The 71,908-nt window shown below is 42.0% G+C and overlaps 2 protein-coding genes and 1 long non-coding RNA gene across 7 annotated transcripts in view; 1 reads left to right on the top strand and 2 right to left on the bottom strand.

The window, feature by feature from the left end:
- LOC139153063 (uncharacterized) overlaps positions 1-5,756 on the bottom strand; it is a 15,806-nt gene extending 10,050 nt beyond the window's left edge. Inside the window, exons 1-2 of one of the 2 annotated variants that reach the window (XR_011556754.1) lie at positions 5,227-5,756; positions 3,401-3,502 (exon numbers count right to left, since the gene is read on the bottom strand). This is a non-coding gene — a long non-coding RNA (uncharacterized lncRNA). The remainder of the gene's footprint in view (positions 1-3,400; positions 3,503-5,226) is intronic. The other variant, XR_011556755.1, reaches the window with a different exon arrangement.
- Positions 5,757-29,967: 24,211 nt separating this feature from the next.
- On the top strand, positions 29,968-34,231 carry ATF5 (activating transcription factor 5). The gene is made up of 3 exons (XM_070726610.1): positions 29,968-30,174; positions 32,234-32,518; positions 33,138-34,231. The coding sequence occupies exons 2-3, from the start codon at positions 32,347-32,349 to the stop codon at positions 33,782-33,784; spliced, it is 819 nt and encodes a 272-aa protein (XP_070582711.1). The 5' UTR covers positions 29,968-30,174; positions 32,234-32,346; the 3' UTR covers positions 33,785-34,231.
- A 51-nt stretch (positions 34,232-34,282) lies between these two features.
- On the bottom strand, positions 34,283-71,160 carry LIG1 (DNA ligase 1). 4 transcript variants are annotated; one of them, XM_070726591.1, is made up of 27 exons: positions 71,013-71,160; positions 67,238-67,357; positions 65,581-65,667; positions 65,197-65,341; positions 64,764-64,875; positions 61,836-61,940; positions 61,026-61,175; positions 58,105-58,225; positions 56,575-56,673; positions 53,861-53,917; positions 53,594-53,766; positions 53,218-53,384; positions 52,773-52,849; positions 52,388-52,479; positions 51,457-51,556; positions 50,151-50,236; positions 49,640-49,755; positions 49,456-49,551; positions 49,164-49,274; positions 47,336-47,407; positions 47,016-47,160; positions 46,614-46,696; positions 46,175-46,327; positions 44,696-44,749; positions 38,098-38,241; positions 36,066-36,158; positions 34,283-34,582 (listed from the first exon to the last, which is right to left on the bottom strand). In XM_070726591.1, the coding sequence occupies exons 2-27, from the start codon at positions 67,252-67,254 to the stop codon at positions 34,508-34,510; spliced, it is 2,730 nt and encodes a 909-aa protein (XP_070582692.1). In that variant the 5' UTR covers positions 67,255-67,357; positions 71,013-71,160; the 3' UTR covers positions 34,283-34,507. The 4 variants fall into 4 exon arrangements, with proteins under 4 accessions (XP_070582692.1, XP_070582691.1, XP_070582694.1 ...); XM_070726590.1 differs by lacking the exon at positions 71,013-71,160 and adding an exon at positions 70,384-70,517; XM_070726593.1 differs by lacking the exon at positions 71,013-71,160 and adding an exon at positions 70,388-70,459.
- Positions 71,161-71,908: the final 748 nt, after the last annotated feature.

Raw genomic sequence — 71,908 nt, 5'->3', positions numbered from 1 at the left:
TTGCTCTTCATTTAAGAACAAAAGATCTTTGCTTACTCAAGGAATGCTGATGGCTTTTGGGTGGCTGGTGGCTACCAGTTATTAAAGAAAATGGGGGAAAGGATGCTGAAAGACTGAACAGCCACAAAAACGAATGAATGAGTCTGTATGTGCAAGTGAGTGTAGGCGGACAGCTATGGGAAAATTTATAGGTAGGACATTTTACAACTTTTTTCCCTGCATCCTTTCAGTTTCCCCTTTTTGTACTGAATACACTACACTTCATTGTCTAGCAGCTAAAGGATGTAGTCAGGCAGCCTTGAATGCAGCTGCAAAGGGGGAAGTTGAGTAGCTGCTTCCAAGAATGAGTAGGATGAGGGAAAAGACTCCAAGGGATTGGCATTTATTTGTAGGAGGGGGGCAGCTGATGTTTTAGAACTAGCTTGCTCACCCACTCCTTGTTCAGTATATCCAAACATATTCTGTATACTGTCAAAAGTCACTAAAAAAGCTCCTTGCTTTGAAACTATTTTTTTTAAATAACTGGATTTAAGTGGGAAGCATGGAGCAATATCCTTGATCCTTCCCAGCTGTGCAAAGCTCTGTTTCAAAGCAGTGGTTTAATTTTTAACTCATTCTAGAGGCTCGTCAAGGAAACAATAGTTTGCTTTGTGTTCCTTGTAATGTATACCCTTCATTTCCTGGCACTCCAATATCTATAGCTCCGGGAAGATTACAGTTTCAGCCCACCACATGCTTCCTACCCATTCTCACCCCCTCACCAGACACGGTTGGCAGCAAAAAGGGTGTTTCTCATCGCACTCCACCTCATGGCTGAACAGCTCCCAGGCCTGCGTGAAAACCCTGGCACAGATGGCATCCTGGAATGGCTTCTCATCTACAAGAACTTGTTGAGCCTCGAATTCCATCCCATCCCCACCACTGTCCTCTTCTGCAGATAGGAAAGAGCATTGCTTCTGTGGCAATGTTAGCTCTTTGAAGGTAGTCCAGATATGAAGCACACCAAGCAGTACAGGTAGTCCTCAGGTTATGACCACAATTGAGCCCAGAATTTCTGTTGCTAAATTAGACATTTGATAAGTGAATTTTGCCATTTTTTTACAACCATTCCTTCCACAGTTGTTAAGTGAATTACTGCTGTTGTTAATAACACCATTATTAAGTGAATCTAGTTTCCCCACTGAAGTTGCTGTTCAGGTGGTTACATAAGGTGATTACATGACCCTGGGACACTGCAACGGTCATCTAAATTTTGATCACATCACCACAGTGATGCTACAAGGGTCATGTATGAAAAAATGGTCATACGCCACCTTTTTCAGTACCATTATAACATCGAATAATAAGTTTAAGTTTATTAGATTTGTATGCCCTCCCTCTCCGAAGACTTGGGGCAGTAACTAAATAACTAAATGAATTGTTGTAGATTTAGGACTATCCGTACTACCTCTATCTTTTATTATAAAATTACAATTAACAACATTAGCAAATTTGAAAGTACATCTCCGTCTTGCACTTACAGTTCAAGAAACTAAGGAAGGTCCCTTCTGACATGTCTCCATTGTCCCATTCCTCTGATGGCTCAGCTGCCTCATATCTACATCTATATCTTTATGATCTACAAAGCCCTTCATGGCATCGGACCAGAATATCTCCGCGACCGCCTTCTGCCGCACGAATCCCAGCGACCAGTGAGGTCTCACAGAGTTGGCCTTCTCCGGGTCCCGTCAACTAAACAATGTTGTTTGGCGGGACCCACGGGAAGAGCCTTCTCTGTGGCGGCCCCGACCCTTTGGAACCAACTCCCCCCAGATATCTGAGTTGCCCCCATCCTCCTTGCCTTTCGTAAGCTCCTTAAAACCCACCTCTGTCATCAGGCATGGGGGAATTGAGACTTTCCCTTCCCCCTAGGCTTATAAAATTTATGCATGTCTGTATGTATGATTGGTTTCTTAAATTGGGGTTTTTAAATTAATTTAAATATTAGATTTGTTTACATTGTCTTATTATTGTTGCTAGCCGCCCCGAGTCTATGGAGAGGGGCGGCATACAAATCTGATAAATAAATAAGTAAGTAAGTAAATAAGTAAGTAAGTAAGTAAGTAAGTAAGTAAGTAAGTAAGTAAGTAAGTAAGTAAATAAATAAATAAATAAATAAATAAATAAAATCTGACCATTGCCTAATCCGCCACTGTTCTTCCTTCTTTATTTCCATATATTTTAGAGGCAGGCACTAGCTTGGCTCAGGAATATACCGGTACTCCTTGTTTATCAATTAGTTGCACAATATCATTTGAGTATGAAATGCCATGTGATTCTCTCACTATCTGCCCATTTTTCACTCTTCTTCTGAAGCTTTAGACATGTTTCAGGCAATGACCTTGCTTTATTCATATCAGTCAAGGATTGATCCCACTCCATCTCTTTGACCCCAGTTCCTTTTCACCACTGCTGGGGATTGTGACAGGAGACAGGTGAGCTGCAGCTATACTTTTTTTTCTGTGCAGGCTAGCAATGGTGACTTCCTTGTCTTAGGAAGGGACACGAAGACACTTGGGATATTTTCCATCTCTTAGGATATTTTCCATCTTAAATAATCTCCTTTTCATCACTATTATAGTCTTCTATTATAGCATGCCTTCTGTCCCGTCCTAATGTTTCTCTTTTACTAGTATCGTGTATATAAATATTGTTATATCTTTAAATATTACCAATATGTACTTGACAAAACAAATAAAATTTCTGACCCAAGTCAATCTCAGACATATAATGTGGTGAACCAACTAAGCCTATTTGTGGGTGAACATGAATATCTTTCATAACAGATACTTTACTGCTACTTTTGTGAGCAGTGTTAGTTACAACAAGACACTTATCTAGCTTTGAGCAAATTTTGAGACACCTATACAATATTTCAATAGGCACAACAATACTTTTTTCATTTTATTTGTACTGCAACAATGGCTGAGAGGTGATGGCTTATCTAAAACTATCTTGAGAAACTATGCTGTAGGTGAGATCTCAATTTGTAGTTCAGAAACCCTGTTCAGAGCAATATGGTTAGAATGACTCTGTTCCATTTCATCACTATGTTCCGATTCCCTATGATGCTTTGACATCCTATGTCAGTAGGTTCTAGACTTTACTTCAACGGTGGTTCCATGAGAAGTTATAGGGAACTAGTTGGTAATACAAGCATAACTACATTTTGGACAACTACAAACTCATTCCAAATTTAGATGAAATTAATACACATTAATAAAAAACATTTTAGTACAAAGAGAAATAAGCAAGACTCATGAATTGATATAAACAAAATAATGCATATGATTTTATTTCATGTTTGGTTTAGTAGTTAAGGTATCAGGCTAGAAATGAAGAGACTGAGAACAGGTCTCACCTTAACCATGAAAGCTGGCTAGATGATTTGGGATCTGTCACTCTTTCTTAGTCCATGACATCAGAAAACAAGCTGGTTGATCAATTCCTGTTGCAATCAAAACTAGGGGGGGAAAGTATATGTAGAAATATAAGCACTCTAAGCCCACAAATGCAAAACATATTCTTGTTATTCTTGTTATTTTATATGCAATTAATTGACTATTTCCAAATAAAATAGATGTTTTGTACAGATTTTTTTCATGTTGTAAACAAGCTTTAAATTTATATGAAATCTTGCCAATGAAACATCTACAATCAATGAATGTATGCACACATATCTATGCATATAGAAACACACAACTGCACATAGATTTACTGAAATATTGAATAGCTGCAAATAAATTTGTTGCCAATTGCATTTGTACACCATGGAATTACTCAAAAGAAAGTTAATTACACAGATCTTGAATCAAGGAAAATATTTTTATTTCTCTTTATTTTATGGTAATTTTTGTCTAGAAAAATCACTGGTACAGACTGGCCTGGAAACATATTTGTACATCTCAAATACACTGGAGTTCAACTACCACTATGCAAGATTTGAGAAATGAATGCACTTTACTCAGGCTTGCAGTGCCAAGCTCTGACATTTCCAATCGTTTTTTTTAATTCCCAAAAATGTCAGATAAAATGGCAGCCAATTAGGGTAGTATGGCACTGTTATCTCAGGAATCCATTACACTTAATCAAAATTGATAAAAGCCTGAAAGTCATAGTGTGACTGTATTTTACACCTACCTAAGTGTAGTACGTATTATATTTTGCACTTACCTAAGTAAAAATTCCAATTCAGCTATGCAAATATAGGCACAGCAATTCTTTCAAAACAAAGATTTTTATATGTCTTCCAAGCCCCCATTCAAACCAATACAACCATAAATATACAATACTGGATATAATAGTGTCTTCCAATATTTATAAAAGTAGAGCTGAACCTTCATGAACTTAATGAAATATTTTAAAAATACATGAAATGAACCAGTAGTCTGGATGACTTAGCATACTGTATTTTGTAATAGACTTCAGAGGCCACACAAACACATGTGATTTATGGCCTCTTCTGATAATCTCCTTCTGGCATGCAACTGACTTTAACATAACAGCATCCATAGCAGATTATGGTGATGCCAAAATGATGACACATGAGCTGGGATGTTAATTTACAATCCCTGAGTTTTCAGATTTGCTGACCAACATCTAACAAAACTATGCATGTTTCATTATATGTCCCTACTTATTGCTCCTACAGACATCCATTTTACAAAAATATACTATGTAGATTTTATTGCACGTTGCACAGAAAGTCCTCAATTTACAATCATTCATTTAGCAACTGTTCCAAATTAGAGCAAGTGGCATATATACACAATGACTGCAGATTTCCAGGGTCATGTGAATGCCACCTTTTAAAATCAGTTTCCAAGCAAAATCAATGCGGGGAGCTAGATTCGCTTAATGACAGAATCGATTTATTTCACAATTGCAATGATTCTCTTAACAAACTAGCCTGGTCCCTTAACCACCAGATCAAATTGGTAAAATACCTAATTTTATATCACGTAACAATCTTATTTATATTACGGTATAATTGATTATTTTTTAAATTTATTAAAAATATATATTATAATATATATTATAAAGGACAATTCTGTGGGGTCCCATTAGTTGTCATGGGTTGGACATGCCTCTTTACACAATTACCATAAAGAAGGAATATCCTGCATAATTTAAAGGAGTAACTGTAGTAGAAATTCTCCCATCAAACTGATAGCAATTATAGTTTACCTTCGAAATATAATTGTTTTTTTGCTTCTTTCTAATTCTTCTTTCTACTGGTTATTCAAGTCAATGTTCCACATAGTTATTGCGACCTAAGGAATGCACTTGAAACCCAACATATCTGAGGATACCAAGTAAGAGTTAAATAAGGGACGATGAGTTGTTTCAGATTACTTTTGGGAAGACAGATACCTTGAGGTAAAAGTAACAGAGGAAATCTGGTGGCCTTTCGCCAATATTCCTAAATTATTGGGTCAGCGAATTAAAAAGTGCAGTGGTTGTACACAAAACATTCATGGTAATCCCAGTTCTGCCTGCGGCAAATTAGCGCCACCACTTTCTTACCGAAGGGTGAGAAAGAGATTCATGATCCCTCCCCCCAAACTCCATTCAAGAGATAACAGACGTTGGGGTGGAGAAAACAGAAGAGCTGCTTGGAAATCCCCTTTAAAGGACAGCTCCACCCCGAGCATCAGGTGCTGGCAAGCGCACAATCCCCTTTTGCTTCCTGCGGGAGCTTTGGCGTCACTCGTCTCTCAGCCTCCATCTCCTCCTCTTGCTTTCTCCGCCTCTTTTTACGCTTGCGCCGCTTTACAACTCCCCCCTCCCTAACCAGAGAATGTATGCTGTCTACAATTTACAGTTCAGCCCTCTGTTCACTTCCGCAGAACTGGCATCTATTCGATCACTGTAGCCCCTCCCTGCCCCCGTAGCCTGCTCCCCCTCCCTCCTCTATTTTTCCACCTTCAAAACACTGTCACGGGTTCCCATCCTGGCCGGTCTGCTTGGATTCCATCCACTTTTTAGCCACTCCCCTACAGGTTTCTGTACTCCAGATAGTCTTTGTCCCCCTGCTGGTTAACCCGTAAAGTGGCATTAGGAAGGGTTAGATTGATTAGAATTATTATTAGAGTTGGAAGGGACCTTGTAGGTCATCTAGTCCAACCCCAACCCCACCACCCGCTCAACTAGGAATCCCTACATTATTTCGGACAGATGGCAATCTAATCTCCCTTTGAAAGTCTCAAGTGTTGGAGTTCTCACAACCTCCGCCGGCAAGCTGCTCCACTGGTTGATCGCTCGCTATCAAAAAGTTTCTCCTAATTTGCAGGTTGAATCTCTCCTTGGTCAGCTTCCATCTCATATTCCTCATCTGGCCTTCTGGTGCTTTGGAAAACAGCCTGACCTCCTCCTCTCTGTGGCAGCCGCTCAAGTATTGGAACACTGCAATCATGTCACCCCTGGTGCTTCTCTTTGCCAGTCTGGCCATGCCCAGTTCCTGCAACCTCTCTTCCTATAGGGAACTGAGATGGGGTGGGCAAAGGCCATCTGAATCTTTGATGGCACACGTGTCTCATTTCCTCTCCAAGCAGGAATTATATTTTGTAATGTTTCTAAATCTGTTGCTTCTCTCCTATATATTTTAAACAAACAGAAACTTATCAAGTGGGATCAAACCTTGTCCATATATGAGTCAATAGAATTCTTTATTGGCCAAATATGATTGTCCACGCAAGGAATTTGTCTTTGGTGCATATGCTCTTAGTGTACATAAAAGAAAACGATACATTTGTCAAGAATCATGATGTAGAACATTTAATGATTGTGATAGGGGTCAAATAAGAAATGAGGAAACAATATTAATAAAAGTCTTAAGGATACAAGCAACAAGTTAACAGTCATACAGTCATTAATGGGAGGAAATGGGTGAATAGGAATGATGGGGAAAAACTAGTAGTAATAGTAATGCAGACGTAGTAAATAGTTTGACAATGTTGAGGGAATTATTTGTTTAGCAGAGTGATAGCGTTCAGGGAAAAAACTTATATCTAGTTGTCTTGGTGTGCAGTGCTCTGTAGCAATGTTTTGAGGGTAGGAGTTGAAACAGTTTATGTTCAGAATGTGAGGGATGCTAAATATGTTAGTATGTTAAATGTGAGGAGATTTAAATTAGTCCTAATTCAAGTGACAGGGCAAAGAGCTATACTGTACCTCTAAACTAGATCTTTAGATCATTAGGATGGCCAGAGTCAACTTTGTAGAAAAGTCTTTCCTCGGTGATGCAGTGTCCAGGCAGAATGGACTACAACAGTGATGGCCAACCTTTTTGGCACAGAGCGCCCAAACTGGAACGCGCGCATGCACCAGATACTGGAAACCTGAATACTAGCTGACTGGTGCGCATGCGTACACTGGCCACCTGATCTTTGGGTTTCCAGTGCTCCGGTGGTGTGAAGACCAGATGGCTGGCACGCATATGTGTGCTGGAAACCAGAAGAGCAGTAAGCAAAGGTGTGCATGTCTGCAGAGAGGGCTCTGCATGCCACTTCTGACATGCATGCAGTGATGGGCAGGAACTGGAACGGTTGGAAACGCAGTTCTGCCAGCGGAAACAGAGTACGTAGGCTCGCTCTGTTGCCACCGGATGTGCACGCGTCGTGCAGGCACAACTGGCGTGATTCCGGTAAAAAATTGCTACCGCAAAAAAAAGGCAATTTTTGCCCAAATCTCGCTCCCAGAAAGACGTCCGCATGAGATTTCAGCTGCTGCACATGCACAGCAGCCGAATCTCGCTGCAGTGCCTAGATTGGTGGCTGGGGCCAGCAACAACATTGGCCTACCTGAACTCCGGACGCGTGGCTTGGTTTCTGCTCTCCTGTGCCGCAGGCAGGGCAGGTGGGGGGAGGTTACTTACCTGCTTTTCACTGTTTTCGGCTTTTTTGCTTCTGCTCAGCGCCATTCTAGTGGCACCAGGAATGGTAGCCCATCGCTTCACGCATGCCATAGGTTCGCCATTACGGGACTACACCTTGTGAATAAAGTTAAATCTTTATGTCTCAGGATAATATTGCAAAATCAAATCTGGGTCAGTCACCCGGAACAGATCCTAGTGACCCACCTCCCCTAGAATGTAGTTATAAGAGCAAAAAACCTGTAATCATGCATCCCCTATAGGAAAATGAAATATTTGGAGGGATATTAAAAGTGGCAGAGAGCAGCCTCAACAGCCTCCAACAGATGCCTGAAGTTTTTAGAAATGGATATTTTGTGCTCATTAAGAAATCCATGCCAGCCTACTTACAAACAAAACATTTTCAAGTCAAGATGATGGGATTAAGAATTTACATCCTCCCACCCAAATTTTAAGAACAGAACTTGACTTTAGGACATAATAATATTAACACCCCATCATCAGAATAGCAAAAGATACCAGGCACACTACATTGGACAACCCCCTGCAGCATCTCAGAACCCTATAAAAATCCATGTACACATCAAACCAATTTGTCAGCTGTCCCAAATACGTAGTATATTTTGGTTGGTTCTGCTCATCAACAAACTTCTTTTCAATCAGCTTCCATTTTATTTTCAGTGTCTTTCACCCGGCTTGGAGCCAGACTGGATTTTCCACAAACCCATCATAGAGGCAACCTAGCTAAAGAACGGAAGACATCTGAAAATCAATGAACAACCATGATTTAGATATTATTTAGATTAAATGAATGAATGAATAATAAAAGACATATAAATATAAACGTTTAAGGGATACCAATTACTGATTTTGTTATATAACAAGTTCATTTAAGAAACAGATGTATAATATTTTAGAAATTATTCAGAACGTTATCCAGGAAGGATATTGTTGTTGTTGTTGTTGTTGTTGTTGTTGTTGTTATTATTATTATTATTATTATTATTATTATTTATTAGATTTGTATGCCGCCCCTCTCCGCAAACTCAGGGCGGCTCACAGCAGTGATAAAACAATATACAGTAACAAATCTAATATTAAAAGTCTAAAATAACAAGTCTAACATTAAAAGTCTAAAAGCCCCATTATTTAAAAAGCATACACACAAACATATCATACATAAAACTACATAGGCAAAGGGAGATGTCTCAGTTCCCCCATACCTGACGGCAGAGGTGAGTTTTAAGGAGTTTATGAAAGGAAAGGAGGGTGGGGGCAATCCTAATCTCTGGGGGGAGCTGGTTCCAGAGGGTCGGGGCCGCCACAGAGAAGGCTAGTCGACAGGACCCAGAGAAGGCCAACTCTGTGGGATCTAACCAGTCGCTGGGATTCATGCGGCAGAAGGCGGTCTCGCAGATATTCTGGCCCGGTGCCATGAAGGGCTTTATAGGTCATAACCAACATTTTGAATTGTGACCAGAAACCAATGCAGACTGCAGAGTGTTGGTAAAGGTAAAGGTACAAGTGAATCCCAACTAATTTCTCTAATGTCTCTTTAATAACCCACAAATATATACACAGTAACGGGCAGCCAAAATTTTTACTGTCACACTGTAGGAGTGGCTTATTTTGTGCGTGTGGCTTGATGGTCATGTGACTGGGTAGGAGTGGCTTGCCAGCTATGTGATCAGGCAAGAATGGCTTAAACAATCATCATAGTTCAAGTGAACTGTTAAGTCCTCAACTTACAACCTCACCAGTATCGCTCGCTGGGGTGACAATTAGCTTCGTGTTTCCCGCGCTCTCCTTCCTGGGTCACTCCCTGCCCCAGGCTGGGTAGCTAGGTGAATGGATGCCAATCAGCCGTTGAGAAAAGAGGGGGGAGGAAATGGGCCCCCTGAAACTCCTGCCGGTGCTGGTCTCGCTGCCACTTTCCGAGGAGGAGGAAGAGGAGGGTGGGATGGTGGGATGGTCAGCTGGAACTGGGCACACAGCTTCATTTATGTTGTGAGCCACCCCAAGTCCTCAGAGAAGGGCAGCATACAAATACAATAAATAAATTTCCACTGGTGGAACTGCGTTCTACCCCATCCTGCCTTCTGCCCATCCCTGCACATACACATACTTTTATTCAAAGATCACTAACAAAACAGGAAACAAATAACATTGTTTTGTTCCTGTATGTGTAATAAAGTCAATATATTTTCCAAAGTACCAGAAGGCATGACAAGTAATAATACACAGAAACTAATTAGGAGAGAAATTTTCTAACAATAAGAACAATTAACAGTGGAACAAATTGCCTTTGGAAGTTATAGTGCTTCATCACCTGGGCCTTTTAAGAAGATTCTACACAGCCACTTGCCTTGAATGGTATACGGTCTCCTGCTTGAGCAGGGGTTGGACTTCCAAGGACCTTTCCAACTGTTATTCTGTTATGTTGTGATTTATAAATTCAATTAAGCTATAGCTTCATCTGCTGCTGAGTCTGTTGAGAGCTATTAAGTCAGCAAAATCTAAGCTACAAATTTTCCTCATGCATAATTTGCAAGAATTGGGGGAGGGGGAGGGAGTGAGGGAGAGATTTCTATAATATAAAGGGCAAGGACAAAGACAGATCTTAAAAAGTTAGCAGTGGGAGTTGTGTAGATATCATCTATAATAATTAATAACAGTAATGTATTGTTTGATTGTATTTGATAATGTGCATAGTTGTTGTATTTTTTTAACACAAAGGTTCTTTGTATGTTTTCCTTAATTCCTGCCATGGATGTTTTCCAGACTTTTTTGACTCAAAAAATCTGTGTAATTATAGGCTGGTCTCAAATATTCCATTTGGGAAAAGCAGACCAAGAATATTTATTTTATTTTATTTTATTTTATTTTATTTTATTATTATTATTATTATTATTATTATTATTATTATTATTTATTAGATTTGTATGTTTGTCAAGTACATATTGGTAATATACATAGATATAGCATTTTTTTATATACATAAGATGGGTTACTGATAAGAGGGAACATTAGGGCAGGGCAGGAATGGTAGGCATGCTGCTGCGCTTATGCACGCCCCTTACTGACCTCTTAGGAATTGGGTGAGGTCAACAGTGGACAGTCTAAGGGTAAAGTTTTGGGGGTTAAGTGACAAAACCACAGAGCCAGGTAGTGAGTTCTAGGCATTAACCACCCTGTTGCTAAAGTCATATTTTCTATAGTCAAGTTTGGATCGGTTCACTTTGAGTTTGTATCTGTTGTGTGCTCATGTATTGTTCTGTTTGAAGCTGAAAAAGTCGTTGACAGGAAGGACGTTGTACCAGATAATTTTATGAGCTATTCTTAGGTCGTGTTTAAGGCAATGAAGCTCCAAGCTTTCTAAGCCTAGGATTTCAAGTCTGGTTGCTTATGGTATTCTGTTGCGAGTAGAGGAGCGGAGGACTCTTCTCGTAAAGTATCTCTGGACAGTTTCTAATGTATTTATGTCTGAAATGTGGTGTGAGTTCCAGACAGATGAGCTGTATTCAAGCATTGGTCTGGCGAATGTTATATATATATTCTGGTTAGTAGTGTGATATTACCAGATAAGAAGCTATGTAAGATTAGTGAACAACTCTTGAAGCCTTTTTGGCAATGTTGCAGTGAGCTTTGGCACTTAGGCAGGGGGGGGGGCAGCACCCAGTGCGCCCAGGTGCGCGGCTCCAATAGATCAGTTGTGCCCATGAGCAGCTCCGATAGGTTGCCGGCTGTGCACACTCCACATGTATGGAAGCATAAAAATAGTTGAAAATTGCCCAAATATCACATGAGTGAGTGTCCTCGTGCAAGTGAGATTTGGGCAATTTTTGCCCTTTTTTTGCTTCCATGCATCTGCAAGTTATGCACATGCACTGCTGGTGACCTACTAGAGCTGTGCACCTGGGCACAGCCGACCTACCAACGTTGCGTACCTAGGTGAACCAGGTGCTGCCCACCCCTGCCTAATTTCCAAAGCTCTCTGCACCAACATCGCCAAAAATTGCAGCGAAAATTATCAAAATCCCACAAGAGGATACTCACATGCATGAGATTTGGGTGGTTTTTGCCTATTTTGGCATAGGCGAAAATCACCGAAATCTCACACAAGTGAGCATCCTTACGTGGGACGCCCAAATCTCATACACCTGGGCATTTGAGCTCACTGAAACAACACTGCCAAAAATTGAAGTGAACATTGCCAAAATCTCATGTGACAACGCTCGCGTACATGAGATTTAGGCATTTTTTGACAATTTTGGCATGCACAGAAGCAAAAAAAGGCAAAAATCGCCCAAATCTCACACACACAAGGATGCTCGCACAAGATTTTGGTTGCTGTGCATGTGCAGCACCAAATCTCATGCATGAGTGTGCATGGAGCGCACCATGAATACCGGTGACAGGTAGCCTTTCACTGCACTTTGGTCATTTGATATGAGTACTGTATTTGAATTTCTTTGACAGAGTGAGGGTCGTCTGTAAGGTCTTGTTTATTCAGCTGTATATTTGGTGTTCTGATTCTTTTTGCCAATATGTAGGACAGAGCATTTGTTGGTTGAGATTTGGAGTTGCCAGATTTTGACCATTATGACCCAAAGTCAAGTTCTTTTTGAAGGTCTTTTGTGATCATCATACGATAGCAGATGCAAATAGATGATACAAACAATCTGGAACCATTTTACTTAGGCTTCTAATCAGAACATGATACCAAAATTATTCTCGTTGTTTTGCTGGATGACCTTTACTGGCAACCGGTGGTGTGCTCCTACGGGAATGGTCAGGAACGCAGTTCCGGTAGCAAAATTTGGAGCTCCACCCCAGAGCACCCAATTTGCACTGAAAGATGTTGAAACAAAATGCATAAGCCACAGTGTGGTAGTAAAAATTTCGGTAGCCCATCACTGCTGGCAACTAAATGGAGGAACTGTGGACCTAGGAGTTTTCCTGGATATTTGGTGTCTTTCAGGATCACTGGGTAGGAGTCAGCCTTGGAAACATTATTGTTTTTGGCTACTTCTATTCTCTTGTATGCAGGAGGTGATTCTGAGTTATTGTTATTCAACACCATTCCATACCTAGGGTACTGATCTGTGAAATCCTACAGATCCATCTGGCTTCCAATATTGTTCAGCACAAAAGCACTGAAGGAAGTCATCCAGCATTCTCAAGTACTGTAATGTGTTACTAGCATGCTGATGATTATCTATGCTACTGCTCCTCACTATCCAATTCCAAAAGGAAGCTGTTGATATTTTGGAATTTCTACTAAGCTTGATAATGGGCTGGATGAGAAACACAAGCTGATTTTAGATCTAGATAAGGGAGAGGTACATTAGTAAATAGAAAACTGCAATATGAGAGTGAAGTTCAGCGAATATATTCTTGTGCTGGGATTGTGTCTTGATCAATGGTGAAATCCAAATATTTTTACTACTGATTCTGTGAATGTGGCTTGGTGGCTGTGGTGTAGCTTGGTGGGCATGGCAGTAGAAGGGTGCTGCAAAATCTCCATTCACACCCCAGTCTAGGGGAAGAATATTGCAAAAATCCCCATTCCCTCCCCACTTATGGGAGAAGAATATTGCAAAATCTCCATTCCCAGCCGACTCTGGGGCCAGCCAGAGATGGTATTTGCCAGTTCATCAAACAACTCAAAATTTCTGCATCTGGTTCTCCAGAATATGTTGAATTTTATACTTAGTCTTGACCCTCAATTATTGTCAAATTCACAGCTGGCAGAAGCAAGAAGCAACACTGGCAGTTTTAAAGATGATGTTGGATAACTATTTGTCTGGAGTGGTGTAAGGTTTCTTTCCTAAGCAGGGGGTTAGACTTGAAGACCTCCAAGGTCCCTTCCAATTGTATCATTCTATTCTAAAATTACGCACAGTGTCAATGGCAATTGTTTCCAGGTGTATAGGATTTGGTAGCAATTAACCACACCTTGAAAGGGGCATCTTTAAATAGGGTCTGGAAGCTGCAATTGCAATAAAATTATAACTGATGGAAGGTACTGGGATGATATGATATTTGTATAGATAAGAGTCACAGTGCTGTGTAATGGATGGCATTGATATCAATATTTAAACAGTATTAAGACTGACACCTACGGGGCAGCATCTCACATAACAAAAATGTGTTGGTTTAGGGAGCTGCAAGAGATGACTGTGGGAGAGAAAGATCTTTCTCCCATGTCACTTTCAGAATATGATATTCAGAACCCTTCTCACATTTACAGGGGTGGGTTACTGCCTGGATATGTGGGGGGGGAACGCAGTGGCTTAGCGAAAATGGAGCTCCACCCCAGAGCACCCAATTTACATTGAAAGATGTTAAAAGAAAATGCAGGTCTTCCTGCATAAGCCATGCCCACAGTGTGGTAGTAAAAAGTTTGGTAGCCCTTCACTGCACATACACCTAAGCAGAAGACAAACTTTCCCTGGCAATATTTTGTCATAACATTGCTGAAATTTCATTTTACCCTGTTCTGCTATTAGATTCTAGCTCCCTAAGGTGACAAAATCCAATGGCAATTTAAAGATTAACTAAATATTATATATTTTACTGCTCGTCTGTTGGGGATAAAATCTGATGATTTGTAGATACTTAGTTTAGCACTTACTGGACATTTCAAACTCATATGGGTACTCTGCTTTCCCTCTGGCCCCTGGGTTTGTTCCTCCAAATCCAATTTGTTTTGGGGAGTGGGAGAGCCTAGCCATTTCTAAATGGCTCTCCATTATACCCAGCACCTTCAGGAATCTGAAGATTAGCTGTTCCGGGTGAGATGCCAGATTTGGAATAGCTACACCAATGATGGCGAACCTATGGCATGGGTGCCACAGGTGGCACTCGGAGTCATATCTGATGGCACACAAACCGTTGTCCTAACTCAGCTCCAACGTGCATGTGTGTGCTGATTTTTGGCTCACACAGAGGCTCTGTGAAGGTGTTTCTGGCTTCTAGAGAGTCTCCAGGGGGACAGGGTGGGCATTTTTACCCTTCCTCAGCTCCAGCAAAGCCTTTGGAGCCTGGGAAGGGCGAAACATGAGCCTACCGGTCCCACCAGAAGTTGAGAAACAGGCCATTTCCAGACTCCAAAAGGTCTCCATGGAATGGGAAAGGCTGTTTTCACCTAGCCAAGCATTGAATTATGGGTGTGGGCACTTGCGCATCCACGAGAGCATGCGCACATGCTCTTTCGATACCCAAGGAAAAAAAGGTTTGCCATCACTGGGCTAGACCTTCTTGCTTTACTGGCAGGCTGGTGTAGGAAGTGGGGGGGGGAGCAGGAAGTGTTTGTGTTTGTGTGTGGGGGTTGTCTCAGCAAAAACTAAATGAACCTGACTTTTTTTAAAAAATGGCACCATTTAGAATTTGCTGGGCTGCTCTTTACAAACTCCATGTCTAACAAGACAGCTAAGCAGCCATAAAGCAGATTTGTATAAATATGTAGCTTTTGAAAGAGTGGTTACTCAGAGAAAGGGGGGGTGGAACAATTATTGAAAGAGTGATCAAGTTTATGTTTCCCCTTTTTGCCTGCAAGAGGTTGGTAATCAAGAACTCAGGCTTCAATGGGCAAAGAGAGGGTATAGGTTTAGCCATTCCTCAAAAGCACCCTCTTGTCACAGCTCTGATTTTGAGTTTGTTGGGATATGGTGAACAATAATCATGGCTAGGTTGGTGCTTCAATGTATTTTTCTCCATTGGATGGTAATCTGAAAGGTACTGTACATATGTTCAGTGTGAGGATCTTAAATAAGAAAAGCAAACAAGTAATGCACACTAGATTGGTTTGCCACTTTGTACCCAAAGAATGAGCTACTGAATGCTCCAGGGACTGACAGCAGCCAATTACAACCTGAGCATCTTCAGCCTACAGGGGAATGGTTGGGTTTAAACCTTGTGCTAAACAATAGATTATTTACTATTCTGTTGAACATAGCACAGTTGGCTTGTACAGCAAAACCCAAACAAATCCAGTTCAAGGTAAGTATGATGGGTGACCACTGCCAAAAAATTATTTTCAAATATGTCAAGTAAATCACATAAAGAAAAGTGAAGCCAATAAATTGTGTTACTCAATTATTATCTCAATAAAATTGAATGCACATATTTTTGTATCCTGTCTGTTTTGCTTTAAGCCATTTTGGGAGGGGGGAAAGTATCCAGAATGCTTTTTCAAAAGTTAGAACAGGAACGGATTGAAAATGAATACCATACGATAGGGACCGACCACTCTGGCTGCATTAAGTGATTAAGTTGTGATATGAGACTAGCTACTGCACTTTAACGTAGGGCAAATATGTTTTCCTCCAAAATCTCAATGGGAAAGCTGGTGCTGCCCGACATCCCCCAGGAGTGGCCCATTGTCATGGCAATGCCTGTGCCTTAAGCAAAGGGTGGATGGAACACTAACTCCTGCTATTCTTAAAGGAGTCTCTATGATAATGCCCCAGAGAGGGGGGGCGTGTCTTAGTAACCATAGAGATTTTATGCTTGTGATAAGCAAATGCTTATATACAATCCTCTAAGGGAGACCTCTACTCAGCAGAGAGAAATAAGAGAAGAGAACAGTACTTTTGCTTCAACCAAGTGGCAGTTTCAAACTGGATAACAGTCAGTCCAAACAGGAAAGAGCAAAATTATTCTTCTCTTTTCAAGTCAAGTGGCACACTTCAAAAGTGAATACAGATTTAACAAAGGACTCTTGTGTACTTCATCCTTTACTTGTCCCAGTTTAGCATCTCAGGTTTAATAAAACTTTCCTAATTTAAAAGCATATTCAGATTTCATAAGTTTGCTAGAATGCAGGTAGTCCTCAACTTACAACAGTTACCATTCAAAGTTACAATTGCATTTTTAAAAAAATGAATTATGACTGATTTTCATAGTTATAACCTTTGCATCACCCCAATGATCACATGATCAAAATCCAGATGTTTGGCAACCGTTGCAGTTTCCCAGGATCATGTGATCACTTTTTGCAACTTTCTGACAAGCAAAGTCAATGGGGAAATCAGATTCATTTAACAACTATATTGCTAGCTTAACTACTGCAGTGATTCACTTAACAATTGTGGCGTGAAATGTCATAACATGGAGCAAAACTCAAGGAATCCTGATTCACAAGAAATTTTGGGTTCAATTGTAGTCATAAGTCGAGGACTCCTGTATTTGATTTTGTTTTATGTATTTATTATTTTATTAGATTTAAGGCCACAATTTCAAAATGACCCTACATGGCTTACATTATAAAGGAACAAATAAAACAATAGAAACAATAGTAATGGACAAAACAGATCTGAAGACTGTATGATTCCAGAGGGCAGATAGGAGCAGTGCAACAAAAGCATAATCTGAAATAAAATGAAAGAAAGGTTACTATGTTTACTATAAATACATGCTGGTTGCCAAGCATCTGAATTTTAGTCACATGATCTCAGGGATGCTGCAATGGTCGTAAGTGTGAAAAATGGCCACGTCACTTTTTTCAACTTCAAACATAAATGAATGGTTGTAAATCAAGAACTACCTGTACAGTACCAGAGACATTTTAATTTATGTATTCATTCATTCATTCATTTTGTCAGGTATGTATTTGTAGTATACGAAGAAATAACACTATTTACATATATGATATTGGAACTAATAAGAGAGAAACTTAGGACAGGGATGGTAGGCACACTGGTGCACTTATGCATGCCCCTTACTGACCTCTTAAGAATTAGGTGAGGTCAACTTAGAGCAGTTTTTATCTGTTATGTGCTCGTGTATTATTGTAGTTGAAGCTGAAAAAGTTGTTGACAGGAAGGACGTAGCAGATGATTTTATGGGCTATACTTAGGTTGTGTTTAAGGCAATGAAGCTCCAAGCTTTCTAAGCCTAGGATTTTAAGTCTAGTTGTATATGGTATTCTGTTGCGAGTAGAGGAGTGGAGTACTCTTCTCATAAAATATCTCTGCATACTTTCTAATGGATTTACCATATTTTTCGGAATATAAAACGTACCTTTTTCCTCCCTAAAAGAGGCTGAAAATTCAGGTGTGTCTTATATTCTGAATGTAGCTTCCCCCCTCCCACTCTGTAGCTTTCCCCCTCCAGCCCTAACTAGGTGCTAACAATCTTCTCAGCTCTTACCTTGCAGGTTCTTTCATTGTTACTCTTTGCAAATAATGTTTTCCAATCCCTAAGTCTTTGCAGGTTTTTTTTCATTGCTCTAACTTACTGGACTATTGGTGGTCCATGAGAAAATTTTGGTGGTCCACAGAAAAATTATTTGCATTTTTTATATTGCACTGAATCAGGAGTCCTCAAATTACAGCCCCTGGGCTGGATACATGCATTGTTTGTGTTGCTGCAGAGAGTCTCATCCTTCAGTATCTTTTTGTGTGTGTTGGAGTGGGGGAGAAATTCTTACTTGGTGTCTGCGTCAGCCTCCTAGTGCAGGGCTTTGGGTGAAGACTGCAGGGAAGCACCACTGGTGATGAAGAGCTGGAGGGCCTTGTTCCAATGACCTGGAACTGGTTGACCATGATTGCATCATGGCCTGGAACTGGCTGACCATCTTAGTCTGCTGAACCTCCAGGCACTGGTACCTGGCCTTGCACTTCTGCAAGTTTTCACTCTGCTTGGAAAGTCTATGCTCATTGTCCTCAGTGAGGTGCTTCTGCTGAGTCTTTTTTTTGGTCGGACCCAATTTTAATTGCGGCAGCTGTTTTGCCAACTGTTTTTCATGGTGGCTGCTTAGCTCCAACAACTGCTTCCTGTTGGGGCCTTAAGGAGCTCAGGTAGGCGAGGAGTGTCTGGCGTGTAGAGGCTGCCAAGGTGCCCCTTGATGTAAGTGACATTGAGTGGCCATGCCCTCCCAGTCACATGACCACCTAGTCACACCCACCCAGTTGGTAATTAGGCAGATCATATTATTGGTCCAAGGGATTTAAAATTATGAATTTAGTAGCCCCTGAGGTCTGAAAGGTTGATGATCACTGCTCTAAAGTACCATGAATACTATAGAAAACAGAAGATTTCTCAGTATGTTATTATCAGTTTGATTTACATTCTGTCTTTTCATCAGATATCATAGAGAACAGTCCTTCAAAGCTTTCCCCAAAACAATATTTCAGGTAGGCTAGGTTAAGAGATAAAAGTCAATCAAAGAGCCTTGCCTTTTAGAAGTCTTTGGCATAGCTTTCATTGGTCCTGAAACAATCTAAGTTTATACATTCTTTATTATACAAATAAGGAATGTATATTTTATTTTTTTCTAGCGCTAAAAAGCAGAAGAGCTAGATGGTTGCTTCGTACATCTTGGTTTTCTTCTCTGCCTACTCCACATCCCAATGCATCACCTACATTGCAAATTTTAGTTTGGAGATACAGTGATACCTCGTCTTACGAACCCCTCTTCATACGAACTTTTCATGATACGAACCCAGTGTTTAAGATTTTTTTGCCTCTTCTTCCGAACTATTTTCACCTTACTGCCCCGAAGTGCTGGAATTTCCCTGGGAATCCACGCCTCCGAACTTCCCTTGCCAGCCAATGCGCCCCATTCTTGCATTGCTGGGATTTTCCTGAGGCTCATCTCCCTGGGATTTCCTTCATTTTGCCATTGCTGCTTTGAATCCTAGTGACAAACTCTCCCCTTTCAAACTGCATGGGGAAAATGAGCAGAGCGGGGTGGACAAAAATGGGAGGGAAAGACCCATGGAACTCAAGAGAGGAGAAAGATGTGGGGGAAATTAGCAGAGTGGGGTGAGCAAAAATGGGAGGGAAAGGCTCATGGAACACAAGAGAGGAGAAAGGTATGGGGGAAATGAGCAGAGTGGGGGGAACAAAACGGGAGGCAGGGACTCATGGAGCTCAAGAGAGGAGAAAGGTGTGGGGGAGATGAGCAGAGTGGGGGGGACAAAAATGGGAGGGAAAGACCCACAGAACACAAGAGAGGAGAAAGGTGTGGGGGAGATGAGCAGAGTGGGGGGGACAAAAATGGGAGGGAAAGACCCATGGAACTCAAGAGAGGAGAAAGGTGTGGGGGAGATGAGCAGAGTGGGGGGGACAAAAACAGGAAGGAAAGACTCATGGAACACAAGAGAGGAGAAAGGTATGGGGGAAATGAGCAGAGTGGGGGGAACAAAACGGGAGGCAGGGACTCATGGAGCTCAAGAGAGGAGAAAGGTGTGGGGGAGATGAGCAGAGTGGGGGGGACAAAAATGGGAGGGAAAGACCCACAGAACACAAGAGAGGAGAAAGGTGTGGGGGAGATGAGCAGAGTGGGGGGGACAAAAATGGGAGGGAAAGACCCATGGAACTCAAGAGAGGAGAAAGGTGTGGGGGAGATGAGCAGAGTGGGGGGGACAAAAACAGGAAGGAGAGACTCATGGAACACAAGAGAGGAGAAAGGTATGGGGGAAATGAGCAGAGTGGGGGGAACAAAACGGGAGGCAGGGACTCATGGAGCTCAAGAGAGGAGAAAGGTGTGGGGGAGATGAGCAGAGTGGGGGGGACAAAAATGGGAGGGAAAGACCCACAGAACACAAGAGAGGAGAAAGGTGTGGGGGAGATGAGCAGAGTGGGGGGGGGACAAAAATGGGAGGGAAAGACCCATGGAACTCAAGAGAGGAGAAAGGTGTGGGGGAGATGAGCAGAGTGGGGGGGACAAAAACAGGAAGGAAAGACTCATGGAACACAAGAGAGGAGAAAGGTATGGGGGAAATGAGCAGAGTGGGGGGAACAAAACGGGAGGCAGGGACTCATGGAGCTCAAGAGAGGAGAAAGGTGTGGGGGAGATGAGCAGAGTGGGGGGGACAAAAATGGGAGGGAAAGACCCACAGAACACAAGAGAGGAGAAAGGTGTGGGGGGAGATGAGCAGAGTGGGGGGGACAAAAATGGGAGGGAAAGACCCATGGAACTCAAGAGAGGAGAAAGGTGTGGGGGAGATTAGCAGAGTGGGGGGGACAAAAACAGGAAGGAAAGACTCATGGAACACAAGAGAGGAGAAAGGTGTGGGGGAAATGAGCAGAGTGGGGGGAACAAAACGGGAGGCAGGGACTCATGGAGCTCAAGAGAGGAGAAAAGTGTGGGGGAGATGAGCAGAGTGGGGGGGACAAAAATGGGAGGCAGGGACTCACAGAGCTCAATAGAGGCTCTTTTCGCCTTGCTTCGTTGGGACAGCCACCTCTTGCCACCTCTCGCTGTCCCTCCCTCCACTCCATTCGCCTCAGCTTCGTCTGCCCACCGCTTTAAAAAAAACAAAAGCCTTAATATTTTGGATTTTTCTAATGGGCTTGCACACGTTATTGGCTTTTCCATTGATTCCTATGGGAAACATTGTTTCATCTTACGAACTTTTCACCTTACGAACCTTGTCCCGGAACCAATTAAGTTCGTAAGACAAGGTATTACTGTACTTTGAACATAATTTTTGTTGTTGTTGCTCTTGCATGCAATGAAGACAATGCCAATATTCAATTAACAAAATTCATGGAAAAGGACAGTCCACAGACCCTATCTTTTCTACTCTGGTCTAGGCAAGAGTTTGCAATTTCCACGTGCTTTCTTTATGTCTGGCAAGAGAACAGAGAGGAATCACAACCTGAGTGTCAGAAGCCTTGTTCCTGCCATGTTGGTAACATGTGGCAACCTCTGCCCTGCCAGGGCTATTGACTTCTAGGAATGGACCTGGAACAGGGCAAGGATCATTTATTTGGTGAACAGAACCAAAGGCAACTGGGGGTGCGGGGTGACCTGTGGCCCAGTTCTTGATACTAAAGGTGAAGCAAACAATTCAGAATTACTGGCGTTATTCAATCAGATTTTCAAAAGGGACCATTTTGTATTCTTTTGAATTTGAGGCCATAAATATTATACATACTACTAATCAACGGATTTGGTAGTTGTATTAAGAGTTTGTTGCATTAAGAATTACCAGAATCACCATTCCAAGACTCTGATTGTCAATGATGAAAATAGTCTGAAAATACAAGTACAGTGGTACCTTTACCTAAGAACGCCTCTACTTAAGAACTTTTCTAGATAAGAACCAGGTGCTCAAGATTTTTTTGCCTCTTCTTAAGAACCATTTTCTACTTAAGAACCCGAGCCCGGAAAAATTTCCCAGGAAATTTGAGAACGGCACAAAGGTCTGGCCAGTTTCCTGCCATTCTCCTTTTAATCCTGGCCATCTTGGGCTTTTCTGGACTGCCAGAGGAGACTTTTGGTGGCACTTAAGGAGGCTTTGGCAGCCCAGAGTGAACGGAGGGAGACTCGTGCTCCTTCTCGCCATCTCAAGAGTCCCTCTTTTTTTTTAAGCCTTAAAGTTTTTGATTTTGTTGATTCCCCTCACCTCACCTCACGCAACTATCCTCATCCTCTTCTTCCTCCTCCTCCCACCCAAATTCTGAGCTTTTATTTCTTTCCTAATGGGTTTGCATGCATTATTTGCTTTTACATTGATTCCTATGGGAAAAATTGCTTCTACTAACAAACTTTTCTACTTAAGAACCTGGTCACAGAACGAATTAAGTTCTTAAGTAGAAGTACCACTGTAATGTCAATGTAGATGAAGATATCCAAATTGTTATTTTAGTGATTTTAATACTTCAAAAAAAGCTTTTTGGAATCCTTAAAATTGTTTAAATTAAATTAAATCTAGCAAAATTAATTTAGTAATTTCAAGGACAATTAAAGACATTATTTTTAGCCTTTGACTAGTATATTGAGAGTGCCCTGCAAACAATTAGTAGGGTCAGCATAAAAAGTGAATGGGGTCAAACAAAAGCAAACATTAAATTTTACTAACAGAAGAAATTCTATTCAGTAAGATAGATAGTATCAGCTAATACATTTAATGATTATCTTTTGTTGCATTAATAAAAAGTATACTGTATTTTGTACAGCACTGGGGATTGCATGCAAATTTTGGAGCTGCATTTGTCCCTTCAGCTGTGATTCACCTAATCTATTACTTCTTTCAGAAGTAGATAAATTCCCAATCACTGTAATATAGAAATTTCCAGAATGTATACACACATTATGTATACAGCTCTTGCTATATACAATAGTAATGCAATTATATAGACAAATGCTTCCTTGTGAAGAAAGAGAATGCAATCTTTATATTTAAAAAGATTAATATTGAAAAAGTTTATATTTAGAAATGGTAGGAAAAAATGACAGTATGATAGGCAGGAATATTCTATAGCAATTCAAATTAATTAAGAAAGCTTGTTCGAAGTAAAGGGAAAAGAACAGAGATTTTTCAGTTTCTCAGAAACTATATTAAAAATTAATAACAAGAGAATATTTGCTTAGGAAAAGAAAATTGTGTGTTTTTGTTGAGTTCTTCAAAATTATTTACAATTCTTTGACAGCAACTTTCTCTGTCTCTTCTCTGTGTTCAGGTTTGCCTAATGTCTTTTTCAGTTTTTAGCAGAATTAAGATAAAAGCCAGAGGGAAATAAATAATAGACAAAGCTAGAACAGCTGAGATACAGTAATAAATTCAGTGAATTTTGTGCTAGGACTTTCCCCTCCTGGAATGATAAGATTTTGCCATCAAGAATTCAGTATTAATTTCACCCACACTTCTTCTCTTTCCTCACCCAAAACAAACCCGGAATGTTTCAATCTGCAATTTTAAATGTCAGTTCAGAAGTATGGCCATGTGACAAATCTGAAGAGCCAGTCTCATTTCATCATAGGACAGATTGTAAACATTTTCCTTTCTTGAAAGCCCTTGTGGAATCTTTACCTAGTTTTTGTCATTCTTACCCTGATTAGCACTGAGGACAACAAATAGTAAGTTTATTTGATCTGGAAGAATTGCCCTGCATTAGGTACAATGACTGCCAGGTCAAACTAGGGGAGAAAAAAAAAGGGTTTTGGAATTTACCGGTGGAGAGATTGACGTTTCCTGAGACCAATATTAGGCTTGCACTCTCCTACCTTGTAGCCAATCAGAAGCAACCAAGCTGTGATCATTTACCAAGTACGCCCACAGCTGATGCAACTCTGGTGCAATTCATTGTATCTCCGTCTGGCTGAGCTCGTTCCGCTGTCTGCGCTGATAAAATAGTCCTCAAATCTCATTTTGTCTCTGCTAATGTCTAGTCCGCGTAGGCGGCAGAGAAATGAATCGCAAAGCCGAAGTTTTGATCTCAGTCGGAGTGGATTGTTAGACTTTCTGACTCTGTGCTGAAAGGCATGAGCCGCAATTGTGGATTTCCAATGTGTAGTGGCGATTATAAAAACCGATATATTTAACGTACATTTAATTACTACATTTATGGGGAACAGGAGGGAGGAGTGTAATCTTGTGAACCAATTCAGAGTGGGCGTTTAAAACTATCATTTATTTGATGTATTTTATCAGATTTTGCCCAGTGCTATGTAGGTTTTATTAGTATTATTTAACTTTCTTTAAAAGGACCTCAAGATACTGATCAATTAACCTCCATTTAACACCTGAAATGGGAAAGGGATAACTAACAAGAATAATTAGGAAGGTAAACAGTTGGGGGGGGGAGGGGACTCCAGATTTAGCTTTGCTTCTACAGTATTGGAAGATGATCCTGCTTGGCAACCACTGTTGTTTGTTTAACTCTGCGGATTACACATTTTCTCCTGATAAGGATTGCCAGAAAATGCCAAATATAAAGGATAATATTTGAAGACTTGTTGGAAATAATGGTTGCTGTGTGATGGTTTGGTTGTGGCAAGTCTATCACTTGCCTATAAATTCAGTGGTTGACAAAAGTAAGGGGGTACATACATTTAGGCACGGAAACACACAAATATAGTATAGGTCAGTTACGCACAAGTATAGTATAGGTCAGTGATGGTGAATCTTTTGGTTCGCGTGGCAAAAGGGTGTGTGTGGGTGTGTTAACATGTGCACGTGCCCAAACCACTTCCCTCCCCCTATCCATGTGTACCCTCCCACGCTGCCCCCACACATCCTTACAATCCCTTCCCATCCCCAAGCATGCTCAGAGGCCTCACTGAAGCCTGGGAAGTGAAAAAGTGGGCAAACCAGATGTTCAGAAAAATGGACTTCCAGTTTGCCTGTTATGCTGTTTTTTGCATTCCAGAGAGTTTAGGGAAGTTTCCTAAAGCCCCAGAGTGCAAAAAGAAACACAATGGCAAACCGGAAGTACATTTTCCAAACATCCGGTTTTCCATTGGGTGATTTATTTTGCTTCCCTGACCGACTGGAGGGCAAAACGGCCTTTCCCAAGCCCAAAAATCAGTTTGCTAGTGCATGCATGCACATTGGAGCTGACATAAGGCAGCGTACCCTCTGATATGGCTCTGCGTGCCACCTGTGACGTGTGCCATAGGTTTGCAATCACGAGTATAGCTGGAACTTGGCTCAATAGTAGCAACTGTGAGAGGAAACTTGGAGTCCTAGTGGACAATCACTTAAATATGAGCCAGCAGTGAGTTGTAGCTGCCCAAAAAAAAGCCAACACAGTTCTAGGCTGCATTAAAAGAGGGAGAGAATCAAGATCACACGAAGTGCTAATACCACTTTATAAATGCCTTGGAAAGGCCACACTTGGAATATTGCATTTAGTTTTGGTCACCACAATGTAAAAAAGACGTTGAGACTAGAAGGTGTGCAGAGAACAGCAACAAAGATAATTAGGGGCCTGGAGGCTAAAACATATAAAGAATCATTGCTGGAATTGGATATGTCTTGTTTAATAAAAAGAGGGGCTAAGTGTGACATGATAGCAGTGTTCCAATATTTGAGGAATTGCCATAAAGAAGAGGAAGTCAAGCTATTCTCCAAAGCACCTGAAAGCAGGACAAGAAGCAATGGATGGAAACTAATCAAGGAGAGAAGCAACAAAGAACTAAAAAGAAATTTCCCGACGGAACAACTAATCAGTGGGACAATTTTCCTCCAGAAGTAGTGAATGTTCCAACACTGGAAGTTTTAAAGAAGTGATTGGATGACTATTTATCTGAAATGGTATAGGGCAGTGATGGTGAACCTATGGCACAGGTGCCACAAATGGCAGGCGGAGCTATGTCTGAGGGTACGCAAGGCATTGCCCTATGTCAGCTCCAGTGCGCATGTGTGCCCAAGTCATCTGATTTTCAGCCTTCTTTTCAACCATTTTCACTCTGCCCAGGCTTCAGGAATGCCTCCTGAACCCTGGGGATGGCGAAAAACAGCCCAATGGACCTACTTTAAATCTGGAGGCTTCAATGAGCATGTGCAGAAGGGCCATGCCGGGAGCTGTGCCCATGCGTGGGGGGGCAGTGTGGGGGTTGTGTGCAGGGGAAGAGGATTGCATTACGGGTGTGGGCAAACACGCACACTCTATTGGGCATGCACATATCCTTTTGCCACTCCAGCCAAAAAAGGTTCGCCATCTCTGGTATAGGGTTTCCTGCCTCAGCAAGTATTTGGACTAGAAGATGTCCACTCTTACACACTACACTGCACTACATTACACTATACACTATACTACACTGTGACAAATAAATCTTCCTGTTAGGAAAAATAAAATGTTCATGCTGAAAGGACTTTTTTCTAAGGTGTGTCTTTTTCTTCTGTCTGTTAAGACCTGAAAGATTACACTTTTTTTTTTGAGGCTGGATTCAGGTATTATCTCAGGCTAAAAAATCTGAGGAGTTAAAAGGAACAATATTGTGAGCAGGCTGAAGACATGCTTGCCAAAACTGGTGCTGCAACAATTCATGGGGAAGGTTGTTGAGAAGGTGGCGGCGCTCCAGCTCCAGCGGTCCTTGGAAGAAGCCGATTATCTAGGCCCTCAACAGTCGGGTTTCAGGACCGGTTACAGCACGGAAATTGCTTTGGTCGTGTTGATGGATGATCTATGTCGGGCCCGGGACGGGTTTATCCTCTGTCCTGGTGCTTCTTGACCTCTCAGCGGCCTTTGATACCATCAATCATGGTATCCTTCTGCGCCGATTCAAGGGTTTGGGAGTGGGAGGCACTGTTCTTCAGTGGTTCTCCTCCTACCTCTCCGGAGGGTCGCAGTCGGTGTTAGTGGGGTGTCAGAGGTCAACCTCTAGGTTTCTCCCTTGTGGGGTGCCGCAGGTATGGGTCGGTCCTCTCCCCCTTGCTATTTAATATCTACATGAAACCGCTGGGTGAGATCATCCAGGGGCATGGAGTGAGGTATCATTAGTATGCTGATGATACCCAGTTGTACATCTCCACCCATTGTCCAGTCAACGAAGCAGTGGAAGTGATATGCCGGTGCCTGGAGGCTGTTAGGGTCTGGATGGGTGTCAACAGACTCAAACTCAACCCTGATAAGATGGAGTGGCTGTGGGTTTTGCCTCCCAAGGACAATTCCATCTGTCCGTCCATTACCTGGGGGGGGGAATTATTGACCCCCCCCCTCAGAGAGGGTCCGCAACTTGGACGTCCTCCTCGATCCACAGCTTACATTAGAGAACCATCTTTCAGCTCTGGCGAGGGGGGTGTTTTCCCAGGTTCGCCTGGTGCACCAGATACCTGGACCGGGAGTCACTGCTCAGTCACTCATGCTCTCACCACCTTGAGGTTTGACTACTGTAATGCTCTCTACATGGGGCTACCTTTGAAAAGTGTTCGGAAACTTCAGATCATGCAGAATGCAGCTGTGACAGCAATCATGGGCTTCCCCAGGTATGCCCATGTTACACCAACACTTCACAGTCTGCATTGGTTGCAGTTTCCGGTCACAATTCAAAGTGTTGGTTATGACCTATAAAGCCCTTCATGGCATCGGGCCAGAATATCTCCGGGATCGCCTTTTGCCGCACAAATCCCAGTGACCGGTTAGGTCCCACAGAGTTGGCCTTCTCCGGGTCCTGGCGACGAAACAATGTTGCCTTGCGGGACCCAGGTGAAGAGCCTTCTCTGTAGCGGCCCCGATCCTCTGGAATCAACTCCCCCTGGAGATCAGGATTGCCCCCACCCTCCTTGCCTTTCATAAACTCCTTAAAACCCACCTCTGTCGTCAGGCATTGGGAAATTGATTCCCCTGGGCGGTTTCCGTTTTATGTATGGTTTGTATGAGATGGATGGTTGCTTTTTATATTAAGCATTTTAAATTGTTTTAATCATTTGATTTGTACTGTTTTCTGTTGTGAGCCACTCCGAGTCCTCAGAGAGGGGCGGCATACAAATCTGATAAATAATAATAATAATAATAATAATAATAATAATAATAATAATAATAATAATAATAATTCCCCATTTACAAAATGGCTGGTAAAAACATATGACTTTATATTTAGCAGAATACACTTTCCTACTATCCTTACTTTCTTTTGCTCTTTTTCTACACCAATCTCTTCCCCACCCCACAATTGAGCAAACAGCTGCATATTACATTTATGAGGACAATCTGAGACGTAAAAGCATTTCTGGAAATAGAAGCACTGAGGGGTATGGGTGGCAGCAATCTACTTGCAGCATGTTTTTTTCATATTCTTCTAATTAAAGCATTACAAATATAAATAAAGGGTGACATTTTAAGCTATGTGTGTGGCATGAATCTGAGTTAACACTGCCCCTTCCCACCCAGCAAATTTACTGGGTTATCATAATTCACATATATTATCCAGTTTGATTTATACATCTATGCAATGGAAATAATAAAACCTTCATGGTCAGGTTGTTGTGGAGTAAGGATAATCCAAAATAATTTGTTATATTTTATAATAAACAACAAAATGGTTGTTTTATAATAAACAACAAAATAAAAGCTCCATAGAGCAGCAAAGGCTTTATCACATCTTATTTTATCTAACTCTCCTTGCTAGCAAGGGATGTTAAAGAAACTGAATTCAATCCAATAGAACTGAAAGTGATTTTGGAGGGCTTCTACACCATTTCAGAGAAGTGACTGTCCAGTTTTTTTCTTAAAAACTCCAGTGATGAAATACCTACAACTTCTGATGGCAAGCAGTTCCACTGGTTGTTTTCACTGTAAGGAAGTTTTTCCTTAATTGCTTCTCTCCTTGATTAGTTTCCATTCATTGTTTCTTGTCCTGCCCTTTGGTGCTTTGGAAAGTAGGTTGACCTCTTCTTCTTAGTGGCAACCTCTCAAATACTGGAATTCTGCTATCATGTGCTCCCTCCCTTCTTCTTCTTTTCTGTAGAATAGCCAAACTCAAATCCTGCAGGCATTCTTATGTTTTAGTCTCCTGGTCTTTAATCATTCATTCATTCATTCATTCATTCATTCATTCATTCATTCATTCATTCATTCACTCACTCACTCACTCACTCACTCACTCACTCACTCACTCACTCACTCACCTAACTTACTTACTGATTTGATTTGATTTGATTTGTATGCCGCCTCTCTCCGTAGACTCGGGCTGCTTATCTTTGCACTTTTCCAAAAGTTTCAACATCTTTGTTGTAATATGATGAACAAAACTGGATGCAGTGTTCCAGGTGTGGTCTTACTTAATGTTTCATAAAGCAGCACCAATATTTTACATTACTTTTATTCTATGCCTATGTTTATACAACCAAGGATTGTATTAGCTTTTTTGGCAGCTGCCACACACTACTGGATCATATAAATTGGTTTATATATTCCCATGGAGAATAAATTCACTTATTCTCCATGGGAATATAAACTCAGGAGTTTGCAGTTAAGATTTAAAATTTACTGCATTAACGGGCTTGCCTCTACCATGTTTTGAATACTGAATGTTCTGCCCAAGTAGATACCCAGCTTTCGGTAGCGGTGGAAAAGAGGACGATCTTTCCAGCACACTAAACAGTGTAAAAGTAAATAGTTTGGAAATCAATTCATATCAAACACTCGTTTTTATTTTTAAGCACATGCAAAGTGTATCCTATTCAATACAGGGCAGGTTAACTTTTACATGACTGAATGTATCAACTTAAATGTTGATTCCCGGCACTTAACAAAAAAAATCCATCGCCGGGTTGGAAAAAAAAAATACTAAAAGGACCTCCCCCCAAGCATGCGCATTAGTGAAAGCATCATCAGGCAGGAAAGTCTACAGGCGGAAGGATACGCGAAACTGGCGCGATGAGGTTGGAGTCTAGAAGGATATATATACGGAGGCTCCACCCCGCTGTGACTCATTCTTCTTCTGTCACAAATTTAGGATTCAAGATTTAGAGCGCCGGTGAGGCACGGGAAATCGAGGACATGGCTTTCTAAGGCTGCGTGGATCCCGAAGGAAAACGAGCGTGTATTGCACGCTGCAACAGAATCGGCAACATGGAGTAAGTAATACTTTGGGATGCTGTCCCTTCCCATTCACCTTCTCCCGACCCACTTTAAGAAAACCTTACGGTGGGAGAAGGACCCACGGGCGCGGTGCGGGTGGGGATAACTGAAGGAAAAGTAACGAAGCGGGTGTGTGGGTGTGTGGGCGAGACATTTAAGGATGTTGGGCTTTTCCAAATGTCTGAATATATCCAGAATAGCAGGGCTAATTTCCCCTTTTCCCAACCCCCCCCCCCTCCGTTTCCTAGTATGCTAAAACCTGTTTGTATTCCCGCCCCTCTTTCCATCGGGGAATAGAGTAAGACTCTCTGTTCTCTAGGGAAGGAAGCAGATGCAGCTTGCATAACCCCACTGAGAAAAGCCGGGCCGCGAATGAAGCCTTTGTGTGACCGCAGCTGTCACTGCCAATTCCCGCAAACATGCGTGTCTGCACTTGCCCGCGAATCTTTAGAGGTCTAGACTTGGACCAAACTTCTAGAAAACTTATGCTGTTTGAGGATTATGGGAGTTGAAGTCCAACACGTGTAGGGGTGGTAGAGATTCCAACTGTTCATTAGCAAGAGAGGAATTTGTACAATGGTGCTTGCAGTACTGATGAAGGGATCAAAGCTTATCTCCCCTGGTTGAGTGTTTTCCTTGGTATTTTGAAGAGTCAAACACCTCTGTTAATCTTCATCAATTTGATTAACATTTTAGTTGTACTTAGATACTTACTACTTGTAGTCCTTGACTTACAACTATTCATTTAGGGACTGTTCAAAGTTGCAGTGTCACTGAAAAAAAAGACTTATGACTGATTCTCACACTTGTGACCGCTACAGCATCCCCAAGGTCATATAATCAAATGTCCCAGAACTGGTGTACAGTGATCCCTCGAGTTTCGCGATCTCGATCTTCGCGAAACGCTATATCGCGATTTTTAAAAAAATATTAATTAAAAAAAACCCCACTTCCGTGTTTGGCTTCGGGAGTCAGCTGGGAAGCGGCGCGGCTGTTTTAAAAGGTCGCAGCCGGCCTGGGGGGATTCCCAGCACCCCCCTGAACCCCCAACCCGGGTTTGGGGGGTGCTGGGAAGCCCCCCAGGCCGGCTGCGACCTTTTAAAACAGCCGCGCCGCTTCCCAGCTGAGTCCTGAAGCCAAACGGCAAAAGCGAACTTCTGCGTTTGGCTTCAGGACTCAGCTGGGAAGCGGCACGGCTGTTTTAAAAGGTCGCAGCCGGCCTGGGGGGCTTCCCAGCACCCCCCCGAACCCCCAACCTGGGTCTTCCCGGCCGCCCACGCAAAGGGGAAACCCCGGCTCCTCGCTGATGCCCGCCGCTCGCCCGCCCGCCAGCAACAGGGGGAAGACCCAGGGAAGGTTCCTTCGGCCGCCCAGCAGCTGATCTGCTCGGTAGCACAGCAGCAGCGAGGAGCCGAATCGGGGTTTCCCCTTTGCGTGGGCGGCGGGGAACGCAAACTCCACCATCTACGCATGCGCGGCCATAGAAAAAAGGGCGCGCATGCGCAGATGGTGTTTTTACTTCCGCAACCCTACATCGCGAAAAATCGATTATCGCGAGGGGTCTTGGAACGGAACCCTCGCGATAATAGAGGGATCACTGTATATTTATGATGGTTGCAGTGTCCTGGGGTCATGTGATTGCCATCTATGAACTTCCCAGCTGACCTCTAAGAAGAGAAGTCAGTAGGGAAAGCCAGGGTCATTTAATGACCATGTGATCCACTTAATTGCAGTGTTTCACTTCTCTGGCAAAAAGGACATAAAATGGGGTGACTCTCTTAACAACCGTCTTGCTTAGCAACATAAATTCTGGGCCCAATTTTGGATGTAAATCAAGGACTACCTGTATAGGTATGGTCTTGGCCTAATTATGTATCAATTATTGGCCTTCCAGCAGAGGCCTGTTCTACAAATATTTTCACAGAATTTGATTGTACCACAGAACAAAGTGCTAAGATTTTTACTACAGGTAAAGCAAATTCTAGCCTGTTCTACATTTATTCAGAAATAAATGATTTCATTGAGAAAATAAGATTCATTTCTATCGCTTTCCAGGTCCCTTTTGGCCATCACCACCACCACCACCATTATCCTTGCCTGCAGGAGCAGAGCCACGTCTTGCCTGCTACGTACAAATCCTGCACTGAACCCGAGTGATCATCAATACAATGTCTCTGCTGGCAGCACTGACCCTGGACCTGACCATGATCCCAGCTAGCACCATGTCCTGCAGGCCGGAGCTGCTCAAGCACCGGCTGCCCCATGCCGGTCACAGTGAGCTGCTACCTGGGCCTGTGGATCAGGGCTTTGCCCTCGGCATGGAGCGCTCAGTGCTAACAGGTGACCAGTTTGAGTGAGAATAGAATAGAATAAACCATAACATTTGAGAATATTTACATGTATAAGATACCAGAAATATCTGCTTTATGGACATAAGATTAATACTAGTTTGCTAGGCTATTTTAATATAATTGAGTGCTAATATTCTGAAAGGCTCGTCAAAGCATTAGGATGATAGTAAAGACTTAAAGAGGAATCCATTTAGGTATCTGAGTATAATATGCATGGTCAGTTAACTTTTTTTCAATCTGGAAGCAAAGGTAACAGTACACATGCAGATGATCAGGAAAGAGTTAGCATCTTCTTGAAATCTTTTTGTTGTTATCTGATGAATGTGAGCACAAATTTGATAGTTAAGCAAGGAAAATGTAGGGCTTTTAATAGTCTTTCAATATTCCTTTCCTTAGTTTCTTTCACCATTACCAACACCATTTTGTCTTCTGCTTATCGCATAATATAATCTAGTTGATCCTGTACTAATTTAGACAACATATTTCTCTAAAATATGCCATACATCTGTAATAAGCTTTATTCAGAAACACACACAAATATAAGTTTATTTTCTAGCTTGTCTTGTTAAGTTATGGCTTTGTCTGATTTTGATTTTGCTACTCCATAGGCGATGGCTTCTCAGACTGGATGACGGAACGCACAGACCTGGCCACGCTCCTGAGTGTGTCAGGGGAGTCCTCGCCAATCTCACTGCCCTCTCCTCCTGCTCCGGACCTGGAAGCCATGACCTCACTGCTCAAAAAAGAATTGGAGCAGATGGAGGATTATTTCTTGGAGGAAACTCTCTCACCTGATCAGGTAGCACCCAGCACCCCTCCCTCTAATGGGAATTTTCACTTTCCTTTTGGTGATGGCTTCCATTCACTGGACCACCACCACAATACACCTGCACCCTTGCAAACCTTGGATTCAAGTTGCTTAGAATTGTTGGAGCTCTGTGGTGGGGAAACGCCTGCTGAGCTTCCCCTGCAGGGCAATGAAATATGTGCCTCAGTTCAGCAGTCACTTATGCTAATGCCCAAAGGTGATCGACGCCAGAAGAAAAGAGATCAGAACAAGACGGCAGCCCTGCGGTACCGTCAGCGTAAACGAGCTGAACATGAAGCATTGGGGGATGAATGCCAGGCCTTGGAGGCACACAATCGCGAGCTGCGAGAGAAAGCAGAATCTATTGAGAGAGAAATCCAGTACGTCAAAGACCTACTCATTGAAGTGTACAAGGCACGCAGTCAGCGCTTGCGAACCACCCCTTAGCGGCCCTATGCCCTCAATGAAAGGAAACGTTTAGGAGGGGAGGCTATGGAACAGTGTATATAGGCAAGAACAGAACAAGCATGTTAGACACTTAAGTTTGGGAAATGTTGGCACTAATTAGCCTGCATTACACTTTGGAGTAGGAGATAGTAATGCAAGACAGATGCAGAATTGTAGAGATAAGGAATGGTGTAGAAAGGAGAGAGAATTTAGCTTGAAATAAATTGGTACCACTGTTTTAGGAAAGAACTGAGGTTAGACAGTTTGTGGCCACTACTGGGATTATCAGGGAAGGCTGTATTGGGATGGTGTCCTTTCCCCCACCCTTCTTCTCCCAACTTGGACAACAGTCCTGAAGTTGTGTATTAGCTTTTTGCTATGTACTTTATAGAATTTAAACTACCTGTACCTAACCTATGCACTAATAAACACTTACTTTAAACACTTGTTCTGAGTCAGACTTTTAGATGTCCCAGGAAGATGTCTCACCACATAAAGAAGAGTTTTAAAATATCAAGGTTTATTTATACACTTATACACCAACTTAAATTTCATACTTGATCACAGAAAATTTAATTTAGCTGGTATACAAACTACCCTTAGAAACAAAAACCAGAAACCAATGTTACAATTTTACTCTCTACCTCAAATTTAATACAAATCACTTATGTTCAGTGCCGTGACTTCACGTCAAAATAAATTTCAATTAGATAAACTTTATTATTAATAGAACTCATCATCTTTTTCCAGTGACAGTTGATTTTGGATCTGCTGCTGCTTCCGATAAAGTTCAGCCACCTGCATTAAAAGAAAGGTAGCTGAATATTTGTACATAAGAATTGTAGGATGGTCTCTTGTCCTAAACTTGTAGTTTGATTATCTGCTTATCCAACATTACAATCCCACTCTCAGTAAACTTCTACAGTCTTTATTATAGTAATTTAACATTTGTTTTCAAACATACAAAATCAATCTTTGCAATTCCCAAAATAATCTGAGCAAGATAAATTCCCTTTTCACCCCCGCGTTTCTTTGTAGCTATGAAAGCAGCTTGAAATGACCTTTTCATAGGTCTGGGTCATGTTAGTATACATTAGGGATCTATTTTACCATGAACCCCACCCATGCCAATTATTTCATTTTAAAAATTGAGCAATGCAGGTTTATTTATTTATTAGATTTGTATGCCGCCCCTCTCCGGAGACTCGGGGCGGCTCACAACAATAAAACAATGTCCAATAAATGTAATAATTTAAAACACTAAAAAACCTTTATTAAAAGCAAACATACACACTAACATACCATGCATAAACTGTATAGGCCCGGGGGGGATGTCTCAATTCCCCCATGCCTGACGACAGAGGTGGGTTTTAAGGAGTTTACGAAAGGCAAGGAGGGTGGGGGCAGTTCTAACTTCCAGGGGGATCTGGTTCCAGAGGGTAGGGGCCACCAGAGAAAGCTCTTCCCCTAAGTCCCGCCAAACGACATTGTTTAGTCGACGGGACCTGGAGAAGGCCAACTCTGTGGGACCTAACCGGTCGCTGGGATTCGTGCGACAGAAGGCGGTCCTGGAGATATTCTGGTCCGATGCCATGAAGGGCTTTATAGGTCATAACCAACACTTAGAATTGTGACCGGAAACTGATCGGCAACCAATGCGGAGTGTTGGTGTAACAGGGGCATACCTGGGGAAGCCCATGATTGCTCTTGCAGCTGCAATCTGCACGATCTGAAGTTTCCGAACAATTTTCAAAGGTAGACCCATGCAGAGAGCACTACAGTAGTCGAACCTCAAGGTGATGAGGGAACGAGTGACTGAGCAATGAGTCCCGATCCAGATAGGTCTGCAACTGGTGCACCAGGCGAACCTGGGAAAACGCCCCCCTCGCCACAGCTGAAAGATGGTTCTCTAATGTGAGCTGTGGATCGAGGAGGACGCCCAAGTTGCGGGCCCTCTCTGAGGGGATCAATAATTCTCCCCCCAGGGTTATGGACGGACAGATGGTATTGTCCCTGGGAGGCAGAACCCACAGCCACTCCGTCTTATCAGGGTTGAGTTTGAGTCTGTTGAAAGGTCATTGAAATTATATATGCCTCTTTTAGCATTTGCAGCAAAATTGCTTTATTAAATAAATGCAGCCCTAGGCTACAAAAATTGCTTAGACTGCTTTGTCATTACAGGCAATAATGTAAAAGGACAGGTATCCAAATTTGCATATATTGCAAATAATTCTTGACTGATTAATTTCCCCTTTATATATAGATATCTTGTCATTTTTACCTCAGCACTGGTAGTCGCCTCCTCTGGTTTCTTATCATCTCGGATACGCCGGAATCTAGGGAAACGTAAAGAAATGCCCTTTTCTTCGTCCACCTGCAAGGAATAATAAAGTATCCTTGAAGTTTCATAAATGCTAGTTTCTTAAAACCTCCTTTGAAATACTATTTTCTGGGCAAGGAGGAGAAATAGTTAATTGCTAGTTCCCTTTCTAGTAATGTCTTTTATTAGTAAAAAATGACTTTCAATCTTAATTTGAATCCATCCACAAGGCTATAACTTCTGGGGGCAACTTTGGCATTTCTCTCACACACATAAAATTACACACATCATGCATCTGGGAAACATTGGAAGAGGACCACACATAAAAATTAGTTTCCTAGGGAAGCCCATGATTGCTCTTGCAGCTGCATTCTGCATGATCTGAAGTTTCCGAACACTCTTCAAAGGTAGCCCCATGTAGTGAGCGTTACAGTAGTCGAACCTCAAGGTGATGAGGGCATGAGTGACTGTGAGCAGTGACTCCCGGTCCAGGTATGGCCGCAACTGGTGCACCAGGCAAACCGGGGCAAATGCCCCCCTCGCCACAGCTAAAAGATGGTTCTCTAATGTAAGCTGTGGATCGAGGAGGACGCCCAAGTTGCGGACTCTCTCTGAGGGGGTCAGTAAACCCCCCCCCCCCCAGGATAATGGATGGACAGATGGAATTGTCCTTGGGAGGCAAAACAGCCACTTGGGAGGCAAAACAGCCACTCCGTCTTATCAGGGTTGAGTTTGAGTCTGTTGACACCCATCCAGACCCTAACAGCATCCAGACACCGGCACATCACTTCCACTGCTTTGTTGACTGGACATGGGGTGGAGATGTACAGCTGGGTATCATCAGCGTACTGGTTTCATGTAGATATTAAATAGCAGGGGGGAGAGGATCGACCCTGAGGCAACCCACAAGGGAGAAACCTAGAGGTTGACCTCTGACCCCCCACTAACACCGACTGCGACTGACCGGAGAGGTAGGAGGAGAACCACTGAAGGATAATGCCTCCCACTCCCAACCCCTCCAGCCGTCGCAGAAGAATACCATGGTTGATGGTATTAAAAGCCACTGAGAGGTCAAGAAGCACCAGGACAGAAGATAAACTCCTGTCCCGGGCCCGCCAGAGATCATCCATCAACGCGACCAAAACAGTTTCCATGCTGTAGCCGGGCCTGAAACCCGACTGTTGAGGGCCTAGATAATTGGCTTCTTCCAAGGACCGTTGGAGCTGGAGCTCCATCACCTTCTCAACAACCTTCCCCATAAAGGGAAGGTTGGAGACTGGATGATAGTTGTTAAGGATGGCTGGGTCCAGGGAAGGCTTCTTGAGGAGGGGGCACACAATTGCCTCCTTGTAGGGTATTAGGAAGGACCCCCTCCCCAAAGAAGCATTGACAATCTCCTGGACCCAGCTCCGTGTCACCTCCCTGCTGGCCGAAACCAGCCAGGAGGGACACGGATCCAGCAAACAGGTGGCGGAACTCACAGCTCCAATGGCAAATAAAATTTAAAGTTTTGAGATGCAGCTGGATCACTCTCAATACAATTTTGCATTTCTTCCAGTATAGATTACTGAATAGTTATTATTTATACATTACATATATGTGCATTACAAGTTAAATGTTTGTACCTTATAGACAAAACTAAAATAAACTATTCCAGTGACTAGGACTTATGAAAGGGCCTAAGTTAAAAAACTACCATAATACGTGCATAAAAATAAAATCCTTATATCTAATAAACAGCAAGACATTTCTAATCTTAAAATGTCATTTTAACAGCTGAAGATGTAGATTTACAAATTTGCCTAAGAAAATGTGTTGAAATTGCTACAGAATACTAAACGAATACTGCCAGAATTGTGATCTTAAAGTATTTCCTAAGTAGTGACAGCCAATTAACAGTTTATTCACTATTTATGATATTGATAAGTATAAATTATATGTAGTCCTTCCTATACACACATGAATCCCTTCCAAAGTCTCACCCATCACTCACCAAGCCTGATGCTGCTCTGTGGATGGGAGAAATGGATAAATCAGCACACTTCACTTCCCAAACATGCTGGGATTCCAACCAGTGATCAGGTTCTGCTGTTCCACCCCAACGATAGTATCGTCGTGGCTGTGGAATCACGTAATCCTATAATGCAAAGACTAGGATGAATACTAAGAATCGGTGATTCTCTTAAAAATTGGAGATATTCTATTTCAAGTATAAAATGTACTTTTTGATAGTTTTGAAAGCATTTAGAAGAACCGTTGTACTCACCTGAACGGTCTTCTCCAGGTCCTGGAAGGAGAGTCCATCATGGGTTTAGCTCAAGTCTTATTGGTAGGGACTGAGTTATAAATTAATATAATTATCATATTAATTAGGTACCGCCCCCTTGCTGCCCCTGTACCTCAGTTTTAAAAAACGAATTCAAGTAGTAACAAAATTTTATTGAACAACCAACCACAACCAGTAACTGAATGCCACAATAACCATGGTTCAATGGGAGGGTATGGACTCTCCTTCCAGGACCTGGAGAAGACCGTTCAGGTGAGTACAACGGTTCTTCTCCCATGTCTCTGGAAGGAGAGTCCATCATGGGATATACCCAAGTTCCAGAGTTCCAGGGAGGGAATCATTGAATCATGTCCTAGTAGGATCACACACTTGCTGTAAAACTCTCCTCCCAAAGGACGCCTCGGCTGAAGCAAATGTGTCCAGTTTATAGTGCCGTATAAAGGTGGTAGGGGAAGCCCACGTGGCCGCCCTACAGATGTCCTCTATCGATGCCTGTGTAGCCCATGCCGCTGAAGTAGCGGCACTGCGAGTCGAATGAGCCGTGATTCCACTAGGCAATGTCCGGGAATCTGCTTTGTATGCCTCTGTGATACAAAGCTTCAACCACTGGCTAATGGTCTGCGAAGACACCTTGAGGCCCAATCGATGTTGACTAAACGAGACAAACAGAGCCTCCGACTTGCGGAAAGGAGCAGTGCGCCTAATATAGAGTTTCACAGCTCTGCGCACGTCTACCTTATGCCACTTAAGCTCCAGCGGATGTGACCCATGCACGCAGAAATCTGGCAGGACAAGTTCCTGTGTCCGATGAAAATGGGTGTTGACCTTTGGTATGAACGTTGGGTCCAAGCGGAGAACAACCTTATTAGGATGAAACGTACAGAGGTCCGGCCTTACTGACAAGGCAGACAGTTCCGACACTCGTCGTGCCGATGTAATGGCCACCAAGAACGCAGTCTTAAGGGATAACATCCTTAAAGAAACCGTCCTCAGCGGCTCGAATGGTGGCGCTGTGAGCGCTTGTAATACTATGGTAAGATCCCAAGTAGGAAAACGTCGTATTGGTGGGGGATGCCGATTGGCAGCCCCTTTCAGAAAGTCCCTGATCAAGGCATGGTGAGCCAACGAACCACCATTTTCAGGTCGAACAATCGTTGCCAAAGCTGCCACCTGTCTTTTTAAGGTGTTGGGCGCCAGCCCTTTCTCTAGGCCGGATTGTAAGAATTCCAACACCAGTACTACACTAGCGTCCTGCGGTCGCTGATGTCTATCCCTACAAAAGGTGGTGAATGCGGTCCAAGTGGCCTGGTAAATCCTAGTCGTTGAAGGCCTCCTGGCCGACTGGATCGTAGTAATGACATTCTCAGGAATATGCCAGGCTCTCAATCTGTCCCCTTCAAGCGCCAAGCGGTCAGATGGAACCACTGTGGTTCCGGATGAGAGATTGCTCCCTGAGTGAGGATGATTTGGTCGTCCGGGATCCGCCAGGGTGGAACGATCGAGAGTCCCATTAGGTCGGCGAACCAAGCCCTCCGCGGCCAATGGGGTGCCATCAGGATGATCTCCGCCTGTTCCACTATGATCTTCTCTATCACCTTGGGAATAAGTGGTGTTGGCGGGAAAGCGTATAGCAGTTCTTTGGGCCACGGGGAGTGTAAGGCATTGGTCCCCTCGGCTCCCGGCGTGGGAAACCTGGAATAAAACCGGGGAAGCTGAGTATTGTATGGAGTCGCAAACAGATCCACCGTCGGGTTGCCAAACCTTTTGGTCACCTGCTGGAACAACAGTGGGGTCAGACTCCACTCCCCTGGGTCCACTGTTTGCCGACTGAGCCAATCTGCCTGAGTATTGGTCTCCCCCGCAATGTGCTCCGCATGGAGGGATGCCAGGTGGATCTCCGCCCAGTCGAAGAGGAGTCGAGTTTCCTCCATCAGTCTGAGAGATCTGGTGCCACCCTGGTGGTTGAGGTGCGCTCTGGTCGCGACATTGTCCGTACGAACCAACACATGCTTTCCCTGAAGAAACGGAGTGAAGGTTAGTAGGGCGAGACGGACCGCTTTCAGCTCCAGGAAATTTATATTCGTTGGGTTCAAGTCCTGGGGAAGCCACAACCCCTGAGTTACGTGGCGGTCCACATGTGCCCCCCAACCAAGGAGGCTTGCATCCGTGGTCACAATGACGTGGTTTAAATGGCCAAAGGGAGACCCGCGATGTATTGCCTGGGACTGCCACCATTTCAAAGAGTCTCGCAGGCGGCTTCCCACCGTGACTAGTCTGTGTGTATGACTCACACGCCGTTTCTGGTATGGGAGTAATGTCCATTGCAGCGTGCGAAAATGATACCGTGCCCAAGGAACAATGTCCACACATGACACTAGTGTCCCAAGCACCTTGGACAAAAGGGCTAACGTTACCATTCGTTGGTGCTGCAACTTGTTTACTAAGGTCTGAACGTTGTGTCGTCGTTCCAATGACAGGTAAACCTCCATGGTGGTGGTGTCTATCACCGCGCCGAGATGAGTAATAGTGTAGGTGGGTGAAAGGTGACTCTTTCCCACGTTTATTGTAAAGCCATGTTCCTGCAACAGTGTTAACGTGGCCCGTAGGTCTCGTTGCGCAGTCGCCAGATCCCTGGCCAGTAAGAGGATATCGTCCAAATAAGCGATTAGTCTGATCGATCGGGACCTTAAAAAGGCGATCAGCGAGTCCAGTAATTTCGTGAAGGTACGGGGCGCGGACGATAGGCCAAATGGCATCGCCCGGTACTGGTAGTGCTTCCCCTGGACATAAAAACGGAGGTATCTCCGGTGCCCCGGATGGATGGGGACATGCAAATACGCCTCCTTCAGGTCGATGGATGACATGAGGTCTCTGGTTCTGATTGACGCGATTATGGTGCGAAGGGAGGCCATTTTGAACCTGCGGTATAACACGTACCTGTTTAGGTGCTTCAGGTTCAAAATTAGCCTGCAACCTCCCGATGTCTTGGGTACTATGAAGACCTTGGAGTAGAACCCCATGCCCTCCATGTGGGTTGGCACCTTCTCGATAGCGTGAATCTCCAGGAGATGAGCGATCTCCTGTTCCAGCAATGCCCGCTTGGTAGCATCGGCGGGCACTGGGCAGGGCACAAAATGGGTAGGTGGGAGGCATAAAAATTCGAGGCGAAGCCCTCGAGTCACTGTGTCCAAATCCAAGCGTCGGAGGTTGTGGCCATCCAGGCGGTACAAAACCTTTGGAGTCTTCCCCCCAAAGGGACCTGCCCTGTGGAGTCACTTGGCTCCACGGAAACCTCGCTGGTTGGAACCTCGAAAGGGCCGTTTCGACGGTTGATATCCTCTGCCCCGGCCCTGGAAGTAGGTCCTATCGCTTCGGTACGAATAGGACTGACCATACTGGCCTTGTGAATAAGGCCTGGAAGCCTGGGTAACTCCGGAAGCTGGGTCCCATCGAAATGGCTGCCGGCGTCGGTACGGGGTGCTACTGCGATCCTGGCGTCTAGAGGATCTGGTGAGGACCTTCCTCTTATCCTTGTCCTCCACCAGGACAGCCTCCAACACCTCCCCGAACAGCTTCGTGCCTTCGAAAGGGGCAGATGACAAGCGCCACTTCGACTTGGTATCTGCTTGCCAGTGTCGAAGCCAAAGCAGACGTCGAGAAGAGATTGTAGAGGCCATGCCCCTTGCGGCAAATTTCGCCGCGTGCAAAGTAGCGTCCGCCGAGAATTCGGCCGCTGCCAGGAGCTTGTTAAGATCTTGTTTGAGACGAGGATCTTCAGGTCCCATCCGAGCCTGAACCTCCTGGAGCCACATGATGGATGCCCTATTAAAGATGGATGCCGTTGATGCAGCCCGTAGGGCCCATGCTGCCATCTGATGAGCCTTCTTCAGGAGGGTTTCGGCCCGTCGCTCATCTGGCTTAAGACTATCCGCCGTTTCGGAAGGAAAGGCGGCGTTGGACACCAGTGTGGCTACCGGCTTGTCCACAGGCGGAAACTGTAAGAGATTCTCCATCTCAGTATCAAATGTGTAGAAACGACGCTCTACATTAGAGGGGCCTTGGGCCGCTGCTGGGTGTTGCCAGGTGCGCTTGATGTTCTCCAAGAATATCTCCATAGCAGGAACTGTCTCGGACTCCCTGGGCTGCTCCTTACACAGGGAAGCAGAAGTTCTTAGTCCATCTCCTGCCTCCGGAGGTGCCGTCGCACCAGGCACATCCAAGGTTTGTTTCACCTTGTGCAAGAGTAGCCTAAATAAAGCTGGTTTGAATAGTCCCGCGGGAGCGGGTTGTTCTGGAAAGGCATACTCATCATCAGACAGCTCATTGTTCCCATGCTCACTGTCTTCTTCCAGCAGCCCGGTGTCTCCTGCAAGTGAATCCAGCCCAGGGGGGGGCGGTGGTGCTGACCAAAGGTCCCTGGGATGGTATGACTGCGGTAATGGAGGTGTCACACCTTGGGCCCCAACCGCCATTCCCTGCGCATAAACGTTGGCAATCATGTCCTGCAGGGATGGTGGGAAGGCCTGCCAGACATCAGCTTGGGATCTAAGCCCTGCAGCTGTTGGTGTGAACGTTGCTGTTGGAGCACAAGCCTGTGTCCCTGCAGAGACTCCATAAGTATGATGACTGGCTGAAGTAGGCCTATCCGGCCTAGTGAGAGGTGAAGGTGGAGGAGGGCCTGACAAGGCCTGACGGTCAGGAGACCAATCCCTTTCACTAGCAGTACCCATGGCCCCCAAGGGCAATCCAGGGGATGATGTTCTGGAAGGTGGAAGAGGCTGGAATGGGGGTATGGCCAAAAGTCCTGAAGCAGGAGAAGCTAAGGCCGCCTCCAGCCTTTGTTCTAAGGCCTTGATTTTCCTCTCAGCCTCCTTAATCGAAGCTGTAGATTGAGAAGACTTCGATTTGGCCTTGCCAGACACCTTGTCCTTATTTTTAGCAGGCACAACAGTGGATTGAGGCTGTTCCCCCCCACGATTGTTGGATTGCTCAGCCATCCTTCTTAATGCAGTAATGGGGCAGCGTACTCACAGCTAATATTAACCAGATACAGCACGTAACGGTAAATGCAGCCACTCTCCTCACAATACCAAAGCTGTAGGCTGCAGTACAGCTTCTTGGCCATGACATGGGCAATGACGTCACGTCACGTGACCAGCCCACCGCCAATCAAGAGAGTTGCTAGGCAGACCAGGCTTCCCCAGTTCCTGGCGCTCAGCCAGGCTTCTTGAAGCAATACCGGCTTTTCGCGCTCTTTTCGCCCCCAAAATGGCGGGCGCGACTTCCCCAGCGGCTCTGCAGCCTTCCATACGGCCGGTGAGGGGAAAAACGGCAGGGAACCTCTCCCTGTAGCGCCGCTGCCTTCGGTTTCCCTTCGGCTCGCCTCAGCATGGTGCCTGTAATCGGCCCGCCGGAAAACAGCTGAGAAGCGGCCGGGCGATGTTGTCGGCTTTTTTATTTATTTTTTTCTTTTTATTTATTTATTTATTATTCCTCTCTGCCGGGCCGGCGTCATGCCGCCCTCGTCAGTGGGGGGGGGCGGACCCCCCCCACCCGAGGTGTAGGGCTAGGTCTGGCCTCGGGGGCCAGGGACCTGTAGCCCATCCTCTCCTCTTCAGGGCAGTACTCGCGGGGAGAAGAGGCCCCATAAGGAGACCGAAGGGGGTGCTGCCCGCGGAGGGCAGAAAACCCCAGCCATATGATACCTGTGCAAAGATAAAAACAACAAGATTAATACAGAAATTAACAGTTTATTATTTCATTAATTAATTACACTCCCTCAGGAGTAAAAAACTCAGAGTCCCTTCCTTGACTGAGTTTTTTAAAACTGAGGTACAGGGGCAGCAAGGGGGCGGTACCTAATTAATATGATAATTATATTAATTTATAACTCAGTCCCTACCAATAAGACTTGAGCTAAACCCATGATGGACTCTCCTTCCAGAGACATGGGAGAACTTGAAATATAGGCCAAATCTTCTGAATATTTTTATGATGGGCCATTTCCCACTCAAAATGGGCTATTTTGAACTCAGCTTTCTGTTTTGCATATCACTAGCAACAACAATTATTTATACAGTAGAGACTTTCAGAGAAATTAGTGCACTAGCAATATTATATAATACTATTCTGAGTTCAAGGGATAGCTCAGTCTCCTTAGGCCTTTGAATCAGAGAAGAAACAAGTAATTGCCCCATCAAATCCAAAGAATCTGTTTTTTCCTCTTTAGCTCTTAAACATTAAAAGATGAAGGAATAGAAGATATCAGTAAACCGTATTCAAATGAACAGATAAAAGTTCCCACCTTGAATGAGTTATGGATTTTCTCTAAGTCCTCATCTGAGAATCCAGTGCCAATCTGAGAAGGGATAAAAGATACTGACAATTAGATACAAATAACTAAATGTCTACATTTAGTCTTAAGGGACAAGGAAACATGAAATAGAAAATATAAAAGCTACTAATTTTATACATCAGTTATTATTTATTCTATATTCTCCTTGTAGCACTGGTAGTTTTTTAAAATTTCTTTATCGCAGTAAAGTTGGTAGAAAATAAACTGACATTTTATTTTATTTATTAATTTGTATGCCGCCTCTCTCCGTAGACTCGGGGGGGCTCACAGCATACAATAAGACAATTCATGACAAATCTAATAGATTTAAAAAAACATTTTAAACCCCCATTATTAAACCAGACATACACACAGACATACCATACATAAATTGTATAGGCCCGGGGGAGGGGGGGAATGCCTCAATTCCCCCATGCCTGACGGCAGAGGTGAGTTTTAAGGAGTTTACGGAAGGCAAGAAAGGTGGGGGCAGTTCTAATCTCCGGGGGGAGCTGGTTCCAGAGAGTCGGGGCTGCCACAGAGAAGGCTCTTCCCCTGTGACCCACCAGATGACATTGTTTAGTCAACGGGACCCGGAGAAGGCCAACTCTGTGGGACCTAAATCGGTCGCTGGGATTTGTGTGGCAGAAGGCGGTCCCGGAGATATTCTATGGCAATCTCATTTTATAGATTCTAATTAGAACGGGCAGGGCCATTTTGATCTAGTGGTTAAAAACACTAGATTAGGAACTAAGACACCATGCATTCTAATCTTCCCTTAGTTACAAAACCAGCTGAGTAATTTTGACTCTTGCTCAGCCTTAAGAAAGAAGCAACAGCAAATCACTTTTAAAAAACAGGTTTGGAACAATCTTGGAAGTCTTCCATTATAGCTCTCACCACCACCCTCCATGCAGGAATTTTCAGCCTACCCTGGACTAACAACTTCAATTTTTTTTCTTGTAAATTTCCAGTGACTGCTCATTATTTATTTATTGGATTTGTATGCCGCCCCTCTCCGAGGACTCGGGGCAGCTCACAACATATCAAAACAATATACATATCTAAAAATCCAATTAATATAGTTAAAAAACTTTTAAAACTCTAATAACATTTAAAATCATTCATTCCCATTGACACAGCAAAACGCACTACACTCATCGACCAGGGTCTAATGGCCCCAAGCCTGGTGGCACAGATAGGACTTTAAACTTTTACGGAAGGCGAGGACGATGAGGGCAGTGCGAATCTCTGGCAGTTTTGCCAAGAAAACTGTCAAAACTTGCTCATGCGGTTGCCAGGAGTCAAGATTAACTCTAACACGCACATAATCCTCTTCCCTCCACCACAATTAAAGTCAGGGCATTCGATGCTATTCAATATAAAAAATGTATAACCTGTAAATCAAGGATCAAAATATCCTAAAAGTGGCAGTCTAAACATTCTTACCTTGCAGATGCTCTGGAACTCTTCACTTTCCTCATCATAACATGCTAGAAGGAAACCTCCATATGTGCCTGCCCGTTTGCCCTTGCCCAAGTAGGCACCAATCACCACCAGGTCAAGGGTGTCACCAACACCTTCCAGATAATCTTTTTTAAGCTGGTATGGAAAACAGTAATGGAGTAAGTCAGGGTCAGGGTCTGAACCAATATCTAGACATATTTTTCTGGTTCTGGAAAAACTTTTATTATATGCATTCCTTATTCCGAACCACTCAGTTCTTTTATGCAAACTGAGAAACAAGTAAAATGGCAAATAAAACACCACCTATCCTTGAACAATAGCATGGGCAATTTGAAGAAGGGAACCAATTCTGCCACAAGTCAGCACAGCTAAGCAATTGTATCACATAGTATTTAGACATGATCAAGCATTTATATCTTACCTTCAGCCAATTGTGTGATCTCTTTGCAATTTCGTATGTGGCATCCACTTCCAGGGTTTTTACCATTAACCCTTCACATGAATCTGAGGAAGACAAACCATTTTATTATCTTTTACAGCATGTTTATTCAGTTTTGCTATTTAAAAGTAAAATGAAATAAATGATTCACTGTTTAAGTCTCACAGTTGTATTGACCCTAGGTTATCCATCTCTGTAGAGGGACGGTTCAAAAATGTAAAAAATAAATAAATTAAAAATAAATTAATCCACTGAGGTACAAAGTTAAGTAAAATGGCAAACTTCATTCTTCTAAGTGTAATATTGGCTTTTATTTGATGCTCAACGGAAGTTTGACTTTTATAAACAAAAATACAAAAGACATGTGTATCAGCTACACATTACCTTTGACAGAGCGTTCCAGAAATTCTGCTATCTCATCAACATTACTAGTATCCATGGAAGTGGCAAAAAGGAACTGGCCTTCAACTTCAGTGAAAGAATTATGAAGTAAGGTCCGACGCTGAGACAGAGGCTTCTGGACTAATGACTAAAATACAGATAATTACACATTTTAAAAGAAGGCACAAAGCAGGGACTTCAAAAGAGTAAAGGGGGAAAAAAGGGGATAACTACAAAAACAATTGAAGCCGTGAAAGAATAAGAAGCAAGATTACTATAAAGTATCAAGCGTTTTTAGGAAAAAACCAACTTATTATACTTACCATTCCATTAAGATAGAGCATGTCAAATGCATATATACAAACTTGCACTCGGATTTCTGCAGCATCTACATCCTAGAGAACAATGGCACCATAAAGGGATAGGAATGAGATATTTATACCACAAAATATTCATTAAAACATTTCTGGTTGAATTTGATTTGCATGACTTTTACATATCCTCAACTAATAGCTGCTAGAAGAAAAGTATTTCTTTCCTATATGAGATGTTTTATTTTTGAAAATTAAAATTTCCAATATGTGGTATCTTTCACCTCTCCTCTCCCCATCTTTCAAAAAATAATTGTTTCACTCCAGTTATGATATGCCCTAAAGCAGAGGCGTCAAACACAATTTCATTGAGCATAGGATCATGATTGTGGTTGACTTCAAGGGGCTGGAGTGGGCAGCTCCCATTGTTGCTATGCCCGCTCTGCTTGGCCAGATTACTCATGGTGTGTGCGGGTGGGCAAAGTGTGTGTGTCTTCCTTTCCTACCTACCTTTTCATTCTTTCTTCCTCCTCCCCTTTCCTTTTTTCTTCCTTGCTTCCTTCCCCTCTTTCCTTGTACACTTTTCCAAACTGTAAATAGCTGTTTGCAACAAACTAGATGGAGATACTTTCCTAAGAGCTCACAATTCAAGAATAGTAATGTGCACATGAGGAATCTCTCAGAATAGATTCCTAGTGATAGAACAGGCCCTCAAGGCCTCCCCAACCAACTAAGATACCTCATGTTTCTCTTTCCTGCCACAAGGACTCACTTCTGTCTCTTCTCTTTATCTGTTTCTTTATCTTTACTTTGAGGAAGGGGACTGGGAAATACTTTTCATGCTGAGGATGGACCCTCCTGGTGCTATAATATCGTGCAGATTCAGGCACCCATCCTCTTTTGCAGAGTCAGGGACCCAGAAACTTTCATTCTTGGTATGAAAACTATTTGCCGGTCTTCTGCTCCTCCCTACCCCAACTACTTTCAACTTTATTTAATGAGACGTTGTTGTGTCCCATGGAGCTTGCATAGGCAAAAGAGGCGAGACAGAAAGAGCAAGAGAGCAATCAAATTGTGTGTGTGCATGTGCCATGAGAGTGATCCGCACAGGGCTGGCAGTGGCAAGGGGGCCAGGAGTCACATAAGCAGCGAGGTAAGGTGGTGATGGAGTATGAAACAAGATGGGGGGGGGGGTATGGAGCTCCCCCCCCCCCGACTCGCCCAGCACTGGCTTACTAGAGTGCCTCACCAGTCAGGCACTGGTGCTACAACTGCTACCACAGCAAGACAGAGGGGGACTCTCCAAACTCACTCTCTCTCTCTCTGTATGAATGAGAGAGCGAGCACAATTCCAGCTGTAGTTGGGGGGGAGGAGCCAAATGAGCAGCCATTTTTTTCCTCATCTTGCCCACTTAAGCAGCACAGGCTTTGCAGGACAAGCAGCCACTTAATGATTCCCCCCTCCCCAACCAGCCAGCACTGCCTGACCGGTTATATGCTGGCTGGCGCAAAGCCTTGCCGTTCTTCTCTTCTCCCTACCCAAGTGGCAGCGGATTTTGAGGGACAAGGTCTCATTCCTGCCCCAAGAACACTTTAGTTGCTTTGCATGAGGCGACAGAGAACTGGGGCTACACACATTCCCACTGGGATGGCGTTGGCCAGGCTGAAGTGTTGCGGGCCGGCCCTTTAGAGTGTCCAGGATGGCCAAATAGGCCAGATTCGGCCTCATCATGGGTTGAATACAGCCCACTGACCTTGAGTTTGACACCCCTGCCCTAAAGAAAGGACTGTAGCAGGCACAGTGATTAACACATTTTACAATCATCCAGCCATGTTTTACCTTGCGCTTGCGTGTGGTCAATACTTGGAATGGAAGGATCTGTTTTGAAATAGGGTCCCAGGCCACTGCCTCTGCATCCAAAATGCATGATTTCACAGTACTGTTTTTCACCTGCACAAGAATATAAGTTTAATTCAACTGATTTTCTGCATTCTGCACATTCTCAATCCAGTACCATTCTTAAAGCATTCTTCATGCAGGAACCCCACTGATTACTATTGAAATTACTCTTGTGCCAGCAAAATCATCTGCATGTTGCTCCCTTCTGTGATATTTATAACAACAATCGCACCTTGGGAACACGGGTGACAATATCAGGGTATTTTGTTGTGTTGTTCTCTTGGTTTCGGCTATAAATATGTACTTCTCCGTTCTCTAGAATGTGGATCTGTATGGAAAGGAAGAGTTAATTAACTCTTAACAAAAGGGAAAGGAGGAGAATAGTTTTTTTCTTTGTTCTCACCAAAAATTATTACCTGTGCCCGCTCCCCATCATATTTGTATTCACAAGTGAAGGCGGCTTCTTCAAAGCGTTTTAATACCTCCCCAATTCCTTTGGTTGGATGAGCCAGCATGGGTTTCAGGGGAATGCCTGTTGGAGAAAATAGATACAGCTAGGATTTGCAGTAACTTGAACATCTGACTCAATGCATATTAAAATCCAAGAGGACAGGTGAGAGCAAGTTGGCAAACATACAAGGATGATAGAGAAAAAATTGATTACAGTATGTTGTAGAATATTCATTTTATTACATCCTTTTATTGACAATCTGTACTTTAAAAGGCAAACGCAATAATAAGGAATAGAACCTGGGTTCTTTTTAAGATGAAAATGCATTGTTTTTGGAAAGCTAAAACAAACTCCCAACACTGTATATATAAATTCCAAAGCATATAAAATTTTGGAGAGAAAATGCTAGTTCTGTTTAAGGGATAGATTCTCAGTTTATCAAGTGCCTCACTCCCACTAAGATTGTTTTAAAATACCTGGCGTAATCTTGCAGTATTGAGGCAAGCTCTCCACACCATGTTCCAAAAGGACAGCTACTATTATGTCATAATTTGGTAGTTCACTGAAAATAAAGAAATTAAAAAGACAGAGATCTGTGACTAGATCTTGGCTAGGTAAAATATATAAATTCCCTAATCCAAAGTTTGTAGTAGTTTTTGATTGTTCACAGTTTTAGGTTGTTAAATCAGAAGTGATTCAAGCTAATATTCCTTAATATTCTATAAGGCTCCATCACTCCCCCCCCCCCCCCTGGCACTTTCCTGTTTTTTCCAAAAGTTCTAGAAAGCTCAGAGTGAGAACATAAACCATTAACCTGAGAGGGCGGGGGTGGGGAGGAGAATCTCCTCCAGCTATGTCAGGCATAAACAATTGGATCTACAAGTGAAAAGTTTGTGTTGACTACTTTATTATGTTCTACTTATATGAAGGCAGAGTGCTTGCCTTCCCTTGGGAATAAACAACTAAGGCACTATGGAATTTAGAAGGGATTAAGCTTAAGTTTCTTGCAACTGCTTTATGAATCTCAACGACCAGTTAGGTCCCATAGAGGTGGCCTTCTCTAGGTGCAGACAATGTCGCTTGGTGGGGCCTAAGAAAAGAGCCTTCTCTGTGGGGCCCCAGCCCTCTGGAATCAGCTCTCCCCAGAGATTTGCACTGCCCCGCTCTCCTCACCTTCCGTAAGAGCCTTAAGACTCATTTGTGTCACCAGGCTTGGGGCAATTAGATCTTAGGCCCCCTAGCCAATGAATGTTATGTGTGGCTGAGGTCTAAGTGTGTACAATTGATTTTTAAAATATTAGGGATTTTAGGTTAAATATTTAGCTAATTAATTGGATTTGCCATTGTATTTTATTGTTTTTTATTATATGTTATAAGTCGCCCCAGGTCTTTGGAGAGGGGCAGCATAGAAATCAAAGCAAGCAAGCAAACAAACAAACAAAGATACAAGGCTAGTTCTATACTTGATCTCCCCTCTTGTTTGGCTGGGTGTTTCCTAGCAAATATACAATCAAAACAAAAAGACAAAGGAACATTTATAGATAAGGAAGGGCACATTGGAATGTGAGAGAAAGAAAGCATCATAGCTCAGGTTTCCTTTCTTATCATTCACAAAAAGCTTCATCTGCAAGTAAAAAAACAAAGAATCACATGATTGAAGCCAAATATATTTAGTAGCATTTATTACTGTCTGGGACTTTACCTATTGTAATTTATGAAAACTGAAAGCTAAGGGAAATGGAAAGACATTATGAATAATTTATTAATACAAATAATATTCACCAGAAGGCCTGCTTAACAATCAAGGCCCTTTCGTCTAGCCAGGCTTTGCGTACATCTGCAGATTTTCCCTTTGCAGCATCCAAAACATCTGGGGGAAATTCTAGAAGGGGAAGAATATAGGCATACTAACTTACATATTAATGATTGGATTCCTTTAGCTAGGATGTGCACATTTTGTGTCAAAGTACAGAATATCTCATTGGGACTAATCACTACTTCCAAATAATGCAATAGGGACTGGGAACTCTATTGCTAAGTGAAGTGGTTATTACACACAATGTCACGTGACTGTGATGACTTATGATGTCAATCCATTTGAAGTCTTTAAATAAATCACCACAGGTCATTAAGTACAACATATACACTATAACTTGCTGCCTATTTCCTCACTGACAGCTTGTCAGAAGCTAGTTGTGAAAATTACTAACAACAATTACATTAATTACATGAGCAGCTGTAACTTTGAGGACTCATCACAAATATTTCTTTATAGCACTGTCATAAATTCAAATGATCAGTGAATGAGTAGTTGGTAAATGAGGACTCTGTATATACTAAATGCCATAGAGGTTTAGAAATAAGAGTATTATTTGAAATTTTTTAAAGAGACTTAATATGCTCTCCATGTCTATAAAATCATGATGATACATTTGTTTGTTAATGATTGATTTTTTTGTTCTTTGACTCAAATCTTCAAATTCTGAATTATTTAGCAATAAAAAATAGCTTATGTTTTTTAATTAATTCTGCCAATACAGAATATAAACTTCCTGTCCTATGAATGATCCCAACTTCCTTGATGGTTCTAAGTATATATTCAATTCTTTTGCACTAGGAATGCTAATCAGGTACTCCCATGTATTGGTCATAGCTCCATAAATTTCTTTTCAGCCATCATTAGAGCTATTTCATGTTTGCAAACCAAACTCACTTTGTCCTGGGGGAGTGAGTGACGCTGCCTGGGCAAGAGCTGAGAGGACAGACTGCTCTGCTAGCCCAATTCGTAACTTTCCTTCTAGTGACCTGCAATGCACAAAGAACTTTATTACAATACTGAAGAGGTTATGTTGATAGCTGAAGGGGAACGGTATATATGCGTAGCCTTGTGTTTGTTGGAATTAAGGACACTGACAATGATAAGAGTTTGTCACAAACCAGTAAGTAAAGTAGAAGAAATAACTATTGTAATAGTGTTTAGGAAATCACTGAAGATAATGCAAACTAAATATCAAAGCACATCATTTTAGGAATATAATGTGGATATATTGAAGTGACACAAGGAGAACAATTGTCCTGTAAGTATAATTTGCACTTACCGAGCCACATACCGAGCCTCTGAATGGCGACAGGCAACAAACAAAGATTTGATGATGTTAATTTTCTTGTTCATAGACTGAGGAAAAAAGAAATATATTTTGAGAAATATAGCGATGGAAGAAAAGGAAGAAGGATAGCTAGGCATAATAATTTTAGAAAATCTCATTCTATATGATAGTAACCTCACAAAAATGCTCTTCCCATATATACATGATGAGACAAGACACTTCAGAAAATAATTTTACAACCACCCTACTTTATTGAAAAAATAGGCATAAGCGTTAAAAATAAATTTCTCTGGGTGATGCTTTCAGAAACTCTATCTTCCTCCAAAAACCAGTGTTTTATTAGCCTGTTCTTTCAGAAATGATAATATCAAATATTTGTGCCAGAGTAGATTGTGTTGTTAACAAAATTGTTAATATCTTCTCACTCATTACTTACAGAGCTTCCCGCCATGTGACCAATTGCTTGCAGTTTGCCAAAGACAGCAGCAGCACCAAGTTTGGGTGGAGCAAACATAGTTCCTTGTGTTGTGCGACTGTTTTCAGCAACTACACCTAGATCTCCTTTCTCTGCTGCCTCTGCCTTGATTTGGTCGAGTTGCCGACCTAGAGAGAAGACAAGACCATATACTGTAGTCATGGTTTTTTTTTAAAAAAAATTCTCATTCACTAATTTATTAATTCTATAATCCTTCATCTTTTTAGCTAAGAATCAAAATGTTCAACTTTATTACAAGAGCATATTATGTTGGTTTTATTGGCAGCTATTACCTAATGTTACTTCTTCTAGGAAGATTATAATTAGACAGACTCACCTGTGGCCTGGGCCAGAGCTTTCATGAGGATGGTTTTGCCAATGCCTAATTCTAGGCCCTCATATGTTGGACCTAACTGATTGAGACAGAGGTAGACACAGGGGAGCAAGTCTTGTGGAGATAGAACAATCGCAGAACGAAAGAGATTGCTTAGGGTCTCTATAATTTTCAACCTAGAAAGAGAGAGCTGTTATATGATTTCTGAGGACAAGACTGAATGCTATAACCATCCTTACTTATTCTGTAATTTGTAACAAGTCATCTTACCGGGCAGATTCTTCCTCAATATATTCAAAAGTACGAGCCACAGCCATGTATGGTATCCTGTCAAAATCAGGATAACATGAACATTTAGAATTATGAAACTAAAATGCATCATCCACACGTAGTTCAACAAAGCAAACTTTCTTCTCTTTGCATATACAGTGGTACCTCGAGATACGAGTTTAATTCGTTCCGGACCTGGGCTCTTAAGTCGAGCAGCTCTTATCTCGAACGACTTTTCCCCATAGGAATTAATGTAAATAATTTTAATTGGTTCCAGCCCTCAAAAAACTCACAAAGTTAGTCTAAATTATGCAGAAAGACATGTTTTTAATGAAGAAATGTACATGTACATATAAATGAATAATGAAGTTTCTTTCACTTAACTTGTAAACTTTCTTAAACTTTTAAATTTACATATGTTCAACTTCTCTGCCACCCAATCCTGTAGGACAGAGGTCCCCAACCCTTTTTGCACCAGGGACCGGCTTTAAGCGATCAAGAGAGGAATGGGTGAATGAATGGACGGAGGGTGGGAAGGAAGGAAGGAAAGAGGGAAGGGACAGGAACAGAGGAAGGAAGCAAGGAAACTTATGAAAGGGGAGAGTAAGAGAGGAATGAGTGAAGGGAGGGAGGGAGGGAAGAAGGTGGGAAGGAGAAAGAAAAGAAGAAATAGAGGAAGGGAAGGTAAAAGAGAGAAAGAAAAAGAGCAAGAAAGAAAGAAAGAAAGAAAGGGGGAAGGGACAGGAACAGAGGAAGGAAGCAAGAAAACTTATGAAAGGAGAGAGTAAGAGAGGAATGAGTGAAGGGAGGGAGGGAGGGAAGAAGGTGGGAAGGAGAAAGAAAAGAAGAAATAGAGGAAGGAAAGGTAAAAGAGAGAAAGAAAAAGAGCAAGAAAGAAAGCTGCAAGCACCCCCCCGAGCCCCCCAGGCTGGCTGCAACCTTTTAAAACATGCGCGCCGCTTCGCAGCTGTCTCCTGAAGCCGAACGCGGAAGTTAGCGTTTGGCTTCAGGAGACAGCTCCTTGGCGCTTGTATCTCGAATTTGGGCTTGTAAGTAGAACAAAAATATCTCTCCCCTCCCAGCTCTTATCTCGAGTTGCTCTTAAGTAGAGCAGCTCTTATGTCGGGGTTCCACTGTACAGTGATACCTTGTCTTACAAACTTAATTGGTTCCGGGACGAGGTTCGTAAGGTGAAAAGTTCATAAGACGAAACAATGTTTCCCATACGAAACAATGGGAAACTGATTAATGCGTGCAAGCCCCCCCCCCAAAAAATCGCAAAAACGGCGCTCCGCTGGGTGCCCCCGCCCGGCTGTCACCTTCTGAAACAGCAGGGGGGCTTCTCGGCATTCTTGTCAATGCTAAACCTGGAAGTTTGGCAAAAGTTCAGGTTCGGGAGAACGCCAAGAAGTGCCGCCGCCCGGCTGTCACCTTCCCAGAAGAGCTGTGGAGCTGTCGGCCGGTCGGGAGGCTCAAACGGAGAAGGGGAATCCCAATAGGGAATTCCAGGGGCGGAGCTTTGACATCACGGAGACGTCCTTCCTGGAGTTTATGTTTCGGCCGGCCAGGAAGGATGTCTCCGTGATGTCAAAGCTCCACCCCTGGAATTCCCTATTGGGATTCCCCACCTCCGTTTGAGCCTCCCGACCGGCTGACAGCTCCACGGCTCTTCTGGGAAGGTGACAGTCAGGCGGCGGCGCTTCTTGTCATTTTCCCGAACCCAAACTCCGAACCTGAACTTTTGCCGAACTTCTGGGTTCGGCGTTCAGGAGAACGTCGAGAAGCCCCCCGGCTGTTTCGGAAGGTGACAGACGGGCGGTGGCGCTTCCCGGCATTCTCCCGAACCTGAACTTTTGTCGAACTTCCGGGTTCGGCGTCGGGAGAACGCCGAGAAGCGCCCCGTCTGTTTCGGAAGGTGACAGCCAGGCAGCGGCGCCCTGCGAAGCACCTGTTTTTGCGATCCTGGGAGGTGGAGTTTCCCATGGAGGGGAGCCTCAGGGGAATCCCAGGATCGCAAAAACGGGCGCTTCGCTTGCAACGGAAGTCTGGAGGTGGGGCATCCTGGCGGCGGTGGCGGGTTCGTAAGGTGAAAAAAGTTTGTAAGAAGAGGCAAACTTCGTATCTCGAAAAGCTCGTATCACGAGGTACTACTGTATTTATTCCCTGAATTCGCTTTAAAAAAAGCAATCAGTGAAAAAGAATGCTAAAATGTTTAAAAGGATCTCTTCTGTCTCAAAAATCAATACTAAATTCCATCTATTTTGTTCAATTGGGCTTGCATATTGTGATAAACTATGCGGGTTTTTAAATATTAAGACTATCAAATATGGCACTATTGGATGGGCTCACACATATGATGCTAAGCCACAACAATTAATAATGCAGATCAAAATAACAAACTTTAATGTTTTAGAAAAAAGTAGCTTATAATAGCTTGACTCTAAACAAAAGGCAGTTTATATTAAAGAAATGTTAGATGATAACTATGACTAGAAGATGCGACACACTCTTCACGGGTCTTAAATACCAATTCTTGGTTCAGGACATGAGATAATTAATACAGTAATTAAACATGATTCTATAATGAAGCTTATAATGAGACTGATTGACATGAAAATGGATAGGAAATGTCCACTGGTGCTTGGATAATAAGAAATAAATTTAGAAAAGAAGCAATGTTTTGTAGAATACAATGTAACCTCAGTGGCACTTACTTTTCGCCAGGGCCCCAACAAGCATCATTAACAGGATGATAATTGCTCTTTGTAGGGTTGTACTCTGCAGGCTCAAGTATAAGAGATGGCTTGAGTAAACTGTAAAAACGGGGAGAGGGAAGAAAGAAATACATAGTATGCATTTATCCTACACAAAATGACTAACTCACATTTTTTAAGATTTGAGAGCCTTGGTGGCGCAGTGGTTAAATGCAATATTGTAGGCTACCTCTGCCTATAGCAGTGGTTCTTAACCTTTCTAATGCTAAGACCCCTTATGCTGTGGTGACCCAAACTATAAGCCTAGTGCCAATTCTCCCAACAGAGCTTTAAGCTGATTGGCAGGAATGTCAGAGGGACACCCCCATTGTAAACGCCTGATTGGTCACATTGTAAAAATATGTTCCAAGGCACCAGAATAGAAGCTTTAGTTTTTAACATGGAAGATTTCTCTTTTGTCATGGTCTTAGACGACCCCTGTAAAAAGGTCGTTCGACCCCCAAAGAGGTCGTGGCCCCCAGGTTGAGAACCACTGGCCTATGCCTAATTCTAGGCCGTCATATGCTCGGCCTAAGTTAAGCCAGGAGTTTGATCCTGATCAGCTAAAGGTTGACTCAGTCTTCCATCCTTCTGAGGTTGGTAAAATGAGGACCTAGATTGTTGGGGGCAATACTGACATATGTAAACTGCTCAGAGAGTGCTGTAAAGTACTACTAGTAGTATATAAGTCTAGGTGCTACTGGTATTCCTAAATCTAAGTCTTTTGTAGCAAATTGGACACTGGCGAAAGGTGTCCGAAAGACACGTGAAAGAAATGACTTCTGCATAAATTTACATACTTCCTTGAGGCCTGGAGAATCATTGTAACTTTTTACAGATTTGTATTAAGGCTAAACTACGAATCAAGTGTTTTCAATCTATTTTATAAAATCGGATCAGTAAACCTCCTAACCTTACTGTTCTACTTCGAGCCGATCAGATCAGAACCAAGAAGCCTCCACGAACCAAGGATTTAATTCAAACACTGTTTATATATTTAAAGATACTTTGTACAGACAAAAGCAATAAAAACACAGTTGAAAAGATCTTTAGATCAGTGTTTCCCAACCTTGGCAACTTGAAGATATCTGGACTTCAACTCCCAGAATTCCCCAACCAACATTCGCTGGCTGGGGAATTCTGGGAGTTGAAGTCCAAATATCTTCAATTTGCCACGGTTGGGAAACCCTGCTTTAGATAACTACTGTAATTGTATTTATAAATAATATATATTTATCATTTTCATAGTACTTATTTATGAATAAAACATTTTATACTTTGTTCCCTCTTTGTGACATTAACACTCACATTGGTTTTCCTTGAAATAATTTTCTGATTTAGTAGGAATTGTTAAATCCTTTCTGAACAAAAAGCATGAAGTATTTAATATTCTACTTACTTTATGACCTTATCCTTTGGAATAATGATTTAGTATTAAGATAAATATGAGACAGAGCCCTCTTGAAAAAAAACCCCACATCAATCACTTACTTGTCAGCCATGGTGTTGGACTCATCATTACTAACTTTATTAAGACACTTTGGTGCTGGCATGTTTTCTGATACTATAGGTGTTTGCTTCTTTTCTATTTTCACAGAACTTTTCTTGGGAGCTAAAAGTGAAAACATAACAAAAGGTAGTCCTTGATTTAAGACCACTGATTTACCAACTATTTGAAGCTAGGACAGGGTTTAAAAGTGACCTGCAACCAATCACATATTTACAATGTTTGCAGTCTCCTCTGATAATGTAACTGCCACCTGCAACTTTCCCAGCCAGCTTCCAACAAGCAAAGTTAACGGGGAAGCTGGCTGAGAAGGTTGCAAGCCAGTCAACTGATGTTTTAATGACTGCAATAAGAAATGTATCAGATGTAGTCATGTGATGCCATACTTAAAGTCTGCACTGCTTAATGATAACTTTTCTGGTCCCTACCATGGTCTAAAGTCAGATATAAAATTAAAGGCATTAAACAGAATCTGTTATCGTCCAAAAAAGAAATCCCCCCCCCCCAGGCAAGAATTATGATAATCTCACTTATATGAAATGCTAGTTTGTGGGAATATTTTCTTTTTACAAATAGTTATTATTATTAATTAGATTTGTATGCCGCCCCTCTCCGGGGACTCGGAGCGACTCACAACAAAAATACCATGTCACAAATCCAATATATTAAAACACATTAAAAACCCATTATTTAAAAAACCATACACTCAAACAGACCATACACAATTCTACCATAGCCTTAGCATAGCCTAGGGGCAACTCAGTTACCCCATGTCTGGCAACATAGGTGGGTTTTGAGTAGCTTACGAAAGGCAAGGAGGGTGGGGGCGGTTCTAATCTCCGGGGGGAGTTGATTCCAGAGGGTCGGTGTCGCCACAGAGAAGGCTCTTCCCCAGGGTCCTGCCAGACGACATTTCTCCGGGTCGACGGGACCCGGAGCAGGCCGACTCTGTTGGACCTTATCAGGCGCTGGGATTCGTGCCGCAGAAGACGGTCCTGAAGGTATTCTGGCCCGATGTCATGTAGGGCTTTATAGGTCATTACCAACATTTTGAATTGTGACCGGAAACTGATTGGCAGCCAGTGCAGGCTGCGGAGTGTTGCCGAGACGTGGGTGAATCTCGGAAGCCCCATGATAGCTCTTGCGGACGCATTTTGCACAATCTGAAGTTTCTGAACACTTTTCAGACGTAGCCCTATGTAGAAAGCATTGCAGTAGTCGAATATCGAGGTGATGAGGCATGAGCGACTGTGAGCAATGACTCCCTGTCCAAATAGGGCCGCAACTGGTGCACCAGGCGAATCTGGGCAAACGCCCTCCTCGCCACAGCTGAACGGTGGTGTTCTTGACTTATGACTATTCAATTAAAAATCATGATGGCCTGAGAACAAGTGACTTAAATCTGCTATGTGATCGCAATTCAGGTTCTTGGTACATGGCTTTTATTTATGATGGCTGAAGTTTCTTGTTATCATGTGATTAGCATTTGCAACTTTCCCAGCTGGTTTCAACAAGAAAATTCAATTGGGGAAACTGCATTTACTCTTCATGCAATTCACTTAATGATCATTTGCTTAAAGTCAACAGTGATTCATGTAACAACAGTAAAAATCAGCTCCAGTCACATGATCATGTATTTAATAACTGCATCGCTTTTGGTAGCAACTGAAATTCAGGTCCCAATTATGGTTGTTAAGTCAAGGACTATCTATACTGTATGTTGTAGAATATTAGAAATAATCCTCATTTCTACAAAGCATTGGTTAATACAGAATAGATCATTAAATATCTATGGAGATTCTCAGTCACCTAGGTTATGCTTGCCCCAAAGATGTTTTTTCAAGGGGCAACTGGACTTTGTTTTTTCTTTGAAGATGTTTCGCTTCTCATCCAAGAAGCTTCATCTCTGATAATTGAAATGTTTTCAAAGAAAAACCAGAAAGTCCAGTTGCCTTTTGAAAAGGCACCTTTGGGACAATATCGAATATACTTTTTCAAAGTATCCTTTTAACATTTCTTCAGTATAATTTTTGGGATTGCAGGGTATTCTAAGTGCAGTTTTAATTTGTTAAAAATAATTATGATATGGCTTATTTTTTAGAAATTTCTTTACCAATTATTATCAATGGAAATTGCTTTCATCCCACAGTAACTGAATAATACAATGTTATTATTCACCTATGCAGTCCATTTACACTGAGGTGGCACAGTGGGTATAGTGCAGTACTACAGGCCACTAAAGCTGACTGCTAGATCTGCAGGTCAGCAGTTCAGATCTCATCACCAGCTCAAGGCTGGCTCATCCTTCCATCCTTCCGAGGTGGGTAAAATGAGGACCCGGATTGTGGGGGCAATATGCTGGCTCTGTTAAAAAGTGCTATTGTTAACATGTTGTAAGCCGCCCTGAGTCTAAGGAGAAGGGCGGCATTAAAAAAAATTTGAATGGATAAATAAATAAATAAATAAATAAATAAATAAATAAATAAATAAATAAATATATGGCTCAAGGTTGACTCATTCTTCCATCTTTCTGAGGTAGGTAAACTAAGGATCCAAATTGTTGGTGGCAATATGCTAACTCTGTAAACTGCTTAGAGGAGGCTGTAAAGCACTGTAAAGTGTTATATACATCTAAATGCTATTGCTATCTTTCCTCATCAGTCACCACTTGTTCAGATCCCTAGAGGAGGTATATGACATTACTTTTTTTCTTAATATTGCACTTTGATTATATTGTACTTCTTTTCTTATAAACAAGCACTTTTTCCTTCTGCACCCTTAAATTTAAAAAATTGGAAACCGGTTTATGGAGTTTTTTTTACAAAATCATCCCAAATAATTGATAATGTTAGCTATTTCATTGATCTTACAGCTATGCAGAAATGGTGGTACATTTCAAACTTACCAAAAAAACTAGAAATGGACTTGCGCTTAGTGGAATCTGGGATTTCTTTTTCTTTTGCATTTTTGTCTGTTTTGTGCTCCATCGAAGTTGCATTCTCACTTTTAACTTCTTTCACTTCCAAGGGTTTCTCGTTGATTTTATCTTTAGAATCTGTTTAAGAAGCAGAAACTAAATGTTCAACATTTGTAGAAAATGCAACTGTTTTAAAGCCTAACCAATTTCAACTCAAGTTTGTTTTGATGTTTTTCATACCTATTTTTCATACCCAAGATAGTTACAAACTGCTTATGTGAAATAAACATTAAGAGAACAATGATGATGATGAAGATGCTTATCCATTGTGTTTGAAGAGGACCTTGACATCTTCACAGGAATTGGGGAGGAAGTCAAGAGATCAATATTTTGAACTTGAAAAGCCTACAGAAGATCTCAAGACAGAGTAAATTCATGTAAACACTGACAAGCATGACTGGACACTACAGAATATTATATTTTATGAAAAAAAATTGCAAACTAAAACTATGGATCTAATTTAGAATATATAAATGGCATGGTAGTTTTAATGACTGAGTTGAACATAAGCTTATTCTCTGTGTAAACTATATTAACACAGAAATAATTCAGAGAAATTTTACTCCTTAAAAACCCCCATAAAAGTTACATCCAGTATTTTAGACCAGCTTTCCTACTGTCTTGTCTGATAGCCACACTTTCATTCAAGAAAACTCAATAGAAAGTCATTGAGTCATCCCCTTTTGATTCTCTCATATTAATCACTCTCTTCTAATAACCAAACAATATGGTGCTCACCATCTCCATCAAGGTCTTCCTTCCATCTTTTACTACTGCGGTTTTCATGGGAATAACAGCTGTTGTCATCTTCCTCTGGTTTACGTTTAGAGAGCTGCTTGCGGGCTAAAGGTAGAAGTAAGTTTCATTTACAATTAAACTGTCACTACTTTTCCCAACAGTTAGAACTTTCCCAACAGTTAGAAACTTTAGCTGCCCTTAAAGCAAATAAGAGATCATAGAGACTTGGAGAACTTCCAGTTACGTCGGAGGGAAGTAGCAAACAGATCGCTGTAAGCTGTAGCTATGTTTTCTGCGATGTTTGGAGGCTTTTGGGTGAAACTGAATTTGGAGGGAGCAGTGACAGAAAGGGGAAACCTTGGTGCATTGGGGAGATAGGCAATCTCCTCGGATAGTGAGAGGAAACCCCTTAACCTGGTCGTGAAAGAAATCAACCCATTGGGCTGATCTGGAGGTGTGACAGAGTGACAGAAAAGTAAGTGATAAATGGAAAACAGCTGGAATGAGTGGTGGAAAGTGAAGAAAAGATATGTGCAAGTGAATTTTTAACATCTAAAAGAAAGAAAAGAGAAAGAATCCCTATTTGCCAAGTGGTGATACTAAACAATGTCAACTGGTGGGCCATGGGGGAGAGCCTTCTCCGTGGTGGCTCTGACTCTCTGGAACTAGCTACCTCCTGAGATCTGGACTGCCGCCACCCTACTGGCCTTCCAGAAAGCTGTAAAGACCTGGCTTTTCCGGCAGGCTTGGGGCTGTTGATTGGATGGTGTACCATCAAGATCCAGTCATAAATGGCATGTTTGAATTTTTGTTACTGTTGGTTTTAAACTGCTTTTAAATTGCTCTTTTAGATGTCCTAATATAGTGGTACCTCTACATAAGAATGCCTCTACTTAAGAACTTTTCTAGATAAGAACCGGGTGTTCAAGATTTTTTTGCCTCTTCGCAAGAACCATTTTCTACTTAAGAACCCGAACCCAGCTGGCCCGGCCAGCTTCCTGCCATTCCCCCTTTAATCCCAGCCATCTTGGGCTTTTCTGGGATGCCAGAGAAGCCTTTCGGTGGCGCTTAAGGAGGCTTTGGCAGTCCAGAGCGAACAAAGCATTTTCCTTTCTCTGGGCGCTTGAAGAGGGAATAAATCTCTGCCAGTGCCCAGAGAAAAGTAACGTTCCCTTTGCTCTGGGCAGCCCAGAGCAAATGGAGCGTTTTCCTTTCTCTGGGCGCTCGGAGAGGGAATAAACCACTTCGCTGTGGTGACTCCCTCGCACTGCCTCCTATACACCCGGCGCGAGGTTGGCTCCTGGAGCGTCTGGGCGTGGCAAGGCAAACAGGGCACTTCGCCCCAGCCGAATCAACTCAGCTTCAGCCAAACCGAGGAGTCACGAAAGGCGCTGGCTATAAAGTGAGCGAGAGGAGGGGAGCCCTTCAGCATGGGAAGCAAGAGGAAGCAGGTAGCAGCAGCAGCAGCCGCCTTTCAGTCAAAGGAGCGGGAGGTTCCCCCCTCTCGCGCACCTGAGTTTCTCTCTGGTGCAGTGTATGGGAAGCAGCCTCGCGCCGGGTATATGGGAGGCGTGTTCTCCGCCTCGCCGCCTCAGAGTCCCTCATTGTTTTTTAAGCCTTAAAGTTTTGGATTTTTTTGATTTCCCTCACCTCACCTTCCTTGGGCAGCAACTGTCCTCCTCCTCCTCTCTCCCAAATTCTGAGCTTTTATTTCTTTCCTAATGGGTTTGCATACATTATTTTTTTTTACATTGATTCCTATGGGAAAAATTGCTTCTACTTACATTTTTTTTAACTTAAGAACCTGGTCATGGAACAAATTAAGTTCTTAAGTAGAGGTACCACTGTATTATACTGTATGTCTTTTTTTGGGGGGGGGGGGAGTTTGAGCCGCCTATGGAATTCGGTGGCATACAAATTGAATTGAATTAATTAAATAATAAAGGTGATAGAGGGGGGCTCCTTGAAGGTTAAAAGCGGCGAAGTGTCTGGGGGAGTGGAAGTTGCAGTAACGCGTGTAAAAAATGGAGGAGAGATGAAGGATTGATTTCAACCATACTGCTGAATGATTTAAAAACTGAATTGGAAAAGGATTGAGGCAAAAAGGGCTAGCAGAAAGTGAAGAAAGTAAGAGAAAGTTGGTGGAAGAGGAAGAAGAGGACTTGAGAGTCAACGGAAGGTGACAAGGTGAAACAACTGGGAGACATCTTGGAAAAGGGAACAACAAAAAAGAAAACTCATAGAAACTGAGCAACACACTTAAGGAGGAAGTTTATAAGTAAAAAATATTGATTATAAGAATATATAGGTTTATTATATTGCACTAAACCATATTTGAATATTGGATTGTGCCTATTGCAGTATACTAAATTATATTTGATTATATGAATATTATCTCTGAATACTTATAGTTATAAAATATAATATTGCTTTGCCATCACGGTGTTAGAATATTTTCAAGAAACTTGAGATTTCAATCTGCTTACTTATGGCAGATCTATCACAATGAAAATGGTGAGGCTGGGTAGCACTGCTCATTGACATTTCTAATACACCAAACATGATGAAATGAGGGGCCTATAATAAATGTCAGGCATTAAAGCTAACCCTCTATCAAAATCAAATTGAATCAAGCTGCTTTGATGAGGCCAGTAATTAAGGTTCCATTCTCATCCAGCTTTCCGTAACTTAAATGGATGGCTTACTAAATTCCTCAACAATATGGAAAGTTGTGGAAGGCTGTTTAAAATCAGAACTACTCTCTAAGTTCAAGACTTCCTAATTCAACTCATACTGCATAATGGTCTTTTAAGTAACAATGTTAGAATTAAAGTATCTGCAGAGGAAAGATGTCTAAGTGGTATAGCACTTTCTGCTACATCCAACACAGAATGTAGCTGAGTTGGAGGTTCAAGAGTGTAAACTTACCAGTTTTGCGCCTTGGGATACTGACACATGTGGCTGAATTTGAAGTAGTTGGGCTGGTACTTGGAGAGATGCTCTCTTCAGAGATCTTTTGCTCAGGAACACAGTGAGGGCTCTAAAAAGGGAGAATTATTAAGGAAAAAATATAGGTAGAAAGAATAATCACAAATGATCATAATCTTGAACATTGTAATAAAAGAGGGACAAACAATGTTTATTATAAATTTTATGCCAGGCTGATAATAGCAACCTAACTTGAAATATTGCTACAACTGAAATTAAATGAGAAACCCAACTCCCAACAACTGGGCAATCACAAGTAAAAACATATTTTAAAAATAAAATCTGTATTCTTGAAAGATGAAAGCAGAAAATGTTCATTAGGAATTCAAAGGGTTTTCCATGATTAATCTTATAGTTATAGGAAAAGACTTACCAATTTATTGCCATTTGCTTGTGCACCCTCCTTTCCATCTAATTCCACAGAATCTTCTTCATTATCACTCTTAAGGACTTTAGATTTTTTTGACACACATTTCACTGTGAAGTCTTCACAGAGTTTTGAACCATTTACTAATTTCCTGAGAAACAAATATTTAGCAATAATTACTGAACTACTAAATATCCCATTATATCTACACCTACCTACCTATCTATTTAAGTTAAACGCCTGTTAAAGACAGATACAGATTTTTCAGCAGCAAAGTCTGTGTATTCAAAAGAAGCATTCTTTGGAAGATTTGGCCCAAGAATAACTGTAAGAATGTCTAGGATGATGAATAGGCTTTACAATATGAGCACCTAGCTCAGAGTAACTCACTTTTGTGAAATAAGCTCATCTTCCAAGTGGCTTTCTTCTGTTTTTTCTGTTTCAGACTTTACTCGTGCCAGAGGCTGGAAGAATGATCTGCTCAGATATAAATAAACATGGTTATACATATTCTTCCACATTCTGGGGGCTACAGAGTACATCATGTAATGTAATATAATAATATAATAATTTTTATGAGAGAATGATGTCTAAATTTTTGGCAGCTTTTCAGTTCAAAAAGCCATTTTTCATAATAAAGCAAGTACGTATAGACAGATAATGAAAAGTACATCTAAATAAAAGGGCATATAAATATATAATATTAATAGCAAATGCTGTGTATGCAAAGAAGCTGAAGAAATGGTGAACCACCTAGCAGTTGTAAAAAAGTCACACAAACAAAAAAAATGGCATGACAAAATGGCAACAATAGTGGGTTGGAATATCTGCAAGAAACTGTTTGCCTGCAAGCAAGAACTGGTGGGACCACAAGGCAAAATAATAGAAAACGAGGAAGCTAACTTTAGAATTCAAACAAGCATCTACCCCACAGGAGCCCAGAATTAACTGTCAGAAGAAAGACAAAAAAGTCTGGCTAGGGGATGTTGCAATACATGGAGACAGCAGAATAGAAGAGAAGGAACTGGAGAAAATCCCAAAATACAAAGATCTGCAAATAGATGTGGAATGATTGTGGCAAAGGAAAATATAAATAAAATGGATAGACAGAAACAACATTAAGAACGTTTGGGTTTAATCCCAAAACAATATGAGCACTGCGTGAATAACATCAACTCTTACAAAATAAATTGTAAATGTAGTTAGTCTGCATTCTGTAATGATACCTTTAACATCATTAAACAAGATTTGGCTAGTCCAGGTCCTTGGGAAGGATTTGACAGGTAGATAATAATAATAATAATAATAATAATAATAATAATAATAATAATAATAAAAAAAAAATAATTATTGTCATTGTCAAAACAACAAATTGTCATTGGCAACGAAAGTCGTATGACACCCAGAGACCAGTCTCACCATATATAAAATCAGACTAGGTAAATTTAAAAATAGAATAAAAAATAGAATAAAATGTCCCACCCACTACAAATTCCCCACCCTGAACCACTCAACCATCTACATGACAAACTGAGTAATATTGTCCAACAGTTCACTGATGCTGACCATTTAGTTCGTTGTTAAGTGCGAGTATAGCTCTGGGATAAAAACTATTCAGGAAATGTGTGGTCTGAGTTCTAGTTGTTCTGTATAAATAAAGAGGAGGTTTCTCCTCTCCAGAATGCTGAAAATCAGCTGGCCAGCATGTCCATGCACGCTGGAGCTGATACAGACAAACGCCTTGTGTGCCCTCAGAAATGGGTTTGCGTGCTGCCTGTGGCATGCATGCAATAGATTCACCATCCATCATGTTGTTAGAGTATACAGTAACTATATTTTGTTAAGTATTTTAATTGCTGATATGTTCCTTTTACATACTTCAAGAAATCATTAGCATTTTTTCAAAATGGTAATGCTGTTCAGTCCAGAAAAATCATTTCATAGTTAAACATTTCACCTCGTTGTTTCAAATGTCTGTCTTGGACATCAGAAATGAAATTTTCAACTTTAGATTATAATATACATTAGACGTCATGCTGTCACATACCTTATGTTGCTCTGCATTGTAGAGATCTGGATTTTTCCTTAGTTCATCAGTTCACAAAATAGTATAAACAAATTCATGGATTATCATATGGATTATAGTCTATTTTCTTACAGGGTACAGCTGAAAGAAAATAAGAGATGATACACTGAATTTGAGCTGTGTAAAAATGTGACCTTTGAAATTCCATCAAGATATAGTGATGGCCACAAATGTGGATGACTTTAAAGGAAAGTTGAATAAATTCATGAAATGTGTGTCTATCAAGTTTTTGATGCTTCGTTTGCGTTAAGGATATCAGGCCAGTTTCAAAAGAAAAAGAACAGATCATCTTTCTCTCCCTCTCTCTCCCCTGCTTAACTCAGACGCCCCAAATTGGTTAGCGAATAAATGCTGTCATGTGGACCTTAACTTAATTCAGCAGGGCTGTTTTTTGGTTCTTCTACAAGCATATCATGATTTTTCTGGATTGATTTTAAGACCATCAAGTCCACTCCTGCTCAACACAGATATAAAGTTAGCTAATAGAATTTAGCATCTGTGTGAATGCACATAATGGAGCAGAACCTGCTACTTTCTATTTCTGGTTGGTTCCACTTCTAACATTTGAGGAATTTACGGTTCTCTAATTTATTGTTCTATGTTCTACATTCTGGAATGAGAGAATACAGGTCTTAAACTTCTAAGTGACATCTTTTCAAAATAACATTTTGAAGAATGTTATTAAACTTCCTCTCAGATACCTTTTCTTAGTTTCTTTAATCTCTGCTAAATCTTGTTCCTGTTATTATTCATAAAAAATATTTAATGATTGCTAGCACACTATTATATATCTACAGTTTTATTTATTTTTGTGGGAGCTGCCTGCAAAATCTTTTCAATATTACTTCTCACTGGACAAAGTGAGCTGTTACAGATCTTGTCCATAAAATGCATAAACATATTACAGCATATTATAGCACTAGGCAATGGTAACTTTCGAGAGAGCAGTGTTTAAAACAGACATTTGTGAAATAAAAGTGCAATGAAGATGCTAAAATAACATATTTCGTAGGATTACTTGAATTGTAGAACAGAGAAGTGCTCAACTTTCTTTAAAATCTTAAATTTTAATTTAATTTAAATTTTAAATCAGAGTATTACACTTTGACATTCAAGTCCAGTTTTCTACATTCTTTCATCAAAACTGAAACAACAACAAAAAAAAAATCAAGTACGGTAAGTTAGACTCAGGTTATTTGGCTCCTTCCATATACTTTCCGTGTGTAAGGTGTCAACATGCTGTTCTAGTCTGATTAAATTGGGGGGGGGGGTGTTTGCTATCATCTTATTTGAGCATTAACTAGTTATATTCTAAGATAGTTTCTTAAAGAATAGTTCTAGGTCTCCAAGCTGATCTGCAAAATAAAACATTTTTGCCAGTCTGTGTTGAATAATCACATCAAACAATTGTGAAAAGGAGTTGTGGCAATGGAGGCATCAATTTGAATGTTTAACACAGTAAAATATATAACCCATACAAACAAAACCTATTTCGACATATTCCACTATTATTCAAAGTGAGAAAGTGTGAGAGAAAAAAGTTTAAGAAATACTATTCTAAAAGATCAGTTGTAAAAAGGAATCACAGACATTCAGATGAAAGATTTTGGGGATGAGTCATTTGAATCTGATGGCATATAGGTCAACTATATTTAAGATGGCATTAAGTATCAAATACTTTGATCCAGAAGCTTTGCACAGATGAACTTGGAAAGTTCATTAAAGACATTCTGTACTTGGATTGCTGCTTAGATCTAGTCTATGATAGCAGTAATATCAGCATTAGCATATTGTGTAATATGACATTGTTAGATTCCTTCCTCTAAGAAGCAGTTATACTTCCTCCTAATCACCCCCTCCGTCCAAAAATACTGTAGTAGTGCTGACAGCTAGGCTACATTTGTATTCTATTGTAGGTTAAAACTGCTCTTACTAGCAGAGATGTCTAAGATCTCTGGAACTATTAAAATGTAGAGGCTTTTCTTCTGCATCAAATTATTTATATTTGTCATACTAACAGATAAAAGTTAAATGAGCTTTTTCCATTCTTCTATTCCATTTAGTGTATGTATGTATGTATGTATGTATGTATGTATGTATGTATGTGTATGCATGTACATTTTCTTACTCCATTTCTCTCCCTTAGTACAAGTTTTTAATAATTGCAAATCTGCAGAACAATCACTTGCAAAAAAAGAGTCACTAGACTTTCTCATTTCACACGCTTGGAAAATATATATCAGCAAGGGAAAAAATAAAATCCCACAGAACATACATTTCTTATAAGATGAGCGATTTTATATCGATTTTTCTTTATTTTAAAAATGTCACATGCATACCCTCCCCATAAAATTTACCACAATAATTTATACAAAGATTATAAAAATGATCCTTGGGGATTAATATTTTTTTTAGAGGAATGGATAGCTCTTTGTTATTTAGCTTGCCTCCATTTCCCCCGTATGTTTCCTGCCAAATTTGACACTGATGAAGGGCAGGGCCCGACAACAGCGGCAAGTAAATACTGTACATTACAAAGCACACCTCACGGGGCATCAAACGATAATGAGCAATCTAAATAAATTAGACCTTTCTCTTTGCCAACCGTCCAGCAGCCACTCCTTCTCTCTATATATATATGCCACTCTCTATATATTTGCCACTCGTCCAGCAGTGGCTGCTGGACGATTGGCAAAGAGAAAGGGTTTTTCCGTACGTCTCATTTATTTCGATTGCTCATTATCTTTTGATGTCCCTTGAGGTGTGCTTTGTAATGTATTTACTTGCCGATGTTGTCCGGCCCTGCCCTTCATCAGTATCAAATTTCTTTCTTTCTCTCTCTCTCTCTTAGATTCTCAAATAGAATACTCAAAAGTCTGTTTAAAGAAAAGCTAGGTACACGTGTGGGTGGGGGGAACATTCCCGCCATTTCCCCCTGCGCGATCTTAGAGAGGAAATCTCCCTCATCCCGTCCTAGACCCACCAAATTATTCCCGCCAAAAGTATTCCCTCCCCCTCCCCCCGGTCGCGCGAAAGCTCCTTCTACAGCTCCGCAGCGGGTGCGCAAGCTCTCTCTCGCGCGCGTGCAAAAAGTGAAAAAGAATTACCTGCCTCTGCTTCAATGGCTCTCTCTCACCTAGCAACCTCCCGCCCATTTTCTTTTTCGCGCGAAAACACAAGCCTAGCGATCGGCGGGCGGGCGGGGGAAATCTAGCGGCCTCTGACGTCATAAGTCCTCGACGCCCTGAGAAAACTCCATACGTACAATGTACTGTACCTCATTTTCTTTCCTCGCCCCTCCCCCCCAAAGTCTGCTGGGAAAGGATGGCCCTGTTTGAGAAAAGTTTCGATCATTTCTGTTATTAGAAGAGGTTTGAACAATTGCATTACATGCAAAAAAGGGATGTTTGGGAGGTAGACAAGGGGGGAAGGAACTGGGGTTGGTCCCTGTCCTATTGTCCTCTTTTATTGTTACTTTTTACTTATGTTTATACAAACTACTACTATATATGTTTGACAAATATATTAAATAAATAAATAAAAATAAGTAGCTGGTTCTCTCAGACTTGGAAATTCACAAAGGGCTTTGCCGTTTCTCGTCCCTTTTCAATACTGTTGTACAGCGGTGGAGATTTATTTAGCAAATGGCATACATTGTCATGGAACTCTCCAAAGCTAGACACAATGCAATCATCACAGCCTATGTGTAGCATTTCTCAAGGCCGAACTAGCTTACAGCAGCTGATACCACGCTGAAGTTGTTGCCTCTTCCAATCTCCTCGTGTTACGTTGCCTCACGTCCGGTCAGGTCCAACGCCGGCTTCCGCTCTTCGCACAGAGGAACGGAGTTGGTTTTTTTTCTTAGAAGTAGCACCTATTTATCTACTGGTGGAGGGAAATTGGCCCCTTAAATAGAAAATTACCGTAGTTTGAGAGGCTTTGAGGGTGGCAGCTGATCCCCGAGAGACAGAAAGAAGAGAAAGGTTCTGTCATGTTTATGGTGCAAGAGTTTGGGATGATTTTTGCGAGGGAATTATCTAGAGTGCCAGATGAGGGAGTTGCCTTAAACAATTTGATGGTTATATTATTTGGAATCGTGTTGGGGGAGGGGTGGTATTGCATTCTAAATTGTGTATTCTGTGTGTGAATTTTTTTTTTCTTGGCATGTTTCAAGGAAGTTTGTTTTTCAGTCCTAACTGGTGGCTTTCTCACACACTTCTCAATTAGGTTACAGATTCCTAAAGTCTTGTTTTGGTTTTCTTTAGGTGATTGACCTAAAGAAAACCAAAACAAGATGCAAAAGAGTGCGTGGATTTCTGATTTCTCTCCTGGTTCTGCAGAGCAGCGACCACATGAGAAAATTTTGATGGTCCCCAGAAAACTTTTTGCATTTTTTATATTGCACTAAATACTATTTATTATTATTTTTTTAAAAAAATCATATTAGTGATCCATGGTATTTAAAATTATGAATTGAGTGGTCCCTGAGGTCTGAAATGTTGGTGACCCCTGCTCCAGGGGACTTATGTGGAAAAGACACCAGTTTATAGTGAAGGGATTGTGGCAGCAGAGACCTGTAACAGTCCAGTTCCTCTTTGCCTCAAACTGCTGCTATTACCTCAGAAGTAAAGG

The sequence above is a fragment of the Erythrolamprus reginae genome, chromosome Z (genome assembly GCF_031021105.1).
Source record: "Erythrolamprus reginae isolate rEryReg1 chromosome Z, rEryReg1.hap1, whole genome shotgun sequence".
In the NCBI taxonomy this organism is placed as follows: Eukaryota; Metazoa; Chordata; class Lepidosauria; order Squamata; family Dipsadidae; genus Erythrolamprus; species Erythrolamprus reginae.
The sequence above is the reverse complement of the archived record's forward strand: the minus strand, read 5'-3'. Positions and strand labels throughout refer to the sequence as shown.

Excerpts from the sequence above, each read along its gene's own strand:
- LIG1 (XM_070726591.1), bottom strand. Across the intron at positions 53,767-53,860 it reads ATTGAGGAAGAATCTGCCCG|GTTGAAAATTATAGAGACCC; the intron begins GTAAGATGACTT and ends CTCTCTTTCTAG. Across the intron at positions 44,750-46,174 it reads AGTTCCAGAGCATCTGCAAG|ATTGGCACTGGATTCTCAGA; the intron begins GTAAGAATGTTT and ends ATCCCTTCTCAG.
- ATF5 (XM_070726610.1), top strand. The coding sequence starts at position 32,347 with ATGTCTCTGCTGGCAGCACTGACCCTGGACCTGACCATGATCCCAGCT. Across the intron at positions 32,519-33,137 it reads GGAGCGCTCAGTGCTAACAG|GCGATGGCTTCTCAGACTGG; the intron begins GTGACCAGTTTG and ends GCTACTCCATAG.